The 72089-nt window shown below is 45.8% G+C and overlaps 1 protein-coding gene across 1 annotated transcript; it reads right to left on the minus strand.

The window, feature by feature from the left end:
• Nucleotides 1-22832: 22832 nt before the first annotated feature.
• On the minus strand, nucleotides 22833-45440 carry LOC136625234 (uncharacterized). The gene is made up of 7 exons (XM_066599281.1): nucleotides 45119-45440; nucleotides 44768-45031; nucleotides 43414-43493; nucleotides 31422-31503; nucleotides 24826-24908; nucleotides 24303-24405; nucleotides 22833-23839 (listed from the first exon to the last, which is right to left on the minus strand). The coding sequence occupies exons 1-7, from the start codon at nucleotides 45366-45368 to the stop codon at nucleotides 23760-23762; spliced, it is 942 nt and encodes a 313-aa protein (XP_066455378.1). The 5' UTR covers nucleotides 45369-45440; the 3' UTR covers nucleotides 22833-23759.
• Between the last annotated feature and the right edge of the window lie 26649 nt (nucleotides 45441-72089).

Consider the following 72089-nt stretch of genomic DNA (forward strand, 5'->3'; position numbering starts at 1 on the left):
GGCAGGAGCGCGCATCCGGGCGCAGGACTACAGCGGCAGCGAGAGGTGAGCTCAGGCAGAGCGGAGAGAGGCAGGGGAGCACGCGGTTAGGCCGCCCGTCCTCACAAGATGGCGGCACAGCACGTGGGGGGGGAAGGGCAGCGCTGGAGGTGCACAGCAGCTTAGCCACGTGCAGCAAGAGTAGAGAAGGTGGGGGCAGCGAGAGGGGGAAGAGAAAAGTTGCTAGCAGGGCCACATACAACCCCCCATCACATAGCCCAGAGAGCTACAGCAGTGGGTCTGGCAGCAGCAGGGGGGGGGGGAAGCAGTTTAGGGGAGCCCATAGGGGAACTAGCCAGTTCAGGAGAAGGAGGTCACATAGTCTTGGAAAGGGGGGCAAGGAGGCGACAGTACATTCCCGCCAGCAGGCCTATTAGTCGCACTCAGCAACAGCCCCCCCCGACATGTATTAATCCCTCCGCAGAGTATGGCCGTAGCGGGGCCGCAGCAGTTGGGCCAGTCAACATACAATGACCCATATGAGCGACCAGGTTCTTACCGGCGATGTTATATTAACCCCCGATACATTGCCCCACCAGCCGAATACTCAGACTACCCCCATTCACAAACCCAGGCCCCTCGCAGGAGTTCCAAGAGGCAGGGCCAGGGGGCTAGACAGAGGCAGAAGGCGCAAGCCAGGCAGGAGAGGCAGGAGCGGTTAGAGCGGGAGCAAGCGCAGCAGCCAGGATTTGCACGCGGCAGCAGTGGTAGGGCGCGCGAATCAAGTACCAGCAGCGGGCAAGAGGAACCGCAGCAATTTGTGGAACAGCCACGCCGGTCGGACCCGCAGTCATCCCTCTATCGTGAGGACCGGGAACGTCGAAGTTGGCAGGACCACGCGCAGAGTCGTTCAAGACGGGACCGGCCTGGCATGTCGCAGTCTGAAAGTAGAGGAGGGGCTCTGTATCCAACATGTCAGCAGCCCACGCGCGAGCCGGTCAGGAGCCGCGGGAGCGGTACAGCGGGGACATCACCCTTGGCAACGCCGGAGGTCGGTCCAGCTGGTGAGTCCGAAATATATGATGTTTTAAAATGTGTGATGGATCCCGCAAAGGTTGCGGAGAAAAGTGATGTGGTAACGTTGTTGCGGTCGCTGCTGAGCAGGATTGAACCTAAAGAAGGGCTTTTAGTGTCCTGTGTGGCTCCAGGGGGTTCAGGCCCGCCTGTGGAATATACCGGTGTTAGCTCAGCAGCCGGTGCAGATGTTGACCCGTCAGTTGGTTTGCAATATGGTGATTCGTTATATTGTGGTGTCGCCCCGCTGGGGGTTGGTTTGACGGATGACGTGGTGGAAAAAATTAAGAGTGGTGTTTATGTGGATATATGGTCCTTGCTTTCAGCGGACCATGTAATGGTTGATAAGGAACGGAATTCAGAGCGTGGAACTGACAAAAAACCTAAAATTGCAAAGACCTTTGGTAACTGGCTGCAGGCATACATGGTAATGGTACACGTTACGTGCCAGCATCAGCCTGCGAAAGGTCCTGAGATGATGGTGTACTTAAACACCATATATAGCGCTTATCGGCTACACGGGGGTGCGGCCTGGTGGCGCTACGACGAGGACTTCAGACGTCGTATTTCGGGTAAAAGTCACATCAGTTGGGCCTCTAAGGCCACTGATGTGTGGACTCAGTTGATTTTAGCGCAGCGGCCGGCTAAGGCGTCCTTTCCAGGGGCAGCCGCGGAGAGCACATCCCAGCAGCCCGCGGCCTCTCCTAGACCAAACGGCTCTTGTTGGTTATACAATGAGGGCCACTGCAGGTTTTACGCCACCTGCAAGTTCAGGCACGAGTGCTCTGTATGCGGGGGGCAACATGCGGCGGTTCGCTGTTTCCGCAAGCAAAGAGCAACGCCAGCGGTGGGTGGTGCCAGCGGCCCAGCGAACGCCAGTGGTTAGACAGGTACCACAGGAAACAGGAGGCAAAAATCCTTAGAGCTGGATTTTTGGAGGGCTTCAGAATACCGTTCCTTGACCAGCCAATTACGACGCTATGCCCTAACTTAAAGTCGGCAAGAGACGATATTGAGTTAGTAAAAGAGAAGGTTATGAAGGAGGTGGAGCTGGGCCGTATGGCCGGGCCATTTGATGTCCCTCCATTCGAAAACTTGCGGGTGTCCCCGTTGGGCCTTGTGCCCAAGAAGGAATCCGGAAAATTTCGACTCATCCATCATTTATCGTTCCCAAGCGGTGGATCGGTAAATGACGGCATTTCAAAGGCAGAGGCAGCCGTGGCTTACACTTCGTTCGACTGCGCGGTACGTTTAGTGAGGTCGGTGGGCAGGTTTGCCCAGTTAGCAAAAACTGACATAGAATCGGTGTTCCGGCTGCTGCCGGTCCACCCGGATTGCTTCCATTTGCTAGGGTGCAGAATCGAGGACAGGTTTTTCGTGGACATGTGTTTGCCGATGGGATGCTCCATTTCATGTTATTTTTTCGAGTTGTTTCGTTCATTCTTGGAGTGGATGTTACGTTATGAGACGGGCATCACATCGGTAATACATTACCTGGATGATTTTTTGTTCGTCGGTTCAGAAACATCAGGGGATTGCGGTTTTTTATTGACAAATTTCCAGAGACTCATGCGGTTAGCGGGAGTCCCGCTGTCGGCGGAAAAGACGACGGGCCCGGTCACGTGCTTAACTTTTTTAGGCATTGAAATTGATTCGGTAGACATGGTCTTCCGGCTACCAGAAGAAAAAGTGGCGAAGCTACGCCAAGTGGTGGGGGACGTGGCGCAATGCAAAAAAGCTACATTGCGGCAGATTCAGGTTCTGCTGGGTTTGTTGAATTTCGCTTGCAAGGTTATCCCAATGGGTCGAGCTTTTTCAAGGAGATTATCATTGGCGACGGTGGGAGTTCGCGAACCGCATCATTTCGTACGGGTGACAGCAGGAATTAAAGCAGACCTGCACATATGGAGGGTTTTCCTCCATTCATTCAACGGGCAAGTGGTATGCCCTAAGGAGGATGTGGAAGGCCCGGTGATCAGTTTGTTCGCCGATGCGGCGGGATCGGGCGGTTTTGGCGTAATTTATAATAACCATTGGTGCAGGGAACCCTGGCCTAGGTTATGGAAAGAAAGAAGGTGGACAAAAAATATTACTTTGCTGGAATTTTTTCCGGTGGTAGTGGCAATTGAATTATGGGAATCAGAGTTACGGGATCGTAAAATCTGTTTCTGGTCTGACAATGCAGCGGTCGTGCAAACCATAAATAAGCAATCTTCTGCGTACCCGCCGGTTTTGGCTTTGTTGAGACACGTGGTATTGCGATGTTTGCAAAGTAATATATATTTGCGTGCGAAACATGTCCCAGGTTGTGACAACGGAGCGGCTGACGCACTCTCTCGTTCGCAGATGGAGCGGTTCAGGGAGCGGCACCCACGGGCGGATGCCGAGGGGGTACGCTGCCCGCCTTCCTTGTGGAATCTGGCCGAGGAGAGCTGCTGAGGCTGGTGGAGTCATCGGTTGCAGTGGCAACGTGGAGAAGTTATAACTCAGTCTGGGCAACATGGTTAAGATTGGTGGGAGGAACGGTGGGAGGGGGTGTAAGAGCGAGGGCGGCGACGCTGGACATGTTGGCGGAATTGCGGGATAAGAGGTTGTCCGTCGGTGTGGCGAAAAAACACCTTGCTGGGGTTGCTTTCCTCTTAAAATTACACGGTGTGGCAGATGTAACGAAAGAGTTTGTGTTCCAACAGATTATTCGGGGTTGGAAAAAAGAGAAGGTACTAGCGGACACACGGCGACCCATTACGTTTAAATTGTTAATAATGTTATTGTCAGTTTTGGAAAGAGTATGCTCGGATGCATTCGAGGCGTTGTTGTTCAGATCAGCATTTTCACTCGTGTTTTTCGCGGCATTGCGCATCGGTGAGCTGGTGCCGGCAAGCAAAGCGAAACCCGGGGGTTTAGGACAAAATGATGTGATTGCCACGGAGTCATCTGTCAGAGTTTGCGTTAGGAAGTCAAAGACGGACTTGTATGGTAGAAGCGACTGGCTGACCATTAACAGTTCGGGCGACAGATGGTGCCCGGTGGGCATGTTGAGACAGTTTATCGCCAGGCGCCCTGCAGTCAGCACATTTTTGGCCCATGCGTCGGGGGCACCGCTCACCCGTTTTCAGTTTTCGGCGGTTTTGCGTTCAGCTTTGAAAGAATTGGGCCTGGATCCGGCGGAATTTGGAACCCACTCCTTTAGGTTGGGGCTGCGACGACTGCGGAAGCACACGGTATGACAGAGGACGGTTTGAAAAAGTTGGGAAGATGGAAATCCCAAGCGTATAAGTCGTACGTTAGGCCAGATCGGATTGTGGAAGGAGCCTTGGTCATGGATTGAGTTGCAATAATATAGTTTCGGTTTTCGGGCAATTGGAACCCGGGAAAATTTTTGGGTATACCAGGGTTTTGTTTTCCTATGTTGATTCTTTATTTCAGCGCACGAACCATGGTATGTTTGGATTCTGGGACACTCGTTCATCTATTGGGCCGAGAGGAGAGCGGCAATGCGACCCATGGGAAGGAATCTGGGTCTGAGCGGAGCACTGGTTAATTGGATTGGAGTGCGGGGGCTTCAATGGCCCCGGTTGTTACATTTGGTACTAAGGATAAGCAAGTGGACCCCCCGGAAAGTTATACTGGTCGTTCATGCCGGGGGGAACGACTTAGGCAACACAAAGATGAACGATTTGTTGGTGCTCATGAAGCAGGACTTGCTTCGGTTCCGGGACTGTTTTAATGACTGCATCTTGGTCTGGTCAGATATAGTGGCTCGGAGATACTGGAGAGGTGCCAGGGATATGGACGCCATTGAGCGAGTAAGGAAATTAATAAACTTACGAATGTCCAGGTTCGTGCAATCACTGGGCGGAGTGGCAGTCCGCCACTGGGAGCTGGAGGATAAAGAAAAAGGAGCTTTGAGAATGGATGGTGTACACCTCAATGAGGTGGGATTGGACACTTTTTTGTCCGGACTGCAGGACGGGGTGGAGATGGCTTTGGAGAGGGTTGGCGGGGTGGGGCGATATGCGCCATAGGCGTATGGCGCATGCCGTGTGGCCGGGAGCTTCCCATGCGGGCTACGGCGCAAAGGAAGGTTTTCAGGCCCATGGATACAGGGGGCTTACGAACGTCCTATGGGCCGTTACGGTATTAAAATAGTTCAATTAGGCATGGGAGGTTTATAGTCAGAGAAAGTTAATAAAGTTAAATTAAATAAATAAAGTTAAAAGTATATGTTTTGAAAATATTTAATAAAGCTGTGGCCAACCCACGTTTTCACCAAGAAGTTGTTGGTATGTTTTTGGTTATAGGTAAGTGAGCTAGAACTAAGGTAAGGTGCTCCCAGTCCCTTGCATAGCTCAGGCTATGCAGAGATACAAAGGTTAAATTGTACAGATGAGATGTGATTTTGGTTATCAAGCAGACCCTCAGCAGATGCTGCAGAGCTCTACATCCCCCAAGAAGGTGGGAGGGACCCGACAGCAAAGGGAGTCAGTTGTCTCTTGGAGAGGAAAGGGAGTAGAGTAACATGTGAGCCAAGAACAAAGGGCAGACAGAGAGATAGCTCCTGGGATCTTAACCCACTCTGCCATTTTTGTGCCAGTCCACGCTGTGAAGGGGATTATTGTGTGATGAGCTCTGAGGAAACGAGACAGAGCTGGAGCTAAAGACAGAGAGGATAAGTTGTACAGGGACCTCCCTGCGTATGCTGTTTCTAACTTTTGGTGGGGAGCAGTATTGGTCAGCTAGCACGCTGATGAATTGTCCCGGCATGCGTCCTTCCAGGTACTGCGTGACGGAACGGAATTGTGAGTACCAAGTGAATATTGTAATGCAGTGTGAATGGAGCCCCACAGCAGAGGTTAATCTAAACTGGACTGTGTATGTCAAGAATTGAATCTGCTAGCAAAGATATTCCTGCTACCAGGCAAGTAAGAGACATTTCCAAGAGCATCATAGGCTGTATCGTCAATAACGCTGCTGAAGCAGCCACCTCTAAAGTCACGATAACCAAATGATCATCCATCTACTGCTTATTTGTAATACCTCTGTTACGATCGTGTGGGCAGGCAAAGCACGGGACCCACACGATCGTGACCAAAGGGGACGCACACGGGTATCACCAGGGTCACACGGGACTCACACCGGTTTCAGGCAACTGACCCTGTGCTACAAGGAGGAATGAGAGTGGCCCTACCTGAGCGGGGACATTGCCCCAATAAGGGCAGCCCAGCAGTTTTCGGATCTGGGCCCTAGCTGATCCTAGGAGCCACGCACAAGAACAGGATGCATTCACATGCCACATGACAGACCCAGAATACACCGCATACAACATGCAACCACTAGTACCAGATTGAAAGCTGAATATAAATACCAGGTATTAGTTGACATGTTGTACAAGATGTTGAAAGCTAGCAGGCCACTTCACGGCTCCTGGTTATACTGCTAGTCCCTACACTAACCAGGAGTCCAGCAGAACCGGACACAGTTCACACAGCACGCTGCAACAGGACACAGATAGCAGGTCACACAGCAAGCTAACCCAAAACTGACAGAATTTAAACGTACAAACGGACATGAACCAAGTCACACTGCAAACTCCACCAGACAAGCATTCATGACTACTTACCTGAGGGGCCATGCAGACTGACCAGGAGCTGGGAATATATGTGAGCACAGATCCAGGAGATTGGCTAGCGGACAGTACCACACCCAGCCAGCTCAATCATTAACCCTGAGAGTGCTGTGCTGCTGGAATCACAATAGTACAACATGTCTCAGCAGCACACGTAACAACCTCATGTTATACTTTGATTGACTCTGGAATGTACATAAGCAATTGCAGTAAAGTTAAAGCTGTTTCACGAAATCTCAGTGTCAGAAGTCTATCCTGCACTCCGTATAACTGAAGCAGCTCCCATGACAAAAGGGTATGGTGTGGAACCCGGGACCATCAGGTTAGTGAAGGCACCCTGCCACGTGACATGAGAACTACAGGCCCTGCTAGCCTGTTGCATTAACTCCCGGTGCACCACATAACGGCACCTGATTGATCGGCTCTTGGAGGACGTCCGTCTCTTCTGAGTGACCATCCTTCTGCTCCATCTCTCCATCCTTGGACGCTGCCATGTTCTTCCTCTTACAACACTGATAACAGAACAGATTACAGATCTTGTAGATTATGTCTGCCTTGGAGTTTTCTGTCATATAATAATCTTATATTTATACATAAGAGATAAAATCCCCCAAAACGGACTTACAAGAAAGATCCCAGCGGAGAGAAGTATCACTACAGCCAGAGCAGCGGCAACAAGGGAAAGACGTAATGTGAGAGTCCGAGGACCTGCAGGAACATAAATGACACAAATCAGGGTGCGACCTGGAGAAATATACCGGTATACCCACAGGCATATACATATATGCTATGTGCTGATGCAATGTATATGCCTGTGGGTGATATATTATCCAGTGTGCAAGTCTATATACCATATATACTTAAGTATAAGCCAAGTATTTCAGTACATTTTTTTTATGCTGAAAAAGCCCCCCTCAGCTTATACTCGAGTGAGGTAAAAAGACAAACAAAATTTTAAAAACTCAATACTCACCTCCCAGCCGGCGTCTGTGTCCCCGACACGATGGTCTCCCTGGCGGTGCGGCAAGCAGCTTGAGAATTCTTCCCACTGTCATCTCCCTGCTCGGCTTTGAATTCCCCCACCGTCAACGCTGTGTAAGTAAGAGATGTGATTGGATTGAGCGCCAGCCAATCACAGACGGCGTTCGATCATTCACAGCCATTCAGTGAATGACATCACTTAATGGCTGTGATTGGTTTTTTGAGCGCTGCCGGGAACAGAGACACCTGCTGAGAGGTGAGTATTGCAGGTTTTTATTTTACCTAGTATATACTCGCATATAGCTAGGCTTATACTTGAGTCAATAAGTTTTACCAGTTTATTTGCAGTAAAACCTATTGACTCGGCTTATACTCGGGTCGGCTAATACTCAAGTATATACGGTACTTAAATGTTTGTGTGCTAAACAGTGTATATCATATCAATTTAATAATATAAGAGGTATCCGTTTATATTCTGGGTGATTATATAATGCATATAGCAGGTCTTTGTATGCTACAATATCCATATAATAATGTATGATGTACCAGTCTATGCCCTGCGATACTACATTATATATAGCAGGTCTGTGTGATATAATATCCATATAATAATGTACGATGTACCAGTCTATGCCCCGGGATACTACATTATATAACAGGTCCTTGTAAGATCTTCTCTGCTCTCCTCTAATCTGTTCATCACACAATTGTCTCCAGGGTTTCTCCCGTGCTTCCCCCATACTCTGGGATTCGCTACCTCAACATATCAGACTCTCCACCACTTTGGAAAGCTTCAAGAAGAATCTGAAAACCTTCCTCTTCAGAACAGTCTACAAGCCTCAGTAACCCTGAGGCCACCACAACATGAGCAGTTTCTACCCTCTCCGGCCGTCTCCTTCCCCCTGTCTTGTAGACTGTAAGCCCCCGGGCAGCATCCTCTCCTGCTGTATCATTTAGTTCATGTACGCTGTTCCTGTTTATCATATGTAAGGTATTAACCCCTTGTTCTCATATGTACAGCACCGGGAATTAATGACACTTTATAATATATAAATAGTAATGGTGGATTACTGTGCTTGCCGTCTTGGGCCTGGAACGAGGAGCGAGCAGGACTAGTGTCACTAAACTGAAAACTGCAAAGCAAGGGGCAGCAAAACGAGGCTCTAGTGCTGCGACATATGTAGTAGAGTCTAAGGCTGGGTTCACACAGGGCAGATTTGCCGCGGATTGCCGTTGCATATCCGCACTGCGGCAAAACCGTTGCGTTTGCAGTGCAATGCAGCACAAATGAAATTTGCCAAAAAGCTGTTCTCACAGGATGAATTTTTTCCGCACAGCCGCAGTGCGGAAATGCAACTGCGTCGCGGTTTTAAAAGATGCACCATGCTCATTCTTTGGTCTTGCACCATGTTCATTCTTTGGTCTTTTCCGCAGCGCTTTTTTGTCCATAGACCTCTATGGACGTAGCCAAAACCGCACCAAATACGTGACAAAAAGTTGAAAAGCGCTGCGGAAAAAAACGCTTGCGGATTTTTCAGCACGAAAATTCGCAGCAAAATCCGCAAGCCCAAATTAACCTTTCAAGCAGTTTTGCTGCAGAAGCGGTTCTTCTGTGGCAAAACCGCAACGGAAAAACCGCGGCAAATCTGCCCTGTGTGAACCCAGCCTAAGAGGACTTGGGGCCCTTTTACTATTATCATTCATTGTTCAGTTGTGAATGCATTTAGGCTGAACTATAAACTCATTCATCATTCAGCTTCTGCATGTATAAAAACTGGACAGATTGACCGTGTAAACAGCAAGTTGTTAATTTATGAACAACACCCGTTTACTATGAATGAAGGCGGGCGGGAACGATCCCAGACCCATTCTGCCTCCATTTATTAGGAATAATCATTCTTGTATAAAAGCATGGGAACAATAATCACTGACGACCTGTTTAGCATCTGCACCCCTCTGTAGAATCACCCTAAAGGCCCATTAACACAGGGCGATTGATCTTTCAAAACCCTGTACCGTGTAAAAGCATACAGAAACTGAACGACAATTGTCCAGTCATTTAGTTTAAGCATGCTTAAAAACTGAGTGATGCATCATTCAGTGTAAATAACAACTGTTCAGTACTGAACAGCCGCTATGTTAAGTGACTGGAGAGAGGCGGGGGAAGAGGGAAGAGAGAACTGTCCTACTGCCGCCCTGTCCTCCTGCCGGCCGCGCTGTGAGCGATCCAGCGTTAGTCGTTCCTGTGTAACAACACGGGAGCGGGTATACACAGGGACGAGAGTCGGGCCAACACTTCCCATGTAAATGGACCTTTAATGTGTCAGGATAATTTTGTGTGCAATGGTTTATTTACCCTTTAATTACATCACAAAGGCTTTTGTGTGATAAGAGAACAATAGCTTTTTAATGGCTTCAGATAACTTTCCACAACAAGTTATCACAGACAGGTAACATCTGCTGCATCTGGACTTCTGTAGTCTTTGGTTTCACTACAGCAGCAATGACCGGCCATATTTGTAATGTGACCGCTGGAGCCAATGATTGTCTGCAGTGATGACCGTTATGTACAGAATGGCTAGCTGAGCTACTTTATATCTGTCCCTCAGCTATATGTCCAACTTGATGGGAACAAAGCCAAAACTACAGCGCTGCTACAGATGGGGGCGAGAAAAGAGGCAGCTTTATGGTTTATTACTGGGTAAAATACTGTAACTACTAAAGATAAGCCGAGTGAAATAAACAAGTTATCTTGTTTCAAGAAAAGAGTCCCAAGAAAAAGACGACGTTGTACGAATTTACTTTAATTTCTTTGTTTTCTTTATTGTTAATATTGAAAAAGTTTATTATGGTAAATATCGAAATCTCTAGACCACATAAATAATTCTAGAAATTAATAAAGGAGATTACAAGAGAAAAGATATATCTAGACTATTTGTACAAATATTGTATTGTCATATAGAATGTAACCTTAGCAGTTAAACCCCCTGCGAGGGGATCTACGCTGTAAAATGATATACTTTTCACTATGTGCTTCCCGAATAAAAGTTATTTGAAACTAAAATACTGTAACTACACTGCTGTGGCCGGCATATAGAAAGTGTGACGTCTCTATAATACCCCAGTAATGCCCTCTTACCTTACTCTGTAGTATACGGGGGATGGAAGGAGTGAGGTCTCTGTAATACCCCAGTAATACCCTCTTACCTTACTCTGTAGTATATGGTGGATGGAAGGTGTGAGGTCTCTGTAATACCCCAGTAATACCTCTCTTGCCTTACTCTGCAGTATATGGGGGATGGGAGGTGTGAGGTCTCTGTACTACCCCAGTAATACCCCTCTTACCTTAGTCTGTAGTATATGGGGGATGGAAGGTGTGAGGTCTCTGTAATACCCCAGTAATACCCTCTTACCTTACTGTGTAGTATATGGGGGATGGAAGATGTGAGGTCTGTGTAATACCCCAGTAATACCCTCTTACCTTACTCTGTAGTATATGGGGGATGGAAGATGTGAGGTCTCTGTAATACCCCAGTAATACCCCTCTTACCTTACTCTGCAGTATATCGGGGGTGGAAGGTGTTAGGTCTCTATAATACCCCAGTAATACCCTCTTACCTTACTCTGTAGTATATGGGGGATGGAAGGTGTGAGGTCTCTGTAATACCCCAGTAATACTCTCTTACCTTACTCTGTAGTATACGGGGGATGGAAGGTGTGAGGTCTCTATAACACCCAGTAATACCCCTCTTACCTTACTCTGTAGTATATGGGGTATAGAAGGTGTGAGGTCTCTGTAATACCCCAGTAATACCCCTCTTACCTTACCCTGCAGTATACGGAGGATGGAAGGTGTGAGGTCTCTGTAATACCCCAGTAATACCGCTCTTACCTTACTCTGTAGTATACGGGGGATAAAAGGTGTGAGGTCTCTATAATACCCCAGTAATATCCTCTTACCTTACCCTGCAGTATACGGAGGATGGAAGGTGTGAGGTCTCTGTAATACCCCAGTAATACCGCTCTTACCTTACTCTGTAGTATACGGGGGATAAAAGGTGTGAGGTCTCTATAATACCCCAGTAATACCGCTCTTACCTTACTCTGCAGTATATGGGGGATGGAAGGTGTGAGGTCTCTGTAATACCCCAGTAATACCCTCTTACCTTACTCTGTAGTATACGGGGGATAAAAGGTGTGAGGTCTCTATAATACCCCAGTAATACCCTCTTACCTTACTCTGCAGTATATGGGGGATGGAAGGTGCGAGGTCTCTATAATACCCCAGTAATACCCCTCTTACCTTACTCTGCTGTATACGGGGGATGGAAGGTGTGAGGTCTCTGTAATACCCCAGTAATATCCTCTTACCTTACTCTGCAGTATATGGGGGATGGAAGGTGCGAGGTCTCTATAATACCCCAGTAATACCCCTCTTACCTTACTCTGCTGTATACGGGGGATGGAAGGTGTGAGCTCTCTGTAATACCCCAGTAATACCCTCTTACCTTACTCTGTAGTATATGGGGGATGGAAGGTGTGAGGTCTCTATAATACCCCAGTAATACCCTCTTACCTTACTCTGTAGTAGATGGGGGATGGAAGGTGTGAGGTCTCTATAATACCCCAGTAATACCCTCTTACTTTACTCTGTAGTATATGGGGGAGGGAAGGTGTGAGGTCTCTGTAATACCCCAGTAATACCCCTCTTACTTTACTCTGCAGTATATGGGGGATGGAAGGTGTGAGGTCTCTGTAATACCCCAGTAATACCCCCTCTTACCTTACTCTACAATATATGGGGGATGGAAGGTGTGAGGTCTCTGTAATACCCCAGTAATACCTCTCTTGCCTTACTCTGCAGTATATGGGGGATGGAAGGTGTGAGGTCTCTGTAATACCCCAGTAATACCCCTCTTACCTTACCCTGCAGTATACGGAGGATGGAAGGTGTGAGGTCTCTGTAATACCCCAGTAATACCCTCTTACTTTACTCTGTAGTATATGGGGGATGGAAGGTGCGAGGTCTCTATAATACCCCAGTAATACCCCTCTTACCTTACTCTGCTGTATACGGGGGATGGAAGGTGTGAGCTCTCTGTAATACCCTCTTACCTTACTCTGTAGTAGATGGGGGATGGAAGGTGTGAGGTCTCTATAATACCCCTGTAATACCCTCTTACTTTACTCTGTAGTATATGGGGGAGGGAAGGTGTGAGGTCTCTGTAATACCCCAGTAATACCCCTCTTACTTTACTCTGCAGTATATGGGGGATGGAAGGTGTGAGGTCTCTGTAATACCCCAGTAATACCCCTCTTACCTTAATCTACAATATATGGGGGATGGAAGGTGTGAGGTCTCTGTAATACCCCAGTAATACCTCTCTTGCCTTACTCTGCAGTATATGGGGGATGGAAGGTGTGAGGTCTCTGTAATACCCCAGGAATACCCTCTTACCTTACTGCACCAGATCCGGTACACAACATCAGATGTGGAACATGTGAATGTCCCGGGGATCTTATAGTCCTGCTGGGTGTTGGGGATTTGTATCCTGTCCGCAGTCAGTACATGTGAGCAGGTCTTACAGCTCCTTACATTACAGGGATAAGTTCCTTTTTGTGTGTCAGAGGGTAATGCACTCCTGATTATAAAGTTTCTCAAATTTGGAGGTTGCCTGTAACAAAGAAGCAGAGGGTCCAGGAATATGGTGGTCAGACGGTCATCCTTGTGTAAGGTATGATGAGTTTCTTTGCGGTTTTCCTTAGTACCTTTAGCTGTGAATTGTAGGTCACTACTAGTGGTATATGGCTGTTTTCTTCCTTCTCTGTGTATTGGAGCAGCTGATTCCTGTTGGCTCTGCTGATCTGATCATCAGTTGAGGTGGGATGGTCGTCCGGATTTAAAAATGTCCTTTTAAGATGGTATAAATGTTCCTCTCTGTCTGTTGGGTTGGAGCAGATCCGGTTATATCTGATAGCCTGGCTGTAGACGATGGACTGTCTGATGTGCTTGGGGTGAGAACTGACCCATCTGAGGTATGTGGGCCAGTCAATCGATTGTCGGTATAGGGATGTCTGTATTGAATTGTTTGAAATTTTTATGGTGGTGTCCAAAAGGTTGATTTCTGTGTACGAGTAGCTTAATGTCAGGTTGGGATGGCGGACATCCTTCAATGATTAAATTACATTTGCGGGGACCTCAAAAAGGTCACAAAATGTCCCACAGATGACAAATGTGGCTTGCTGAAACTTCCCTGTGAAGCCCACGGTCAGTAAGCCACGCTGACATGTTTTGATCAATCTGGATAATCAATACTCGAGAATTAATCAGAGCCATCGCTTCCTGGAGGTGGGATTTATGAATCCCCTAACCAGGAAGTGATCTTCTGCGGCTGGCTGAGGACTGCAGGACGCACAGCGGAGCTCAGGAGAGCAGCGAGAAGACCCAGACCGCGCCTGTTAGGTAATATTTCCCTTTTTTATGTAATGCAGCTAGGGTTTATTTTCGGAGAAACATGGTATTTGCTGATAAACAGCTCTTTCAGCGCATTTGACTTGGCATTATTAGTCCATTATTTTACATAAATTGTGATGCCGCTGTACTCTGAGAGCCTTGTGCTTCTTGTTCCTGTAGTTCTCACCACTATTCCCCATTATTGGGGCTGCTGGGGCTCCCAGTCGTCAGTCCCCACCAATCACATTGTAGCAGAATATCAGACAGATCTCCCCACAATCAGCTCTTATTGTAGAGGAAAACCTCCACTGAGACTTCATCTTCATGCAGCGATGTATCTATCACCAGGTTCATGCTGCCCAAACTACGAGCGGCCTGACCTGGGACAGGTATATATACTGCGCCCGTGTACTTCTTATTCTAAGACGCTACCACATTTCAGAATAAACATACTTTGAAATTTGACAGAGAAAGGCGCTCCGAGTCACAGGATGGGACCGTGGCGCCCTCTCCCCACCAGCAGCATCTAGAATTACAGATTTCATCTCCGACCTCTGTGTATTTGGAGTGGAAGTCTCCATGCCGACCTCCCATGTAGTAGCTGGTGCTTGTAAGCAAAACTCCCATTGATTTCAATGAGAGCCGTGCCTGCAGTTACAAGCGCTGGCCACTGCATGGAGGTCGGCGCGGAGGCTTCCGTGCCAATCTCTGTGTATTTGTGCCACTGACAGCATGCGCCTGCACAGCTGATAGGTCAGGGTCCCGAGCGGCAGATCCCGACCGATCAGCTATTGATGACCTATCCTGATGATTGGCCATCAGTATTATTTAACTGGAAAACCCCTTTAATTTAACATATTATTTATACTGCATGGTGAACTCTGTTAATAATACAAAAAACACCAGAATTGCAGATTTTGTTATTCTCGTCTCTACAAAAACAATAAAAAGCAATCAAAATGTTATACATTCCCAAAAATTAGATAAATGAAGACTAGACTTCATCCCGCAAAAAACAAAATGGCGTGGGAAAGCAAAATGTAAATTTTGAACACCTCCCAAGTAGGTTTTTTTTTTAAGTTTTCCAATGTACTTCCAGAATAAAGCAAACAGATGGAAATATATATCTCCTCAAAAATGTGTACAGTATATTTACACATATTTGACATATTGCAGTTGAAAGCTAAAAAAAACCATTTTTTCTAAATTTTCCCAATTTTGGTGCTTTTAATAAATCTGCAAAAATTCTATTGGTCTATTTTTACCAGCTAAATTAAATACAACGTGGCGAAAAAGTAAAGTCAGAATCTTTTGGATGTGGAAAACCCCTATGTTAAATGGGGCTGCATTTTCAAACGTTGTCAGCAGATGTCGCTCTTGCACTTAGATACTTTAATCCCTTAGTGAGGAAGCCTGTTTGCGCCTTAGTGAGGAAGCCAAATTTTGGAAATCTGACATGCGTTGTTCAACATAGCATAACTCCGTAAAGCAGTGTTTCTCAACTCCAGTCCTCAGGGACCCCCAACAGGTCATGTTTTCAGGATCTCCTATAGTAAGAACACCTGTGGCAATGTCTGAGGCACCGACAATAATTACATCACCTGTGCAACACTGAGGAAATCCTGAAAACATGACCTGTTGGGGGGTCCTGAGGACTGGAGTTGAGAAACACTGCGGCGTAAAGGTTTTGCATATCCAAGTGATTCTGGCATTTTTTTTTCGCCACATGTTGTACTTCATTTTGGTTGTAAAAAGAGACTGATATAATTTGTGTATATTTATTAAAAGTACCAATATTGGGAAAATTTTGAAAAAATTGTCATTTTTTCACATTTTCAACTGTAATGTCTCAAATATGTCCAAACATACTGTAGAAATCTTTGATAGGATATATATTTCAATCTGTTCGCTTTATTCTGGACGCACATTTGAAAAACTTGTGTTTTTTTTAACCATTTAGATGACGTACAAATTTAACATTACTTTTCAGCATTTTGAGAAACATTTTGCTTTCCTGCACCAAGCCAAGATTGCAAAGGCTCATGAGTGTCAGAAGAATAGATACCCCCCCAAATGGCCCCATTTTAAAAACTACACCCCTTAATGTATCCACTGAGGGGTGTCATGAGTATTTTGACACCACAGTTTTTTTCAGGAATTAATTCAATCTAGGAGGAGAAAAAATAAAATTTCATATTTTTGCAAATCTGTCATTTTAAAGACATATTTTTTTTTCTATAGTGCCTATGAAAATGAGGATTGACACCCCAAAATGGATACCCCCGTTTTTCCCGTGCTCAGAGACATTGTGGCCCTAATCTTAGGTCTGGATGCAGAACGGGGCCCAAAATGAAAGGAGTAATCGGTGGCTTTCAGAACATAAATTTTGCTTGAAGGCGTTTTAGGCCCCATAGCACACATGTAGAGTTCTTGAGCGGCCAAAACCAAAGAGAACCCCCACAAATGACCCCATTTCGAAAACTAGACCCCTTAACGAATTCATCTAGGGGTGTACTGCGTATTTTGACCCCACAGTTTTTGAATGAATCTAAGCAAAGCAGAAGGAAAAAAATTATGATTTTCATTTATTTGTCAATTTTGTCAACAGTGTACATAGGAATGAAGACGATCAATGAATCGATCCATGAGGGGAGGTGAAACAGACCCTTTTTAAAACTTTTTCGCGATCCACTGGATAGCGGCGATCGCGGGCCCGGGGACATCTCCTGGTGCCCGGCTACTTTCAGGAGCCAGGAGATTTTGAATTTGCCGGGGGCTCCCGGGCTTCTGCGCATGTGCGTGACGTCATCCATCTGGCGCGTATGTGCAGAAGAGCGGCGGCAGGTCCGGGAGGACTCCTTCACCGCAGAAGAACCTGGAGAAGGCGGGTGAGGAATTTCAGCTGCCCTGATGGATCCGATCCATGAGGGCAGCTGAATCTGTACATTTTTTTCACAGTTTTATTTACTTTATTGCGATCGGCGCTGTCCAATGGGGCACCGACAGCATGGAGCTGTCATGTTCTCTTAGGATTAATGCCCACTTGGCTGAGGACGCATGTTTCTACGTCCTCTAGGATTAAAGCCCACTTAGTGAGGACGTAGAATCCCGATAGGGCCGTCACTAAGGGGTTAAGGGCCCCTGCACACTTCCGTTTTTTTTAACGCTGCGATATCGCTGAATTTTTTTAACACGATTGTCAATTGGAATTTCTAATGTTAAAAATGCATCACACAAAAATTGCAATGTGTTTTTAACATTAGAAAGTACCATTGACAATCGTGTTAAAAAAACGCAGCAATCTCGCAGCATTAAAAAAACGGTAGAGAGTAGACTATAGTTAAAAAAAGAAGAAACATGAACGATTTTTATTCAGATCTTTATTGAAAAGACACAAAATGCAAGTAAATATTCGGGACGGAACAAAATCGGAACCTCATAAACTTCTTACATAAAATGACTCCACAGATAATGCAGTTAGTGGGCCGGACGGGCCGGACGCTCTGATGGCGAATGTTCAGTATCTGCTTCACATTAGTAAGGTTTAGTCTCAGATCTCCACAGCCAGGGATCCGCAATCACATTTTTTGTTTCATAAGAAGACTTGTGATCGCGCCAAAACCACGCGGTATGGAGATGGAAAAGCTATGAAAAACGTTCTAGCGACAGTCCATAGCGCAGGATAAGCCGCAGGTAAGTGTGATGCGCTGCTGCCGATATAAAACTTGTAATAACTTGTACATGAGCACAGCGCACCACAAAGCAGACGGGTATAGTTCACGCAAAACTTCTTGGGCTCTGGAGGATCACGTGACAACGATGTGCAGTAGAAACTTTATCGGTAAGGCCCCCTGCACACAGGCGGAAATTTTGCGGCGGGATTTCCTGCAGAATTTCCGCCCGTGGCCGCTGCCATAGGATTGCACAGCGCAGAGAGGAGACAGCGGGAGTGGGTAAGCCGCAGGGCTGTGCAGGGGCACGGGTCCGCATTCCGCTGCGAGAATTCTCTCAGCAGGATCCGACCCGGCCGTCTGCAAGCGGCCTAAATCAGATACTGCTCAGGTCCGTTTTGTCTGTCGCCAGAGGCCAAGAAGTTTACATAAACTAATTTATGAAATATCAAAGAAGACATTTCTGTGTCTATTATACGGATCCCTGTTCCCCTGAAAATAAGCCCTAGAAGGATTTTTCAGGATTTGAGGATGCTTGAAATAAAAGCCCTACTCCAAAATTGAGCCCTAATTACAGTTAATAAATAATATAAACCGTGTCCAGGCCGCGATACATGTAAGAAAGTAAAATCTTTTTTTACAGCAAAAAATTAATATAAGACCCCGTCTTATTTTCGGGAAATCCAGGTATGTAGATACAATCTGTGTGAGGTGTATTATGTCATCTACAGAACGCCTAAATATTAATGGTGACCTGCCTAGATGGAGTCCGCTCACGTGGACCCCCATTAAATCTCGTGCACCCGCAAATCTTTTTCTTTTTGACATGGACCCCCAGAAAGTCAAACTCTGGAGGTCCATATAGACCACTTTGGGAACCTCTGCTTTAACCCCTTAAGGACATGGCCTATTTTGGGCTTAAGGACGCAATGCATTTTGGTAGCTTTTCATCTTCATTTTTCAAAAGTCATAACTTTTTTATTTTTCCGTCGACGCAGCCGTATAAGGGCTTGTTTTTTTGCGTGGCGAACTGTAGTTTTTATCGGTGCCATTTTTGGGTGCATAGACTATGTTGTAAAACTTTTTTTTTTTTTTATGATCGCAGGGCAACCCGCCAAATTATCATGGCGTCATTAATAGGTTGCTGGTCTGCATGGTGAACCACATATATCAGAATGGTCTGGCACCTTGTATCCACTATGTGTGGGAGTGTACACCAAGCATCCACCCCCCTCATTATCAGGAGGCAGTGTGAGTGGGTGTTATTATCGGTGTCCTACACAGGTGTTATTAGCTCCTCCATTTGGTAGTCAGCTATCCCCTTTTTTGGGAATTTTTATTTTTTTTTTAATCGCTGAATTCAAAGTGCTATAACTTTTTTATTTTTCCATGGACGGAGCTGTATGAGGGCTTATTTTTTGCAAGATGAGCTGTAGTTTTTATTGGTACCATTTTGGGGTACATACATTTTTTTCATCACTTTTATTGCGTTTTTTGGGAGGCAAAATGCTAAAAATTAGCATTTTGCCTCAGTTTTTTTGTGTTATTTTTAAAAACGCTTTTTGCCATGCAGAATAAAAAATGTATTCAACTTATTGTATGTGTCGTTACGGACACGATGATACCAAATATGTGGGATTTTTCTATTTTTTTATGCCAATATGAGAAAAAGCCCCCCCAAAAAGGACTTCTCTTATGCAATGCCTTATCACTTATTACAGCGATGTAGGCAATGGCAATACAGGACATGGGTATCTGTCATCCTGTTACCATAGCAACCAGCCTGGCTCTCTGCAACTATATCGCGAGAGCCTAATAACATCACAGAGGGAGTATGCTCTCTCTGTGAACCCTTCCCATGCCGCGATCTTCATAGAAGGGGTGAACAGGGGGGGGGGGGGGCGCATCTCCAATGCTGTTGCAGCGGGAAGCTGGCTATCAGTGACAGCCGACTCCCGCGGCTGGATAGTGCGAGATTGCTTATGATCTCGGTTTATCCACATGATGTCCGGTTGCGGGAAGTACCTCGCTGCCATACGTCATCTGGAGGGAAGGGGTTAAAGGGGGCCTTCACACTTGCGTTAAAATCCCACGCTGCAAGAGTGAGTGAGGCCTCAGTCAGACGGGCGATTTTTCGCGCGATATGCGCATGCGTCCGGCGATTTTAAAACCATAGCTTTGCAATGGTATCAGACACATGAGCGCTTTTTATGCGCTCGTCCGATAAATTATAGAACAGAAATCGCAGATCGCGCCTATCTGCGATCTCTGTTCTCTTCTCATTATGCGCTCAATGGGGCCAGCGGCAGCAGCGCCGACCCCATTGAGAACATATAGAAGACAAATCATTCTTCTCTGCCACAGCTGTAACAGCTGTGACAGAGAAGAACGATGTTTGCCCATTGAATTCAATGGAGCCGGCAATACAGCCGGCTCCATTGAAAGCAATGGGCTGCCGGACAGCGCTGGATGAATTGTCGGGAAGGGCTTTAATATATAAGCCCTTCCCTGCAATTCATCCAGAAATGTGTTAAAATAAAAAAAAAATATATACTCACCTTGTCCCGGCAGCCGGAGTACAGCGCGGCCGTCCTGCAGTGGGTGTGACTCAAAGCTGCCCCTGATTGGCTCAGGCTGAGCCAATCAGAGGCAGGTCTCACTCACACCCATTCATGAATTCATGAATGGGTGTGAGTGAGACCTGCCTCTGATTGGCTCAGCGCTGAGCCAATCAGGGGCAGCTTTGAGTCACACCTCCTTCACACCCACTGCAGGACGGCCGCGCTGTACTCCGGCTGCCGGGACAAGGTGAGTATATATATTTTTTTTATTTTAACACATTTCTGGATGAATTGCAGGGAAGGGCTTATATATTTAAGCCCTTCCCGACAATTCATCCCTCGCTCGCCCGCAGCATATTGCTTTCAATGGGGCCAGCTGTATTGCCGGCTCCATTGAATGCAATGCGCTGGACAGCTCCGGCCCGTTTCTAATGAAACGCGGCTAGGAGCAGATTTTGGGGTGATTTTTGGGCATCGGTCACGCGATTTGCGGATGCGCATCCGTCATGCGATCCGCAAATCGCGCGAAAAAACGCCCGTGTGACTAAGGCGTGAAAACGCAGAACTATGAAACCAATGATTTTCAGTGACTTCATTCCCATCTGCGAGGTTTCCCTATAGAGTCTCCTTTTTTATCACATTCTATTGTCTATTGCAAGAAAAACACGCGAGAAAATCTCAAACAGCTCTGATGTTTTCGAAAAAGAAAAAGCATCGCCGGCGCTCAGACGTCTCAAATTGGGAATTTGCTGTGATTTCCTCACAGTGATATCACGATCGCCGGTGTGAAGGAGCCCTAACAGAGATAATTGTTTCGGAAATGTTTTCTATTAACCCCTGAGTTACCATTTACCGATTTTCCGTCATTCGTAATTTCAGAATTTAGTAGTTTCTGATGGATTTCGCTGTAAAAGGATTTTCTTTCTTTAATTGTCAGTTTGTAGTTTATTAGTGACGGTTTATAGATTATTAGTGATTGTTTATAGCGCTGGGGGTCAGAGGTCATTACTGATAGTATCTGGTGGGAAGTAGAGGGATTTGTCACTAATCTCTACATGCTGATGTTTCCAAGGCCGGATGAGATTATCCAATTATTTACATCAGATGTTTTTTAATTCTAAATTCTTGTGTTTTTCATATTTTGTGTAAAATTAAGTAAAATAACAAAAAAACTTAAATGGAAATAAATTATTTGAGTGAAACATCTGAGAGGTAGGCCGCCTGCACACGAGCGGAAATCCCGCCGCGGGATTTCCCGAGGGATTTCCGCCGCTGAAAGTTTGCATAGGAGTGCATTAAAACACGCACTCCTATGCAGACGGCCGCGGTTTGGCCGCGCGAAATCTGGCAAACAAACTGCGGCTTGTCCTAATTTTCTGCGGGGCACGCACTCACCCGGCCGCCGGCTCCGGTCTGCGCATGCGCCGGCTGCTCGGCAGCCGGCACATGAAAGAGCCGGGGCCGCCAGGCGCAGGTGAGTACGCGCTCATCCCTGCAGGCGCTCGGGTCGGATCGCGCAGCGAGAATTCTCGCTGCCGGATCCGACCCGCTCGTCTGCAGGCGGCCGTAATAAGGATTAAACAAAGAAGCTATAATCCCATCTCCTACAATTGGGGTATGGAGCGGTCAGTACTTCTGGGCCGGAGTGCGATCATCTCCTCTCTGACATATTCTGCAGTCCCCGGGGGTCTGATCATCCGGAGCCGCACCTCACAGGGAGTTATTACCCCATGTAATACGGGGGATGTGGTTGTAATAGCGGGACGGTTCTCCCTATTGTAAGAGATGCTCAGCAGGGTCACCCCATATCATTACCGTAAACTAATGATACTTCATACAAATAGTTACAGGATGAATTAAATGAAAGCTAAAAAAGTAAAAATCCCAGATCAGAGCAGAACAATGTGAGGGAGCGATCACAGGGGGAGAGCGAGTCACAGCTGCATGTCTGTTCTGCGAGAGTCACATGTAGATGGAGCGATGCTGTGAGACACAAAGATGGCTGCATGATCTGAGAAACTAAATCACTGATGTACATGCATCCATTAGAAATAATTGGTTATATAAAAAAATTAAAATCTTTTCCGATTTTCTTATTAAAAATATTAAACAATCAAAAAAACTATTTATTACCCACAGTGAGGCCATAAAAAAGCGCCAGAATAGGGGTTTGTTTTTCTTTATCTTGTCTCCCAAAAATAAGTTATATAAAAAGGTGATCAGAAAGATGTACCCCATAATGGTAATCGACAAAAAAATTTTAACCGTTATGGGTCTCAGAATATGGCAACGTAATTTTTTTTTTTTAGTTTTTTAAAAATGTATTTACATTTTAAAAACTGAAAACCATTAAAAACCTACATTAATTTGTTTTCACCGTAATCGCGCTGCCCCATTGAACGGAGATCATGTGTCATTTTTACTGGACTGTGAAAGCTGTAAAAAGTAAACCCACCAAAAATGGCGCAGTTGCATTTTTTTCCCCATTTCTCCCCACCTAAAATTTTTTGTTAAAGTTTTTCTGTACATTATAATAATAATCTTTATTTATATGGCACCTTCATATTCTGCAGCACTTATAATACAGAGGAAATAAAATAAAACAAGACCGCGGTTACATGTAGGTTATCAGTTGATGGAAACAATAGGGGTGAGGGTCCTGCTCCAAGGACATACTACAAATAATGGGGGGATACAGAAGGTAAAGGGGCTGGAGATGTGCACGGTATGGCGAGGTGGAGAGTGAGTGATGCTATACACATAGACAATGGTCAGGCAGTGTGGTGGCTGACTCGGTATGACTGCAGGGGGTGGTTGATGGCAGCTAGCAGAGATTGCAGTCAGTAGGTCAGGGAGCATGTTATCAGGAGGAGTACAGAGTGGTTTGGTTTAGGTGATATGGTATGCCTCCCTAAAGAGGTACGTTTTTAGAGCACGCCTGAAGTTTAGTTTGTCAATGATTACCCGGTAGTTTCGGTAGCACGTTCCAGAGGACTGGTGCTGTACTTTACATTAAATGGTATTAAAGCCAAATTAGAGGCCAGAGCGGTCAGATGCCGATCTCCTGGTATATCTCATCACGGGCCGAGAGATCAGCATCTGACTGCTGGCACTTACTGTATGAGGCCTGCAGGGAGGGGGTACTGTGTGTGGCACCATGGAGGGCATTATTACTAGCTGGAGTATTATGGATGGGGAGATTATGTAGAGATTTGGGAAATAAAGCCAAGAGGCTGAAAAACTGAGGTCAAATTGTGTAGAGACAAGTTGTAACCAGATCTGTGCGGGCAGAAAATGTCACCACAAGACCCAAACTCCTCACAGTTACCCATCCAGCAGCTAATAAATACACTATATACATATATACATCTCAGATGAACAGGATGAACGATGTATCCAGAAGATGGAGCCATTCATACTACAGAGATCACCGATCCATTCATCTCATGGGAATTCTGGGGGTCCAGAAGTTCTCTGGTAACATCAGGAGGATCTAGAAGGAAGCCGTTATATCATCAGTATGAGGGTCATACAGTATATTCTGGGGTCAGTAGCTGCAGGCAGAGGGGTCACTTACTAATCACAGCAGCAGATTAGGAGCATGCCGGCTGTACAGAACAATGGAGATCATTCCTGTTATAGTGACATTTCCACTAGATTAACCCCCACAGCTCCATTATTCCATCCACATTCCTTTGGGTTATGAAGGGTACAGTTTCTCCTTAGGCAGAGCACCTAGTGAGGAGACTTATAAGGCCACCCATGCTCCTCAGGGAAATTTATGCAAATAGAAAGATGGAACAATGCCTCTGCAGTGCCACCTACTGGAAGAAAGCATTCTTGCAAGTCAGTGTTAACTATTTTAATCCTGCATGTACATTTCCTGTAGTGGTCTTACAGATGTACTTCACCTGCTGCTCAACACTTGTAAAGTACAACACTGAATATAACGGCACCTGATTGATCGCCTCTTGGAGGATGTCCATTCCCTTCTGAGTGACCATCCATCTTCTTCATCTCTCCATCCTTGGACGCTGCCATGTTCTTCCGCTTATAACACTAATAACAGAGCAGATTACAGATCTTGTAGATTATGTCTCCCATAGGCCCCCTGTCTACGGCAGTTTATTCACTGGCAGTAAACTGCCGGCGAATCACGACGGCCGACGCTTCCTATAGCATTGCTATTGAAAGCGCCGGCACCTGTTCACGATTGGAGAATCATTGCGATTCTCCACTCGCGGCGGGCAATTTGCAGAATTCTGTGAATTGCCGCACTTCTCCGCGGTCAGCCTATCTATCAGATAGGGCTGAGCGGCAGAGATTCGCCGGCGGCTCCTGCTCCCGGGCGGCGGCTCCCGAGGCAGAGCTTCGCCGCAGGATACCGCATCGCCTGTGGACAGCCGGCCTTAGAGTTTTCTGTCATATAATAATCTTATATTTATATGTAGAAGATAAAATCCCCCAAAACGGACTTACAAGAAAGATCCCAGCGGAGAGAAGTATCACTACAGCCGGAGCAGCGGCTACAAGGGAGAGTCGTAATGTGAGAGACAGAGGACCTGCAGGAACATGAATGACACAAATCAGAGAGGGTGCGACCTGCAGAAATACACCGGTATACCCACAGCCATATACATATATGATATATGATGATACAGTGTATATGCCTGTGGGTGATATAATATCCAGTGTGCCAGTCTATAGTCTGAGATAATACAATATACTTAACAGTGTTTATGTGCTAAACAGTATATACAATATCCATTTAATAATATAAAATGTATCAGTGTATAATCTGGGTGATTATACAGGCATATACTGCATACTCATATACCACATATACAGTCAAACCTCTAGTTTAATTGTCTTCTAGTTTAGCCAGTTTCTAGTTTCACAGATTTTTTTGAGCCACAATTTCGCCTCTAGTTTCACTGGCTGCTTCTAGTTTCATTGACGGCCGCCGGCCCTTGTGGCCTCGCTACTGATGCGGCCCATATGATCTCCAGCTCAACGTTTCCTCCTCCTGATGCTGAAACGCTGCCCACCCTACTCCTGCATCGCTGTGGGCACTAGTAAAACAGTACTGTAGTGTAATGTAAGTGGCCATGTTTACCCAGATAAGACCGTGATCTCGCCTACAGTCCTATGTAACACTACAGATAGCACACAGTGATAACACTGAGGATAGATAATAATGCCACAAGCAGTCCTATGTCACAACACAGAGAACACAGTGATAACGCTAAGGACATATGTAGTAGATATGACCTGCAGTCCTATGTAACAGCACAGAGAACACAGTGATAACGCTGACGACAGATAATGATGTCACCTGCAGTCCCATGTAACACCACAGATAACACTGAGCACAGATAATGATGTCACCTGCAGTCCTATGTAACACCAGAGATAAACACACAGTGATAACGCTGAGGACAAATAATGATGTCACCTGCAGTCCTATGTAACAGCACAGAGAACACAGTGATAATGCTGAGGATAGATAATAATGTCATCTGCAGTCCTATGTGACACCACAGATAACACAGTGATAATGTGGAGAACAGATAATGATGTCACCTGCAGTCCTACGCAATGACACAGAGAACACAGTGATAATGCTGAGGACAGATGATGTAGTAGATGTGACCTGCAGTCCTATGTAACAGCACAGATAAAACACATGTTCAATAACATGTTAAATGTTCATTTATTCTTTATAGAAGTTTTTTATATTCATTTGTTATTGTTTTGGTATTAAAACCCATATTTATTCTCTACTAAATGTGGTTTGGGGTGTTTTTTGGAATAACTTAATTGGATTTACATTGATTCCTATGAAAATAATTTCCTTGAGTTTCATTGGTTTAGCCGATTTGCTTTCGGACAGATTACCAACGAAACTAGAGGTTTGACTGTATCAGATCTTTGTGTGCTATAATATCTATATACTAATGTATGATGTACCAGTCTGTGCTCCGGGATACTACATTATATATAACAGGTCCTTGTAAGATCTCCTTCTCTGCTCTCCTCTAATCTGTTCATCACACAATTGTCTCCAGGATTTCTCCCGTGCTTCCCCCATACTCTGGGATTCGCTACCTCAACACATCAGACTCTCCACTACCTTGGAAAGCTGCAAGAAGAATCTGAAAACCTTCCTCTTCAGAACAGTCTACGAGCTCCGGTAACCCTGAGGCCACCACAACATGAGCAGCTTCTACCCTCCCCGGCCGTCTCCTTCCCCCCGTCTTGTAGGCTGTAAGCCCCCCGGGCAGCATCCTCTCCTGCTGTATCGTTTAGTTCATGTTCCCGTTTATCATATGTAATGTATTAACCCCCTGTTCTCATACATACAGCACCGGGAATTAATGGCACTTTATAATATATAATAATAATGGTGGATTACTGTGCTTGCCGTCTTGGGCCCGGAGCGAGGAGTGAGCGGGACCAGACTGTCACTAAACTGCGAACCGAAATTATATTCACGTCAACAAACTCAACGAGCGCCAGTGCTGTGACAGATGTAGCAGAGTCTAAGATGACTGGAGGCCCTTTTACTATTATTGTTCAGCCTTGATGCATTCACAACTGAATGATGAACTATAAACACATCCATCATTCACCTTCTGTATAAAAACTGGGCAGACTGACCCGTAGAAACAGCAAGTTATTAATTTATGAATGACGCCCGTTTACTATGAATGAAGGCGGGCTGTAACAATCCACACCCCATTCTGCCTCCATTTACTAGGAATGATCATTCCTGTATAAAAGCAGAGGAACAATAATCACTGACGACCTGTTAAGCATCTGCACCCCTCTGTAAGATCACCCTAAAGGGCCTTTTACACGGGATGATTATCATACTGATCGCTCAAAACCCTGCGCTCCCACGGGGTTTAGAACGATAATCGTCCCATGTAAAAGCATGCAGAAACTGAACGACGAACGCGAGGAGTGGGAGAGAGCCTTCTTACTGGGCCACAAGCTGTCCACGGCCTGCAGAGCACAAGAAAGGAATTATAACATAATAACGAGGTGCTACAGATGTCTAGCTATGATGCACCACTTTTTCCCCACGGTCTCTCCAGATTGCTGCAGGTGTGGTAGAGAGCTTGGAACCATGCTGCATATTTGGTGGAATTGTCCCAGCATTGTGCCCTTTTGGGGTATGGTGTTCTCCACTTACAAGGAAATTACCAAAAGTTCAATTACTCCTACCCCGCAGATAGCTCTCCTGTCTATGCTACCTGGTTCAATATCGGCTGTCAAGAAAGACCTACTGCGTTTCTTTTTAACAGCCGCACACTCAGTTATTCCTAGATATTGGAAAACTGAAAGGGTCCCGAAAACGGTGGAGTGGATACAGGAGGTTAATAAGTTGATGACTATGGAGGAGTTGGTGGCAGAGGAGAGAGATAATAGGGAGAAGTTTATATGTATTGGGAGTTCCTGGATGCACTTCCAGAAATCTCCGGAATGTAGGAGACTGATTGGAAGCTTGTAGAATGCAGGTTAGGACCGATCTTTATTCTTTTTATATGTCACACGAGCGATAATAACTTCACCTGGGTATAGACACATTTTTTTCTTCCATATATCATTATACTACATATTTTTCCTTTCCCACTGATGTCTGTATGGTGTGTGGATGAAAGTTTTCCCCCCACTTTTTTTCACTTCGCCTTCCTCTTTTAGAACAATCTAATTCTGGTAGTTGTACTAAGAGCTATGATTCACGGGAAAGCTTAAAAAATAGGGCTTAGATAAACTCAACTGTTGGGTCATTTGATAGACAGCAATGCTAATTAAGGGCTATTAGTATAATTAAGAATTATTACTTGTTGTTTAACTACCTGATTGTGTTCAGATATAATAGGTGGTTAATGAAAGATACATGTAATGATGATGATTGAAAATGTTTATTTACAGTTATGTAAAAGCTAAAATGCTTCAATAAAAACTGATTAAGCAGAAACTGAACGACAATCGTTCAGTTTAAGCATCCCTAAAAACTGAACCATACATCATTCATTGTAAACAGCAGCTATTCAGTACTGAACTGCCGCTGCTTACAGTGAATAGAGAGGGGCAGGGGAGAGCGAGGAGTGAAATCTCCTCCAGACCCCCTGCCTCCCTACTGGCCGCGCTGTGAGCGATCCAGTGTTACGCGCTGCTGGGTAACAGCATGGGAGCGAGTATACACAGGAACGAGTGTCAGGCACAGTTTGTCCAACACTCTTTCCATGTAAACGGGCCTTTAAGTTCCATTTACATGGGACGATTGTCAGGCAAACGATGCCCGACACTCGTCCCTGTGTGTCCGCGCTCCAGTGCTGTCACACGGGAGCTAGCAGAGGTGTCTCGCTCTCAGAGCGGCCAGCAGGGGGGCGGGGCTGTGCAGGAGATTTCTCTCCTCTTGCTCCCCTGCCTGTCTCCATTGATATAACCCAGCGGCCGTTCACTACTGAATGGCCGCTATTTACACTGAACGATGAGCTCATCGCTGCGTATTCTTTCATGCAACCGAAAATCAAACATATGTGAATAAATCCATGAAAATCAATGAGTTTTATTCACTGCATATTACGGTGCGTATTTACGCCCCTGTGAATGAGCCCTACGGGTACGTGTGCGCAAGCCGGCTATAGGCGAAAGAAAAAGAAAATTTGCTGACATACATTCCCATGTAAGAGCGGGACCCAATAGGGTACAAAGTGAGCAATCAGTCATTAGTCACTAGTAAATTCATTTCAGCTCACTGAAACAAAGCGACTAATGTGCAACTTTTTGCTCAGTGTGAACAGGCAGCCATCTTTGCGGGACTACAGGTTCACAGCAGATGGATATGTGAAAACACAGGAGCGATACTTGTTGGCATGGCTGTCAGACACTAAAACCCCCAACAGTCTTCTTGTGTACAAGTACCCCAACTCTATCATTACCTGAGTCTTACCCTCATCTATCCTTGTGCTGACCCTAACACCAGACATCCTAATGGAAACTCTACATGATACACTGACCCTAACAATCAATGAGAGGAAACTACAACCCAGAGGCAAGAAAACTAGAACCACAAAACAATACTTTTACCAACAGGGAATAGCAAACAGCAAACTAACAGGCTAAAGCTTCTTTCACATCTGTGTTGGAGGTTCTCTTTGGAATCCTCATTGCAGATTTCTGACAAAATGCAGAATGAAATAGCATAACTTGTGAAATGCAGGAGGGCAAAACGGAAGCCAAAAGTACACCAATAGAGCCAATGAGGTCCATTTAATTCTGTCATAGAACAAATCCATTTGTCCAAGGAATCAGTTTTCTCTAGTTCTTACACCCATACATGATAATCCTAATCACAGCACTCCATATTAATACTCTCCAGGCAACATGCAGATTGGCCTATTGAATCCCCTGGTGCATTAGCAAAACTTACTGCGTGGACCCTCAAACTAATAAATTTAAAATATAACTTTTATTCGCAATACTTAAAATAAAGAACACACATACATATATCATATAAGATGAGGACGTATCAGAAAAAAAAAAAAAAAAATTCTGATCGATGCCACTTGTAAGGAAAATGAAAAAAACGGCGGCATGTCAGTCCTGGTGGTGGCTGCCGTTTTTTTCATTTTCCTTATTTATTTTGTTTTTGTCTCCTTACTGATGATATTAGCATCGAATGGGGATACTCTATTCTGCCTAGAGCTTTAGTATTGTCTGGTTGTGATATCTATATCTAATTTAACCCTAGCTGGTATCCCTTTTTTTGCAACAAAAACGGCATTATATTGACTAGGAACCATATTTATGGTCTCAAATTACCTAGAAGAGTAGATTTTTATTTTAATTCTCTTTATTATTGCTGAGGGATAACAGATACGTTATCTTCTGAAGATTTTGTCTTTTTTGAAGCCACTACCCAGCTATATTGTGTTTTGCTGGTATTTATTTATTACAGCCATTATCCGGTTTTACGATTTTTTTGCTGGAATTGTTCTATTTGAACCCCTGAGGAACCCACTTTTTGTGGGGGAAACGCGTAGGGTTTTTACCATCGCTCAGGTTTTCCGTGATGTCGTCCCTAACTATTAGGGTGCGTTCACACGAGCGTAGGCGTATTTACGTGCGTACGAGCGCAGCGTATAATCGCCGGAAAGAACGTTTTTCGCCGATCACGACCAGAGCTAGAAAGCGTATTTTCGTTTGTTCCTACTTTTCAAACGGTCTTTTCGGCCATTGAATATGCGTTGGCGCGTATTTCGGTCGCATATGTTCCGTTTTTTTTCGGGTTGCCGTTTTTACGCGCCGTAAAATCGCCCGTGCGAACGTATACTTTGGAAACCAATGCCTCAGATGGTCACGTTTATACGATTGGGCGCAAAAACGCGCCGTTTATGCGCTTGTGTGAACGCACCCTCAGGATGACACCTGAGCAACAACATTAATTACCTGTCTGTAAATCCCAGGACAAAGATTACATAATAGTTGAGTGCAAATTTTTGTCATTCGACCTGGCTGGTCTTTATTTCCTTGAAAAAAGTGGCATCAGGTCATACTATTGCTCAGGCATTGGCAAGGTCACCCCTTATTATTAGGATGACACCTGTGCAATAATTTGTCTCCATCTTATTGACTCAGGACCATCATTACAGAACAGTTGAGTGCAAAGAAAAACTTTTTCGCTACCACACTTGATTGGTCCACACCCACTTATAAGTGGCATTGATCAGAATTTATATATTTTTTTTCCTGATACGTCTTCATCTTATATGATATATGTATGTGTGTTTGTTCTTCTTTATTTTAAGTATTGCGAATAAAAGTTATATTTTAAATTTATTAGTTTGATTGTCCCCGCAGTAAGTTTTGCTAAATCTTTTCTCTGGACTGATACTGCCTCTGAGAAATCCCTGGTGCATTAGAGTGGATGGACGCCCGGAAGTTCACCTTCTCCCTTATATAACTAGTTATGACCGCCAGACAAGACTCTGGGACATCATCATATCGTGTCCCCCATTAATAAGACAATTGCTTCCATTACACACAGATATTACGAGTACCGTTCTCTGATGAGCTGCTGCTCTGTCCTCCATGTTCCTCCGAGTGGCTATTTCTCTCCACATGTCTGGTGGTCTTCCAACACTGGTAATATAAGACGTATTACAGGTCATGTGACTGCATAGTATGCGGAAGTCACAGGTCATGATGACTCTACACTGTAGTCCTGCCATTAGTGACCCCTCTGCCCCTGTATAGTTCCTTATAAGGGTCTGTGAGGACATACAGAGATCACAAGTGTCAATCTAGTTCTCATAGAAACAAGGATAAGTCATCAATAAACCTAACCAAGAAAACCTCTCTAACGCCACAAGCAGTAAGCTTACATCCTGACTGAGGGGTATTTAACACAACAGGATATAAACTTACGCCATGTGGATGATGCAGGATCAGAAGCCGAGGCCGCACCATTTTACAGCAGGATCTGGATGTAACGGATAGCCGGCCTCCTTTTGTAACAGTGGGGTTGCGTAAGGACAGCGAACCCTGCTGTTAACCATCTATATGCCACAAAAAAGGTTCACAGAGGAAGGGCGCTTCCTCTGTGACATCATCGGACCCCCATGATGTAATCATGGAGGGCCAATGGGTTGATCATATTCACGGCTCCCTATAGATTCTACACCTTCTCTAGCACCTCGTTTAATCCATTCGGTACTAGGGTGTTTAATTTGAAGATCCAGCACATTTCTTTAGCACGTAGGCCATGGATTGATTTAGTATGTATATATTTCAACAGAGTAAACCTTAAAACAGAAAAATCACAATTATGATGCGTGCTAAAATGACGAGAGCCACTATGTTGAGGAAAACCTTTTTTGATGTTACTTCTATGTTTAGATATTCTTGTTCTTCCCACATATCGCTTATTACAGCGTGCAGCATGGTGTCTCTTGTCACTTTAGCACGCATCATAATTGTGACTTTTCACAATTATGAAATGTTTTATATACATTTTTGGATTGGATTGGAATCAGAATAAAAGTATCTCTTTGTATGTTATGGAGGATATCCGATGGTCTTTCTCTGTGGAGTGCGGAGTCTTTTTTATTACACCGGTTTATAGGAAGTAATGGCAGTTGTGGAAACCACATGGCACAAGCCATCGGACTATTTCTGTAATTCTGGCCACTGATGGTTACGGCATACAGATGAATATTTCCATCTTGACCATCATGGGTTTAGGAGGCAATACTACTTTTTTTTTTTTCAAAGGAATTTTATTTAGCCAGAAATTAACAAGCATATAAACACGTAAACACGGATAGCTGTCACCGCAGGTGTCAGATTCAGCAGATAGTACATATCATGAGAAACAGGGTAGAGATAACCTTTGCCTGCGTACATATACATATTTCTTCTTGGCATGCTATACCTGGCTAGTACTTTTATTTCTTTCGCCCCCCCCCCCTTTAAACTCTTAACTTTATCAGTTATTGCTAAACAGTAGTTTAACCTTGAATAAATCAGCTGTGATCAATCAGGAAGAAGAGAAAAAAAATAAAATTAAAAAAAAAAAAAAAACCCAAAAAACCCCCCCAAAACCTTAAACTTAGCCCCCCCCAACCCCTTGGCGCGACTCTCTTAAGAGCAACTGTGGGAATAGAGGAGAAAAAAAATTAGTTTTCTGAGCATAGGGTTTTTATCGTAGAAAGCAGATTTAGCAGATGTCTCTCTTTTTTTATCCTCCTTCTCTCTCCCTCACTCCCCCCCTACCGCCTGGCCTGGCTCTCCCGACGCGGTCACGGGGCAACTCACCCAGCTATCCCAAATCTTGTCGAATTTTTCAGGGCACCCCCTGGCCATGTATGTCAATTTGTACATTGGGATTTCAGCATTAACGACCCGGATCCATGCGCTCCTAGTCGGCCTCCCAGGGTGTTTCCAATTAAGTAGGATCACTTTTTTGCATAGAAGAGTAACAACTTGTATAATGTACGTGTTGCTGCCGCCACCGGCAGGTCTCCCACAAGCCCAAAGAGGCACGTTCCAGGATGCATGATCCTCGGTGCCCCTAGATGTGTTTCCATGAAGACAAGCACGTCTCTCCAGTATTCCTGTAGGACCGCGCACTCCCAGAACACATGCATGACCGTCCCATCCGCCACCAAACATCGTGGGCACGTTGCAGTAGGGAGCAGGCCCATGGTGCACAACCTGGAGGGGGTATAATATATGCGGTGCAGAAATTTAACTTGGATGAGCTTGTCTCTAGCGCTAACCAGGGGGGGACCAGAGCCACCCAGTATATCCTCGTCCTCCCCTGAGGTCAGGTCAGGAATATCTCCCTCCCATCTCTGTACGGCCCTTTCGCCTAGCGGGGCCAAGCACCGCACCGTGTGGGCATAAAAACTCGACAGCGGTTTGACAAGATTGCACGTCTGCGCCAGGCTCTCCAGCCGTGTCATGGATAGTGGGACAGACAAACCTCCAAACTGAGCCCCGGCTACATCTCGCAATTGATAGTACCTAAAGTAGGAGTTTTCAGGCAGGCCGTGGGCAACCCGTAGCTGCATAAAGGTGCAAAACTTGCCCTCGCTGACTATGTCAGAGAGGACATTGACGCCCCGGCGTCTCCAAAAGGCGGACTCCGGGAAGCGCTGGAAGTGTGGCAGTTTGGGGTTATTCCAGAGGGGAGTGTGTGGGGATCGCGCAGTCTCCTCTGTAGTGGACAGTCTCGTGACCCGTTGCCAGGTCTCCAGTGTCACCAGCATGGGAGTAGGCAGAGGGGCGATTGAGGATGAGGGGCCGCTCAATAGCAGTCCCCGTAGGTTCTGAGCAGGGTCCACCATTCTACGTTCCAGGCCCACCGCCGGGTTGCAATTTGACGAGCATATCCACCATCCCGCGTATACCAATTGGCTGGCCAGGTAGTAGTAATAGAAGTGCGGTAGGGCCAGTCCCCCTCCACTCGATGGGAGGCACAGAGTCTCCAATTTAATCCTGGGTGCAGTGCCCCTCCACAGTATGCGCAGTACGATCCCACGGAGCTTAGTGAAGAATTTTTTAGGGACTAACATAGGAGAATTATGCAGTATATACAGGAATTTTGGTAGCAATTTCATTTTTAGCAGGTTTATTCTGCCCACCAGCGTGAGTGGGAGAGAGGCCCAGCGTGTCGCTGCCTCCCCGGCCCATGCCAAGAGGGGGACCAGGTTGGAGTTGTAAAAGGCGGACAGTTCTGCTGAGACCTTTACTCCCAGGTAGGTGGTCTGGGTTGTCCAGCTCAGCGGGGCGGGCAGAGGGAGCTCGGCGGCCGCAGGGTCCACCGCCAGTAAGTGAGTCTTGTCCCAGTTGACCTTAACGCCAGAGTGTGCGCCGAATGCGTCGAATATAATCAGGGCTGCGTCTAGAGACGCCTCCGGGTCTTGGAGGAAGAGTAGGGTGTCATCTGCATAGAGCGCTATGCGCTCTTCGTAGTTGTTCAGTTTAAATCCCTTCACTGTTGGTGACGTTCGGATTTGGATCGCAAGAGGCTCTATGGCGAGGGCAAACAAGGCGGGGGACAGAGGGCAGCCCTGTCTTGTGCCTCTGCTCAGGGAGAATTGGGCAGAGACATGTGTATTAGTTTTAATGTTGGCCACCGGGGAGTCGTACAAGATCTCGATCCATTTAATAAAAGTTGGCCCGAATCCGAACCGCCGCATCACCGCCCATAGGTACTTCCACTCTACTGAGTCGAAGGCCTTTGCCTGATCTATGAATACCAGGGTGCGCCTCCCGCAGTTAGTGTGCTTGTACGACAAGTGGTTAAAGAGCCTCCTCAGGTTCATGTCCGTACTTTTGCCAGGCATGAAGCCGGACTGGTCCGCGTGTATGATCTCTTTTAGTACAGAGTTTATACGCGTCGCCAGTATTTTTGCGAGTATTTTTACATCGTTGTTAAGAAGGGAGATGGGACGGTAAGAGCCGCAGTCCGTGGGATCCTTTCCGGTTTTAGGGATCATTATTATAAGAGCTTTACGCATTGTGTCCGGTAGCGCCCCTTCCCGCAAAATAGAATTATATAGTGTGAGGAGTCGCGGGGCCAGGATTTCCACATTTTTTTTATACCACTCCCCGGGGAGCCCATCCACGCCCGGTGATTTCCTATTGGGGAGTGCCTTAATAGCCTCAGTTATTTCTTCTATACTTAGATCCCCATCCAGGTGGGCCGCGCTGTCTCCACTCAGTGTGGGGAAGGGAATGCCATCCAGGTACGCCAGGAGCTGCGCTTCAGTATAGCTCAGTCTGGAGGTGTACAAATCTCCATAGAATTGGGCAAACGTTTGATTAATTAGTTTGGGATCATTTAATAGAATACCCGTGCCGTTCCGCACCGCCGTAATTGGTGGCAGTGTCTGATCCTCTCTAGCCAAGTAGGCCAGTAAGTGGCCGTTCTTGTCTCCCTGATCAAAAATCCGGTGGCGGGAATACAGGAGTTTCTTCTTGGTGTATTCGATAAGCAGTAGTTTGTATTCCCGTCGCAGGGCACCCAGAATTGTAGTAGTTTCCGAGGAGGGGTCTGCTATGTGCCTTGCCTCTGCTAAATCAAGGCGCCTTTCCAGGTCCAAGCGGCGGGCTCCCAGGGATCTTCTATGCTCGGCAATAGCCAAGGTAAAGGATCCCCTGGTGAAGGCTTTAAATGCGTCCCATACCACCAGCTCCGAGGCCGTCCCCTCATTGACTTCCCAGTACATTTCAGCCTCTTGTTCTACATACTCATGCACTTCTCTCTGTTCCAGCCACAGCGGACTCAGTCTCCACACAGGGCGACTGCCCCCAACCCCAAGGTCAAGAACTAATTGGAGCGGAGAGTGATCTGAAATGCCTCTGGGTAGATAGGATATATCCCGAACCATAGGGAGGCAGTCCGGGGAGCCAAAACAGAGATCAATGCGCGAGAAGGCATTGTAGGTCGGAGTGTGGCATGAGTAGGCTCTGTCATGTGGATGTCGCGTGCGCCATATTTCCTGCATTGAGTAGGAGTCGGCCCACCCAGGCAGCCGAGCCTGTGTGGAGGCGGCTGGGGTGAGACGGTCCCGCACCGGGTCCAAAATCAGGTTGAAGTCTCCCATGATTACTATCAGGGCCGCCTCAAGGAGGACCACTCGTGCCATCACCTCGTGAAGTATTTCAATGTTAGCAGGTGGTGGCAGGTAAACATTTACTATCGTGAGGAGACGGCCATGGAAGGTTCCCTGTAGGATCAGGTAGCGCCCCCCAGGATCTATGTGTATTTGGCGGAAGGCAAACTGGGCTGATTTGGCCACCAGTATACTGACTCCTCGAGCGTAGTTGGAGTAAGTCGCGTGATACGCTGAGCCAATTGTTGCTCGTTTAAGCGCCAGTGTCTTTGAGCCCCTGAGGTGTGTTTCTTGAAGTAGTATCATGTGGGGGGAGTGGGTTTTAAGGAAGTCAAAAACCAATGCTCTTTTAACTTTAGAATTTAGTCCCCTGACATTCCAGGAGACCAGTTTTAAGTATGTGCTAGCCATTTTCAAGGGGGTAGCCATTGTTCCCATGAGTTCTTATAAAGCATCCGAAAGAGAGTCGCGCCAAAAACAACAACAAATAGAAAATTACAAAGCAATTCACATTTACCAGCCTCAAACCAATCCCTCCCCTCCCACCCTACCCATCCCCCCGAACTTCGGACAGGTTTCGATCCCATAACTCACAACTTTGTAGGGGGCGTGAGACCTAGCCCCAATCGAGAATCACCAACAGACTATAACAGAAAAATGTAGAACAGTAATAGCAGTTACGAGCATGAAAATAAAGTCCCCCTGTGAAGAAACAGAGACAGGGTTGTGTGATTGTGGGCCGCGTCAGTGTGGGCTATAGGTACTCGGCACGGGCCGCGGGCGCTGCGTAGGCCCTCAGTCCAGTCGGGCCCCCACAGTCCAAATAAAGAGAGAGAAAAAAAGGGGCAACTTTAACGCAGCCCACATCGTTTTGCATTTTCATCATCTTCAGCTGCCGGCCATCTTATCTAGAGTGGAGGGAGGGGGGGGGGGGGTGGGAACGGGAAATGAGAGGGGGGAAAGGGGGGGGGGAGAGAGGAAAAAAAAAAGGGCGGGGGGGGGGGGAGTGGGAGAAAGGTGGGTGCCACCCTCCACCATTATGCCGCAATAATTCTGAGAAAGCAATGAACGGCCAGCCGCATCAAATGCGCATTTGTGAAAGTCTCACGGTGTAGGTTAATTTTGTTCGAGCCAGTTTAGGACATCCTCTGGGTTTTCAAAGAAGTGGGAACGGTTATCCTTGATCACCTTTAGTCTGGCGGGGTATAACATGGCGTAGATAAGTTGTTTTGAGCGCAGCATTTTCTTTGCCTCTACAAATTTTTGGCGCTTTTGCTGCACCTCTAAAGGAGAAGTCCGGAAAGATACGGATTGTTTGTCCGTCAACCCTTATCGTGTCTCTCTCGCGGTTGAGCGCCAGGATTTTGTCTCTGTCCCTATAGTTAAGCAGTTTTGCAATGAAGGTGCGTGGAGGGCCTCCGGGCGGCGGGGCTCTTGATGGAATGCGATGTGCTCTCTCGACGCAGAATAGGGGTGACAGAGAGTTGGGGCCGTACTCCTGTTTGAGGAGCGATTCCAGGAAATCACAGGGATCTCTGCCCTCAGCGCCCTCCGGTAGTCCTATGAATCTCAGATTGCATCTGCGCAGGCGGTTCTCCATATCATCCATTTTTCTCCCCTGCGCCGTGATGTTAGAGTTGAGGGTGCGCACTTGATCTGAGAGTGGTGTAACAGAGTCCTCTAAGTTGGAGACTCGCATCTCAACTTCTGTTGTACGCTCTCTCAGCGTTTGGACGTCCGCTCGCAGCAGACCAAAGTCCGACTGTAGTGCGTCGATTTTTTCTGTGAGGGCAGAGCGCGACTCTGTAATCGCTTTCAGCACATCGGCGATAGTTGGGCCAGATGCGGGAGGTGAAGCTGGTGCTGTTGCCTCAGGGGGCGTACTTTGCGGGCTGGGTGGCGCGTTAGGTCGGGAGTCCGTTGAGGTGCTGGGCCGTGAATATTGCTGCAGCTTGCTAGTTATTTTGGCTTGCTTGGTGGGCGCCATCTTGTCAAAGGATAGTAGTAGGGGATGTCCACCGGTCTGAACTTATAAATGTCACAGGGGGGGATTCATGCGCAGTTTAAACTTTAATGCATAGCTGTTGGGGTGCAAACATAGTGTAGTAGCATTTATGCACCTTTAGCGCGACACTTGCAGGCGGCAGCTCCGGGCTTGGTTTCTGAGTGCGCATGAAGCAGTCGGCCGCAGTCTCTGGGTACCACGTGTGTTAAAAGGCGAGATACGCAGAAAGAGGGGGCCGCCAACCGCCTCCGCACCTCTCTGTTCAGGAGTAGAGTGCTCCCCTGAGGGAAAGTGGCTCCGTGCGCGGTGCTCCTCACTGTGTGCGTGGGTCTCCGCTGTGTTTCCCCTTCACTTCTTTCCCCCACGCCGCCCCCAATCTTTCTCCTCTTGCACCCCTTCTCTTCCCTCGTCTAGGTGGTGTCCGACTGGGGGGGAGGGGCAGAGGGGGCCCCTTAATATGTCTGCCTGTGCAAAGTGCTTACTGCACGGCAGGGAGCTCGCTCCAGGGGGTTTCAGTGCCCTCAGCGTGGTGCTACTGTCCAGTAGGGGTGGGGGAGCGCAGGGGGGGCCGCAGGGTCCGGTGGCCGCAGTCACGGCGTCACTCACCCAATCTGCTGTTTTGTGGGCCTGCCGTTCTCTTTCCTGCTCCTTCTGCCCGCTCCCCGGCTCTCCTCAGGTCCCAGCAGCTGCCCCCTCCCCTCTGCTGCTCCTCAGGGAGGGTTTGCCGTTGTCTTCCGCGGCCGGCCCTCACTTCCGGTCGGCCGCGTCTGTAAATTTAGGCCGGGGATGCGGCCGGAACTGCAGGCCTCAAAATCAAAAATTCAGCTAGAGACCCGCGGAGGGTCTCCTTCTGCAGGTCTCGGTCCGGAGGTGCCCAGGGTAATGATTTCGCCGCGGTGGAAGCCTCCAGGCGCGGCAAAAACTCTCCGGTATGTTCCTGCTGCCAGGAGCCCCGGTCTCTGCGTGCGCTCCCGTTGCCGGCTAGCCACGCCCCCCGGCAATACTACTTTAACCCCTTAAGGACACGGCCTATGTTGGCCATGAGGATGCAACAATTTTCATCTCCATTTTTCAAAAAACCATAACTTCTTTATTTTTCCGTCGACACGGCCGTATAAGGGGTTGTTTTTTGCGTGACAAACTGTAGTTTTAATTGATACCTGTTTTTTGTGTGCGTACATTTTATTGTATTTCTTTTATTTTTTTTTCTTCTTTTTCTTTGAGAGCAGTGGGAGAAAACATCAATTCTGCCATTTGTTTTTTAATTACTTTTTACAGCATTACTCATCTATATATAAAAACGAAAGTCCTCACTGACTGACTCACTCACTGACTGACTCGCCACTAATTCTCCAACTTCCCGATGTCGTAGAAACATGAAATTTGGCACAAGCATAGATTATCTCCAAAATAGGAAAAATAAAGTGGTCCCAACTCGATTATTCAATTCTAGCGCAAAAGAACTAGCGTCTAAATTTTACGTGCGTAATCTAATTCTCTCACTTCCCGATGCAACAAATAATTGCACAAATTTTTACTGCACAAATGTGAAATTTGCCATGACTGTTCTTTGCGTACTAAATATTGGAAATTTAAAGGGTTGCAACTTGATTATTCAATCCTATGCATAAAAGTAAGTGACCCCGTATGTAATGTAACTAATACCACTCATCTGTACTGCACAAACCTGAAATTTGGCATGACCATTCCTATGTTATGTAACTAATAACATATCTGTACCCTGCAATATATGAGACAGTTATCTTCTCAGCAAAACAAAATGCATTTAGAAATATGAGTATTTACTGACAGGAATAAAGCTGACTGTGGTATGTATTGGAAGGCTGTAAAGTACAAAAGGAAGTGGGCATGGACTGCTGGGATGGAGTATACCTTTAAGTATAACAAGGGGCTGCAACCTTCAGTCTGGGTAGGAAATTTAAATAAAAATGGGCGTTACCTTTCTGGGTAATAATGAGCAGTGTGTGCGTGAGGTGGCACATTCTGTGGGGTGACATTTTCACATACAGTCTGAAATAAATCTCCTATCTGCCTATACACTGAGGAAACGTCGCATGGTTACCTCTCAGTGGTGTTTCCTGGGTAACGCAAAGAACCATGCAAAATGGTGAACATATTTTTTTCCTCTAAAGTAACCACGACTTCATAAGATTTTCCGTGTGAACACCAGATAAACACCACTACCAAATTAACTCGGGTGAAGCCGGGTATATCAGCTAGTACAGCATAAATGACAAAACACATTTTTCTGCGAGTGCGATTATATTTTGTTTTATACTTGATAAAGACGCGGTTTGGGCGACGAAACGCGTAGCATTGGATTGGAATAAAAGTATCGCTTTGTGTGTTATGGAGGATATCCGATGATCATTCTCTGTGGAGCGCGGAGTCTTTTTTATTACACCAATATATTGCATCTTGGGTCTTCTAGCAATAGAAGGCAGGAATACTCGGCAGCTCTCCTCAATATCTTCAGGAAAAGGGGACGACAGGAGGATCCTACACATATATATTATATGCCTATCGGGATCTGGAGGTGCTAGTGGAGTTTCCTGGCCAGGAACCCCACTAGTCACCGGTAAGTCCCCTTTGTATTTTCTACTACATCCTCTTTACTATAAGGAGATGTGGAGCGCTGTCCTAGTTTTATGATATTAATTTCTAAAAGAGATACCCTTAATCCTGACCACCAATGGCCACGGCACACAGATGGATATTTCCATGTCAGCAATGGCTGACTGAGCAGGGAACATCCCTTTAACCTTTTCCCGCTCAATGACGTATAGGTACGTCATGAAGCGGCGGGGTATGTATGAAGAGAGGTTGCGGGGCAACCTCTCTTCATACAGTGCGGGTGTCAGCTGTGTATAACAGCTGACACCCGTGGGCAATAGCCGCTATTGGCCGCTCAGCCTATCGCGGCTATTAACCATTTAAATGCCTCTGTCAATTCTGACAGCGGAATTTAAATCCTCCGCACAGCCCCCCCGCGGTGAGATCGGGGGAGCCGTGCAGGTATCATGGCAGCCGGGGGCCTAATGAAAGGCCCCAGGGCTGACTTACCAGACTGCCTATCAAGCCATCCCCGTGGGGTGGCTTGATAGATTGCCTGTGAAAATTGCAGTATGACGTAATGCTATTGCATTACGTTATACTGCAGGAGCGATCAAAGCATCGCATGTTAAAGTCCCCCACAGGGACTTCAAAGTAAAGAGAAAAAAAAAATCAATAAAATTTTTTTAATTGTAAAAAAAAAGTTATAAAAGTTTATATCACCCCCCTCTTGCCATATCTATTATTAAAAAATCTAAATCATAAAATAAAAATATGTATTTGGTAGCGCCGCGTCCATAAAGGTCCGATCTATCAAAGTAGTGCATCATTTTTCCCACACGGTGAACGTCGTCCGAAAAAAAAAAAAAAGAACGCCAAAAATGCACTTTTTTAGTTACCCTCTCCCAGAAAAAACACAATAAAAAGCGATCAAAAAGTCGTATGTATTCCAAATTGGTACTATCGGAAATTACAGGACATCCCGCAAAAAATGAGCCCTTGCTCAACTACGTTGATGGAAAAATAAAAAAGTTATTGCGCGCACAAAATGACCGCAGAAAATAATAGAAAAAAAAAAAGAGTAGTATAGTAAAAAAAAAACTATACAAGTTTGGTATCGTAGTAATCGTACCGACCCATAGAATAAAGTTATCATGTCGCTTTTCTTGCAGTTTGTGCGCCGTAGAAACAAGACGCACTAAAAGATGGCGAAATGTCATTTTTTTTTCATTTTACTCTACTTAGAATTTTTTTTTAAGCTTTTCAGTACATTAAATAGCACCATTAAAAAATACAACTTGTCCCGCAAAAAAACAAGCCCTCGTACAGCGACGTCGATGGATAAATAAAGGAGTTACGATTTTTTTTGAAGGGGGGAGGAAAAAATGAAAATGGAAAAAGAAAAAGGGGCTGCATCATTAAGGGGTTAAAGGGAATCTGTCCTCAAGTATAAGCACCATAAACTAAGTTATAATCTACAGTTTAGGTGACGGGGGTTTAGGGCTCCTCTTCCTGCAGCGTCCCTTGCCAAAGTCAGCATGTGCACTCATTTGAGTAGGCTGTGCGCACGCACCTGTCAGAAATAAATGAGAATGTGCAGAATTAGGCTGAAGACAGTCAGACATTCTCTTCTCTGCGCTAAACGCAGTAAATAGAGCAGATAGTGCTCAAAAATCGCGTCATTAGAAAATGCCATGATCAATCGCATGTCTGCGAGGCCCCACTGAAATCAACGGCAGCCATATACTGCCATTACTGTAGTAAAAAGCACATGTGAGAGAGTGGCCTATAGCTTGCTGTGCCGACTTTGCCCGGAGACACAGCAGGAACAGACTCCGCGCCATACTTCAGAGTGTGTGTATTCTGTAATGCTGGAGCGTCCAAGCACCCTGAAACAGCTGTCTGTGCATGGTTTCTGGTTTGGTTTAATATTCCCAATCATTGAGGACTTGTTATAAGGTCACTTTGAATTAAAGGAACGCTGCCATCCAATAGATGGCGCTGTAGAGGTATTTTTCCCTCTTTCCTATTTGCATAAATTTCCCAGAGGAGCATTGTCTTACAAGTCTCCTTATGTAGCTTTTAGGTGTCCTCACACCCCTTCTGGGTGCTCTAATTGGGGACAGACTATAACTTCCCCCCGATCCACTCATCCCCTAGGTGTCCCCACACACTTTTTTGGGTGCGCTCCTTAAGGAGACACAACGCCGCTTCTGACCCTCAGAATAAAACATTCACACGGTTCTGAGCATCCCTGTAGGGTGATAGGTGATGTGTAGTGACCATCAAGGACAGCAGTGCTGATGATGGGGGGTCCCCTGAGTGACACAGAGACAAAGAGATTCTCACCTTTACTAACAGAACGATGGAAATCACCAAGGGTACAAATACCCCAGCAACAGCAGGTCGGAGCCGAGCGGACGGAGCATCTGAGGAGATAAGCACACAGGAGATCAGTTATAATCACCGTCTGTGTCCGGCCTACATATTTATAACAGGATGAGACAATTTAGGACATTTTGGGTGGAATTTATCAACAGTTTTAAGCAGCTTTCTGGAAATGGAAATTACAACCAATAATGGTGATATCAGTAACTACCGGAGACGGGGGTCCGGGATCTGAGGAAGTAACACACGGGGTCTCCGTTATAATCACAGCGTTATGGTGGGTTTTTTTTTTAACATAACTGGGGTGCAGCCCGATGTTAGTTTAGACTGCATGGACCCGCCGTACAGCTCTGAATGACAGGAGAGGCTCGCAGGGTGATAGAATCTGCAACAGATTGTCACTATATTTTCTATACAACAAAACAAAACTTTGGTGTGACCAGATCCAATATATAGAATCAGCAACCAATATCTCACATTATTGTGCCCTTCCTATGTATTGACTGCTGTCTGTGATGACAGAAAACTTTACAAAATGACACTTTTTGTAAATCTGCCCCATTATACAGCAGGTGAGCGTCACATAATATCCATGTCATATTATACAACATATCAGTCCAACCGTACTGTGATGATATAAAGAATCTAACAGGTCTGTGTGCGATATGTGAGGACTATAAAATCCCAGTAATAGCCTCTTACCTGTAATCTCCAGTACATGGGGTATAGAAGGTGTGAGGTCAGTATAATACCCAGTAATACCCTCTTACCTGTAATCTCCAGTACATGGGGTATAGAAGATGTGAGGTCAGTATAATACCCAGTAATACCCTCTTACCTGTAATCTCCACTACATGGGGTATAGAAGGTGTGAGGTCAGTATAATACCCAGTAATACCCTCTTACCTGTAATCTCTAGTACATGGCATATAGAAGATGTGAGGTCAGTATAATACCCCAGTAATACCCTCTTACCTGTAATCTCCAGTACATGGGGTATACGAGGTGTGGGGACAGTATAATACCCAGTAATACCCTCTTACCTGTAATCTCCAGTACATGGGGTATAAAAGGTGTGAGGTCAGTATAATACCCAGTAATACCCTCTTACCTGTAATCTCCACTACATGGGGTATAGAAGGTGAGAGGTCAGTATAATACCCAGTAATACCCTCTTACCTGTAATCTCCAGTACATGGGGTATAGAAGGTGTGAGGTCAGTATAATACCCAGTAATACCCTCTTACCTGTAATCTCCAGTACATGGGGTATCGAAGGTGTGAGGTCAGTATAATACCCAGTAATACCCTCTTACCTGTAATCTCCAGCAGGTGTTCCTGGGTCTCCTCACTGACTGGGTTGGTGATCCGGACACAGAGTCTCCTCCCGGCATCTTCTCTCTGGGCACTCGGGATAATCAGCGTCCCATTGTCATCTAACAGCCAGTATCTGTCAGGTAGACACCCCCCGTCCACCTCCCAGGTCACAGCTGTCTCCTCTCCAGAGAACTGGACGCTCACAGCAATGTCCTGACCGAGCCGGCTGGAGTTACTGGTTATGTTGGAGATGAGAACTGGATCTGGAAGTATCAGGAGAAGGTCGGTGACCATCAGATTTTCCATAGAGGACAATAGAGAAATGTCTCCTGTGAGCCACCAGCTCTTACCTAGTACAGTGATGTCTGTAGAGCGCCGGAAGCCTCCTGAACGGTTATGACGCCAGAGAACATACAGACAGGAGTCGTCTTTTCGGGCATCTGTCAGCCTCCAGCACCCGCTGCTTGTGTTTAGGTGGAGTCTAGGGTCCCAGTGATTATAAGACCACATATTATCACACCACAACTCCAGTAGTTTAGACTCTACAGCTCCACATTCTCTGTTTAGCTGCAGGACATCTCTTGTATGAGGACATCTCATGCTGCAGTCAGTTATGTCTGATCCTCTCCGCACATAGACTGAGGAGACGGATGACAGGATCTGGATGATGAGGACAACTGTGAAGACACAAATATGGAGACATCAGTCAATGGAGCAGAGTTCCTCCTCTCTGGAGACCTCCTTGTACATTTCCTCCAGGCTGCACTCAGTTTGCTCATTACTAAACCTTGGTTAAAGCAACATAACTGCCAAAAAGAATCCAAGGAGCAAAAGTAGTTCAACTTTATAAATCAGTGAAAGGATCCAAATATGTGAAAATTCTGACTGGTTCTGTCCGCACTCTGATCAAGAAGTGGAAGAATGATGGGGTCTGGTATTACCAGTTAGATAAAGCAAGAGAGATCTCACACCGCTGCCAGGAGAATGCAAAAAAAAACCCCAAAAGTAACTCCTCTAGAGATGCCAGTCTTTCTGAGACACCGTCCTAAGTACTGAAACAATGGGCTACATGGTAGACGAGACAGAAAACACTACTGCACCAACACCGCAGGACTGAGGCTTCCAAAACACCAAACATCATCGGGAGCCTCAAGACTTCTGTAATAATGTGGAAAGATGAGACCAAAACTGAATTTTATAATCACAACTATAAATACTATAGGGGAAATTTATCAAGGCTCCATTCACTAGTCTGAAGCATAATATATATAATTTTTTTTTTTTTTATAAGACGCACCCACCTGCACTCCAGCAGCCGCCCCCCATAATCAATAATGTGTCAAGAGGCTTGTCCTGGAGCACAAATAAGCCATTCACTCAAGGCGATGGAAAGACCTCAAGAAATAAGGGCCTCCCCGTCCCCCCTCAACACCAAGAAATCAGATGCAGGGGCAGAGGCTCAAGCCCCCAAACAGTAGATTAGAGTACAAAACCCTGAACAGTTAAGAACCAATAAGGCCCAGCAAGAGAACAAGGAGACATGTCGCCTGGACATTTTATGTAGGGGGCACCTACCAAAGCCAGCCATCAAATGTTAACAAGAGAATAATGGTGTTAGATGGGGTACCAAAGAGAAAAGAAGAAGCTGTGTGTGTGTGTGGGGGGGGGGTCTAATCAACACTGACCGCCGAGCTCCAGTGTGCACCCCCAGCAATCATAACCGGATCCAGGAGCACTATCCAGAGCATACTGATTAACTGATCTGGGGTAGGTTAGTGTCCCGGAGGATAAACCCTTTGCATCTAAGGCCCCAGAGGTGAAGCAGAGGAACAGGCCTTCAAGCGTCTGCACTCCCAGGGCCTAGTCAGGCGCTATGAGAGAGGGGACTGTGCTACTGATGCAGACAGATTTGCCACTTCAATATTGGCTGATCTTAACACCTCGCAGCCTTCAGATAGAGTATGGATGGAGTGGTGCCATCCAGCAATCTGAAAAGTTTTGGGAAGGACATGGATTGTGTGGAGTGTCCATAGTGATGTCATCTCGGTCAGAAGATGGAGATACAAGAACCTGATCCACCACAGCCAAAGTCAGATGAGAATGAAGTATTTGGGGAATTGTCAGGTGAAAAAAGTAGGGGGGAAAAGCCCTCTGAAACTTCCCGTATTTAGTCATAGTAGGTTTAGTATCCCTGAGATTCAGGGGGAAAAGAAAAAAAAGAGGAGACATATTCCTTAAATTATCACATGTTACCGATGGGCCGAGAGTTAATATAATGACGAATCACTCTCGTACATGCGTTTCTGTAGTGATGATGATGTCATTGAGTGGCATGCAAGCTCCATGAAAATCCCTCTCTTGGAGTTAATTATGCGGACTCACCCATGCAGCGACCAACACAGCAGGAGCAATTTGGAGCTGTCTCGCCCCGTCCCGAACCTACAGAAGCTCAATGAAGAGAGGAGAAGCCCCCAATAACACCCATAGCCAAGGCCTCAGGCTGGGGAAGACCTGCATCCACAGGTGTGCTGAGGAGAGTAGCAGGCTGATCAGGGACTCCCACCATAGGAATCTTCCTCCACTGGCTTGGTGAGTCCCTCCTGTATGGTGTGGCTGGCGGGTGTGTGTCGAGGGATAGCCGCACGGACCTCCTCTCTATTCCAAGTCACGGCCTTGAAGGCTTCGGGCTTCAGCAAAAGACCCATGGACTATTCTTTCCCCTTCTACTGGGTAGGGGGAGGCAGCGGGATCCAGAGCTGGCGGGTTTTTAAACCACCAGAGGCTTTCCTGCATGTCGCACTGAAGGCATCTGCCTGGGTGATCTCAGCAATAGAGAATGCAGCTTTGTACGCCTCTCTAGACTGCGAGCTCCCACAGCGGTGCAGCGAGTCAGGGGACCGTTCTATCTATTCTCCTGTGTAGGGCAAGGCAGCAGAGACTGAGCTGGTGGGTTTTCAGTCTCCGGAAAATAAATGTAGTGGATCCAACCTGCATCTTGGCTCTGCATTTTGCAATCCCGGCCTTTTTCTAGGCAGTGAACGCCATCCTGATATCGGATGTAAGGGTATCTGCTGCTAGTGACTGAATTATTAGTTACTGGGTTTTAGGCCTCATGTCCACGGGCAAAAGAAGAATTAAAATCCGCAGCGGATTTTAACTCTTCTCCCGCACGCGGATCCGCACCCCATAGGGATGCATTGACCACCCGCGGGTAGATAAATACCCGCGGATGGTCAATAAAAGGGAATTTTTAAAAAATGGAGCATGTAAAAAAACGCGACATGCTCCATTTTCGTGCGGGTCTCCCGCGGGGACGGCTCCCGCAGGCTTCTATTGAAGCCTATGGAAGCCGTCCAGATCCGCGGGAGACCTAAAATAAGAATTAACTCATCCGCAGCGGGCCGGGAGGGTCTTCTCTTCCTCACGGCCGGATCTTTCTTGCTTCGGCTCGGCGGATGTGGCCGTCACATGCGCGCGGCACGCCGGCGACGTGCCGCCGACGTGCCGAGTTCATACGCCGGCCGAAAAAGAAGATCCGGCCGTGAGGAAGAGAAGACCCTCCCGGCCCGCTGCGGGTGAGTTAATTCTTTTAAATTCCTATTTTCAGCGCTCATGTCCGCGGGGCAGGAGGGACCTGCTACGGATTCTACATGTAGAATCCGTAGCGGGCCTGATTTTCCCCGTGGACATGAGGCCTAATAGTCTCCCACAGGTCCGGATGGTGGAGGAATTTAGGGCTCAGTAGCGGAGCTCACAGGCCGCACATCTTCACTGATTTCTGGCTAAGACACGCCCCTCCCAATGTAAACTACAGTAAATTTGCTGGGCCGTTGGATGCCATACCCTGAAGCTAAGCCCCATCCACTCTTCAAAAAAGTGGAATGGTGGCATAAAGGAAAAAAAAGTTAAAATTTTTTGCATAAAAGACAGGCACATGCCTAAATTTGCAACCTTTTACCCTCCACGATTCTGGCACACGGGCAGCGAGAAATCCCCCCAATAAAGTGTGGAGAGACGTCAACAACACTGATGAAGAGAAAAGCCCACCATCTCTACCGTGATTCGTGGACGGGAAGGCTGTTGTTTACAGCGGTGCAGGAAGTTTATTAAGAATTGATGACCAGGAATCTGCTGCTGCGCTCCGTTTCTTACAGCAACAGGAGGAATCAACATTTCGTCTGCTGATGTGATCTTACTGGCGCATATAATGATGGCGGCTGCTGGTGGTCAGAAGTTATCAAAAAGCAACTGTTAGGGTGCCTACCCACTAGCGATATTTTTTCTTGCGCTGTGAGAGCGACTGCCTGGGACCGCGGGGATGAAGGAATTCTCTGTCACACTGGGGCAGAAGTTTGTGATGCTATCCAATTGCTTTCAATGGGGACGGCACTGCTGCAGCCCCACTGAAAGCAGTGGGTTGCAGGCAACTCCTGCAGCGATGATTTTCAGGGAAGGGCTTGAAATATAAGCCCTTCCCTGAAAATCAGCCTTAGCTGTAAAAAAGTAAGAAAAAAAAATTATACTCGCCTAGAAGAGCTGTCCGGCATTCTCTCTGGCATAGCAGTCAGGCCAGGGATTGAAAAATTCCCTACTCTAGAAAGTGCTGGTGTCATTGACTGAGCGCACAGCCAATCACAGGCAGCGCTCAGCCATTGAATGACAGCTGAGAGCTGCCTGTCATTGGCTGAGCATTGTGACCAATCACAGGCTGGGCTCAGCTGTTATTCAATGGCTGAGTGCTGCCTGTGATTGGCTGAGCACTCAGACAATGACACCAGTGCTTTCTGGGGGCGGCGATTTTTCAATCCCCGACCTCCAGAAGACAGAAGACGACTGCCATGCTGGAGAGAAAAGCCACATAGCTCTTCTGGGTGAGTATAATTTTTTTTCATACTTTTTTTTTTGGGTGGGGGGGCTTATATTTCAAGCCCTTCCCCGAGAAACATCGCTGCGCTGTTTGCCTGTAACCCACTGCTTTCAATGGGGCCGCAGCAGCGCCGCCCCCATTGAAAGCAATGGGATAGCATTACAAACTTCTGCCACAGCTGTGGCAGAGGATTCCTTCACCCCCGCGGTCCCTGCAGAGATGAAGGAATCCTCTGCCATAGCTGTCACAGATGTGGCAGAAGCCCGCAATGTATTCCCTATGCTTTCAATGGGGCTGGCGCTTAGGAGGGTTATCTCCTGCACTGCTGATCTAAAGTAGAAGTAAAGAGTGCATTCATAAAGGACGAGCAGAGCGACACCCGCGTCTACCCGGAATAGCAAGAGGGCGGCAGACACGGGTAGCTGACCTAACAGGAAAAAAGTCCTCAATTTCATCATGAATTAAAATGTGTGAAGCATACAAGGCATAATTTGGGATGCCTGTTAGAGACCAGGATGAATCATGAGCTTCACATTTCACATGTAAGAGTAAGAAAACTCTGGAAGAATGGTACAGAGGAGAAAAGAGGGCTATGAAGTTAGGTGTTCCACAAATTTGGTGAGAACCCATGGATCATTCCATGGACTGCTACATTTGCATGGGGGATCCTTCCAAAATGATGTGCTGCCAAGAATGTACCTGCGGCTTTGGGTTATTTTCTTTTTTATGTATATATTGTTCTATTCTGTTTTTTTTTTTTACTGATGTATGTAAATGTGTTTTTTCTATCTATGTCCCCCATGACGTCATATAAGACCTCTGGGGCACATTCACATGGTTTTTTTTTAATTATTACTTGATACTTTCCCACTGTAGCTGGGGCATCCATAGGAGCCCCAGTTACAGGGAGAAACATCCCATGTAGTGATAATAGTCACTGGCGAATCACTGAGGCAGGAGGATCAGTAAAGAAATAGAATATAATCACTGAAAAGTTCCCTTTAAAAATTAACTTTTATTTAGATTATTTAAAATATATAGTTCCCCATAGACGTATACAACGAGAAAGACATAACAACATATAGAAAATCGATGCTACTGGTTCTGTGCAGTTGTCGTATTATGGACACTTTAATCATACAGAGACCAGTAAAAATATGACCAGGAGGCACCAAGGGGACCAAAATGGTCCTAATTATTTATATATATTGGCAGGTCACTAAATTGGACCTGAAAACTCCATTACTGGGAAACTAGATATGTTGAGACCCAGTATACAAGAGTTTAATATCCAAAGAAGTATCTCCATGGTCCTCAATAAAGAAAATACTGGCTAACCAGATGTTCTAACTGCCAGCTTCCGGGCTTATTGGGGTTAGAGCATATCAATATAGAGCAGAAATCCCCAGATTGCTTGCCGGAATGTATTATACACAAGAGTGTTTTAATTGAGAGAGTATGATGATTCAGATTCAAAATGTGAATCAAAAGTCAGATTTGAAGATGGATTTACCTATTCTGACTCAATAACATGGCTGTAAGCGTATCGGCTGAAGTAACTTCTCTTGTAGTTATGAACCAGTAACAGAGAACCAGGAGGGACAAACTAAAGAAGGCAAGCACTTACAGATACAGTACAGGTTATACATGTCAATGAATAGAGTCAGGTAGATGAGACATGACACTCCCCGTCTGAAATCTTTAGATTTCACTGAATACTGTTTTGACATAGTGTCCTTCAAAGTCCAGAAATTCTTGTTCAACCTAAAAACGAATAAACAAATGCAACAGCAATAATAAATGAACAAATCAACTGTTGTGGCAAAGGTAATCCACGGGTGGACTTCTTCAGGTTCTCTCAGTTGCAGTCCGCGGTGATATGCTCCCCGCCATGAGCTGTGTAGGATAATCAAGCTTCCTTAGCTGACTTCCTGCCTTGGAAGAAAAGGCACTAGTTCAGATTCTGTGACTGTAGGGTGTGCTTTACACATATGCCAACCACTACACTTTGACAATGCGTTCTTTGCAAAACACTGAGCAATGTGAATTAGTCTGCCAATAGCTTGCACGAGAGATCTCCATGTCGAGAAACGTTCAAAGCGATGTGACTTCAGCTTCACCTTAGAAGTTACAGAAGTGTAAAGTGTAGAACTTAGGGCTCTGATTTCCTTGTCAGACGCAGGGTCCACCAGATCATAGATGGCATTGGTAGGTAACAAACAAGGATCTTCGTATAGAAAACTTGGAGGTGAAGACCATATGTGGTCTAGCAGATCTGATGTTGGTGCGGCTCTTGTTCCCCGGTCGGCTGGATTAAGTTCTGTAGGGATGTAATGCCACTGGTTAGGGGTGGGGAAACTTCTGATCCTTTCTACTCGGTGTCCTACATACACGTAGAATTGTTTTGTTTGGTTGTGTATATAACCGAGAACAACCTTACTGTCTGTGTAAAAGGTGAATGAATCAAATGCGACGTCCATTTCATCCCTTATCACTTTGGCGATCTCTACTGCTAGCACGGCTGCACAGAGTTCAAGTCTTGGTATGGAATGCGCAGGTTTTGGGGTTAGTTTGGCCTTACCTAGTACGAATCCACAGTGTAGCTCATTGTTGGCTCCTGAGATCTTCAGATAGGCCACTGCGGCTATGGCTTCCATTAATGCATCAGAGAAGATGTGTATTTCCCTTTTGACAGCAGCTGAAAGAGAACTGGGAGCATAACAACGCGGTACTTGGAGTTGTTCTAATACTTTCAAGGACCTTTTCCATTTTTCCCACCTTTGTTGTTTCTCAACAGGTAAGGGAGCATCCCAATCCATATTCTCAGTAGTAAGCTGTCTCAGAAGTATCTTGCCCTGAATAGTGATGGGGGCTATGAATCCGAAAGGATCATAAAAACTGTTCACGACCGATAAAACTCCACGCTTGGTGAAAGGTTTGTTGCAAGCTAATACTTGAAATATAAATGTATCTTGTTCGATATTCCAGAGCAATCCTAGGCTGCGTTGTATAGGAAGAACCTCAGAGCTGAGGTCCAGGTCCCGCAAGTTGATTGCATGATCGTCAGATGGAAAGGCCTTCATTACTTCCTTGCTGTTGGAGGTAATCTTGTGAAGCCTAAGGTTTGCGGCAGACAGCATTTCCTTGGTTCTGGTGAGGAGATCAATCACCTCTGCGCTTGTGGGTAAGGATTTAAGTCCGTTGTCTACGTAGAAGTTCTTCTCGACGAATTGCCGAGTATCCGATCCGTGCTCCTTCTCACCTTCTTGGGCTGTCCTCCTCAGTCCATAGATTGCTACAGCAGGTGATGGACTGTTGCCAAAGACATGTACCTTCATCCGGTAATCTATGACCTCTTTGCTGACATCATTGTCCTTGTGCCATAGGAACCTGAGATAGTTTCTGTCATCTTCCTTAACGATGAAGCAATGGAACATCTGCTGGATGTCAGCCATAACCACAACGGGTTCTTGTCTGAAGCGAATTAGAACGCCCATGAGGCTGTTGTTTAGGTTAGGGCCTGTGAGGAGAAGGTTGTTGAGAGAGACACCTTCATGCTGAGCACTGGAATCAAACACAACTCTGATTTGTTCAGGCTTGCGGGGGTGATACACGCCAAAGGACGGAAGGTACCAGCATTCTTCTCCTTCCCTTACCAGTGGCGCAGGTTCTGCATGGTCTCTATCGAATACCTTCTGCATGAAGTCTACAAAATGTTTTTTCATTACTGGTTTTCTCTCAAGAGTGCGTTTCAGAGAGGAGAATCTAGTGGTAGCTTGCTGCCTATTGTTAGGTAGCTTTACTCTTGGAGAACGGAAGGGTAAGGGAGCTACCCAGCTATTGGAGTCATCTTGAGTGAATTCCCTTTCCATGACCTTGAGAAATTCAGTGTCTTCTCTAGCAGGTGCCAACTTGTTATCGTCACTTGTTGTATTGAACACTGTTGATCCAAGACTGTCATCCCAGAGGAAAGCGTTTGTACTGTCTTGTTGGTCGTGGTGCCACTTACTGTTAGTCAGTTTCTCCTTCACCCGATAATGGTGTGGGCATGGATGAAAATAAGTACCGCGACCATTTGGCAAGATGTGTGTTTTAAATGAGGAAATCTTGGTTGGCTTTTTCATCTTGTCTATACAGACATTGCCTATGATGACCCATCCTAAGTCAAGGCGCTGGGCAAATGGTGCATCATGAGGTCCATTAATTTGCTGACGTATTTTGTGCACCCTAAGAATGTCTCTACCCAGCAGAAGCAGGATCTCTGCGCTCTTGTCAAGGGCTGGTATTTCGTTAGCTATAACCCTTAGGTGGGGATGATGGAAAGCGGCCTCTGGTGTAGGGATCTCTCCCCTATTGGATGGTATCTGATTACATTCAACAAGTGTGGGCAAGGGTATCTCAAGGTTGCCCTTAAGAGAGGCTACTACAAGTCCGCTGGCTCTTCTCCCCGAGACCTCTGTCACTCCACTACATGTACCCAAGGTGTATGGGTAAACATCTCCCTTTATGTTAAACAAATCAAAGAGTTCTGACCTTGCAAGTGATCGGTTGCTCTGGTCATCGAGGATGGTGTACACCTTCATAGTCCTTTCTGGTTGACCCTGGGGGTACACATCGACTAGGCATATCCTTGCACAGGACTGGTCACAAATGCCTTCTCCACAGACTTCTGTGCATGAAGAAGATACAGCGGTAGGACTTTCTGCTTGATCTGTGTTCTCCCCGCCGTACGTTGGTGGGGTAGGGAAACTTGTAGCTGGTGCGGTTCTAGGTTGAGATGGGTGAAGAGCTTGTACATGATCTTCACGACCACACTCAATGCATTTGATGGCATTTTTACAGTCTTTAGCGATGTGTTCAGTAGAAGCGCAACATCTGAAACATACCCCAAACTTCTTTAGAAGCTCCTTGCGTTCCTGGAGTGGTTTCTTCCTGAAGCCGATGCACTTCTTGAGGGGATGAGGCTTCTTATGTAAGGGACACAGGCGATTAGGGTTTTCAACCTTTTCATCTTGATTGCTCTTGTAACTGACTCCCTGTAAGGCTGACAAAGTAGAGGGAAAAATATCAGTCTTTTTTACTGACACTGGACCTCTGCGGCCTTTGTAGGCGATGCGTGGGTTGTCAGACTTGAATGGATGTGGACCGGGATTGGATTCCTCATAGGAGAAGCTTGGATCGTTCTTGGATTCTGCAATGTTTTTGATGAACTCACAGAAGAAGGAAAATGGAGGAAAGGAGACTTTATTTTCTCTCTTATATCTTGACCCCAGAGCGGTCCACTTCTCTTGAAGGTTGTATGGCAGCTTTGACACGATTGGGTTTACTCCACGAGCAGTGTCCAGGTAACTGAGGCCAGGTAGGTGAGTGTCTCCTTTGGCCAGCTGTAGCTCTAACAGTAAGTCACAGAGCTCTTGGAATTTCTGATTGTCGTTACCAGATATCCTTGGAAAGGCTTGCAGACGTTTGAACAGAGCGTTTTCTATTGCTTCAGGACTACCATAGGTTCTCTCCAGTCTCTCCCAAGCGGCTGCAAGGCCTGCTGCTGGATTTTCAATGTGGACAGATCTGAGTCTCTTTACTCGTTCTGTAGACTGTGGGCCAAGCCACCGGATCAGTAGATCTAGTTCTTCCGAAGCAGTAATGCCGAGATCGTGAGTTGCAGTTCTGAAGGCACATTTCCAGCCTCTGTAATTCTCAGGCTGGTCGTCGAACCTTATCAGTCCTGTCTTGGTGAGCTCACGACGTACCATGTATTTTGCAAACTCTGACATGTCGGTTTTCTCTGACTTCAGGTGTGAAATTGGTTGAGTGGTGCTAATCACATCGTTTGTGGTGTTTTGCATGAGAGACGTAGGTACATATGGGGCTGCCAGGGTATTCAGCCTGGGAGCTGGTTTGAAGTCCATAGGTTTGGTGACATGTGGATATGGAACCATGTAATTGCTAGAGGTTTGGAGAACCGCTGGTATTTTGAATTGTCCATGAATACCGGTATATTGAGCTTGCTGGGGTGCAGAGCCTTGGTGCTCCATATAGGATGGAAGGTTGGTGTGAGGAACGAGTGGAGTTCTGTGCTGACTTTGCATGCCTGGTGCTGTGGAAGGATGTGCGGCCTGCCGCTCTGGAGAGACGTCTGTTTTGTCTGGAATGTTTGCGGCAGGTGGGGAATTGAAGCATTGGCTTAGTACATAGTCTCTTGTACGCTTGAGAGGTTCCTCTGCATCCATTCCGCTGAAGTCAATGCTGTCTCTTTCTCTCTGACTCGTGGCTTGTTCTAAAACTCTTAACCTTGCTACGGCTGTAGCATGTTCGCATTGTTTCTCCAGAGCCTCTATTTCCGCCTTTCTATGTGCAGCTTCCACTTCTGCTTTTCTATGTGCAGCTTCCACTTCCGCTTCTGCTTCCTTATGCGCAGCTTCCACTTCCGCTTTTCTATGTGCAGCTTCCACTTCCGCTTTCTTATGTGCAGCTTCCACTTCTGCTTCCTTATGCGCAGCTTCCACTTCCGCTTTCTTCTGCGCAAAGACAGCCTGTATTTTAGTCGCTTCCGCTTCTATGCGTGCTTTTAGAAGCTGCTCACTGAGGGTGGAATGCTTTGAAGATCGTGACCTAGATGTACGCTTGGAGTGCCTGGTAGAGTCAGAAATGTGAAATGACACCTTCTGAAGTTGCGCAATTCTCACTTCTGTCTTAGACTTAATGTCGCGTACTAAGCTGTCTCTTCCTACACTGAGATGTTGGAAGCTTTGCAATTCCTCTATGGAATCCTCTGTGTTTAATTTTCTCAAAGCATTTTCGTACTCCTGGACCTTTATATTATAATGTTCATACGTTGCACGAAGCTGTTGCAGGGCTCCCTCTAGTGGTGACACATGGAGTGAAGACAGACTCTGCTGAATGTTGGAGACATGACTTAGTAATGTTTCCCACAGTTTTAAAATGTCAGAGGAAAGTTCCTGCTTGAGACTTTCAAGGTTCTCTCTAACTTTCCAGGTTGGCTTATTAGAGCGCCTGTCTCTCTCACTAGACTGCAGACTAGGGTCCATGCTAGCTTGTGCCTCAGAGTGTCCTTCAGCCATGATGCAGCACACCGGATGGAGGTAACACTGAGGAGAGTTATAGCTTGGTGGGAGATTATGAGCTGCAGCTGTGGTTGTATGTGGAGCTGCTGGAGGAGTCTTTACAGCAGTGTCTGGCTGGATTTATACATTCTTTTTACTATTCTGACTCAATAACATGGCTGTAAGCGTATCGGCTGAAGTAACTTCTCTTGTAGTTATGAACCAGTACTCACAGCAGGTATATGTTGTCAGACAGCATCCAACTCGACTGCAGAGGCATGTGAGAAGATTCCAGGGTTTATTCAGGTAGAAATCTTGTATAATGCACATTCAGCAGTAGGTAAAAAGAGTGATGGTTAGCCAGAGCACAGAGTAGAGACCTAAGACATAGGCTATAGACAGGAAACTCCCTAGCAGGAGGAAAGGGAGGGGTTATGCAACACAGGGGGGTACAGAGAGCCAGGAGGGACAAACTAAAGAAGGCAAGCACTTACAGATACAGTACAGGTTATACATGTCAATGAATAGAGTCAGGTAGATGAGACATGACATTACCGATTATGGTTAGATAGAGAGGTAAATTTATAAGTTCAGGTTCAACGCGTTTCTGTCATTCGTATGACTCATCAGGAACCTATTCTTTAAATATACAACAGATACTGAATCTACTAACTACCACTCTAGCCCAATGGGGCAAAAAAAATAAAAATAATGTGTGTTTAAGTGCTTAGACGATATGTTTTCTCTGAATACGATTGAGAATAATAGGTCGCACTAACCCCATACACATGGACCAGCAACCTAATAATACTGCTCCATAGAGAAACAATATACGCCACAATAGGAGTGAGGCATAGACAGGGACCACATTAAATCAAGCAAGCGGTCTCATCAGGTGATATAAAAACCTTTTAAAGAATTAACAGCCCCGGGTGTAAATAATCCAGACTTATGGATAAAAGTTCACAACACTCCTACATATCCCTGCCTAGAACCATGAGTTTAGTCCTAGATATAAGTAGCCTAGACTATCAGATAAATGTCCAAGGCAATGATGCAGAATAACGAGGTGTTCTCTATAAGTAGAAGTCTAATAGGGAATGATAATAACCCCAATAGATGTTGAGAGAAAAGCCCCTTAAAATGCAGAGATATAAAGTGTGGCAGCCTCTCCAGCCCTGATGGTGGACTAGAGAGGAATGAAGATAGTGGGTAGTGTGTCCATTAAATAGCATCAAATGAAAGACGCCCCCTTATGGGTGTGAGGTCTGACAACCAATGATACATAAGGGGGGGGGGGACATTCTGTATCACTCCAACAATGGGAGAGATCAATGGAAGATACCGACCTGGAGTTATGCAGCACACAGTCTTAATAGAATGGTATACCCATTCCTTACCTAATGCTACAAAACCTCATAGAGGCGAGCGCGGCGATTGTCTGTGTCAGGGCCTGGTGTATGCGCCGTGTACAATGTGCATACATACTTCTGAGCATGATGAGCAGAGTTGCAGACAGCACAACCTTAATCCAATAAGGGATGAACTGGTAACTTGCAATCGCCACAAGGAAATTGATCCAAATAATTTCCAAAGTAATCCAAGTATGTAGAGAAAAGTATGGCAGCAAACCAGGTGCAGATAAATGATGCAGAGCTTTATTCCTCCTCAAGTCACAGATACATAACGTTTCGACACAAAGTCTTTTTCAAATGCAATGAAAGCAATGGTACAACAGGGTATATATGCAGTCAAACAGCCAATCAGTTGTTAATTGCAAATTAGTACCTCATGTGGAGGGTTTAGAATCAATGCATGGATACTTGTGGGCACTTCCGGCATCAGGCGTCGTCATGGAGAAAGTCATGTGATAGAACGTCATGATGTCACGACGTACCACGCATAGGGGCCTCATACAGCGTGTCTACACTGTCACGTGAACACACGTCATCGAATGTGCCACATGTGCGCATCAGAATAAGCGCTTCCAAATAGGGCGCATAAATTAATCGCAAGCTTGCGAAAAAAGGCCTGCGTGTCAAAATGTGCGTTCCAAAGCGGGGCGCATAAATACTACGTATTCAATGCGAAAAAAGGTCAAAAAAAGCCGAAAGTGTCAACAAGAGTCCGTGCATTAATGAGTCAAATACAAGAAATAATTCATACAATACAGGAGGAACAAGGGCAAAACACACAGAGCAAACATCCAAATATAGCAAGATATAAGCGGTCTCTGCTGCGTTTTTGTAGCGATTTGTACATTATGCATCCTTTTCCTTGGTGCTACTAATCCCAGCTGTTATATTTGTTATGTTTCTATACATTGCTATATTTGGATGTTTGCTCTGTGTTTTGCCCTTGTTGTAATGATAAATATATTCAAATCCCCTAGAGCATGGGTGGGCAATTAATTTTCCCATGGGGCCACATGAGAAATTGGAATGGTTTTAGAGGGCCAGACCAACATACGAAGGCTCCATGCACATTGCTATGCACGCCTATCAAAAAACCCTCTATCAGGATCTCCGATCTCCTGCAGCCAACAATCAGGTTCTGTGAGATCTCTAGTAGAGGCATACGTGTGGTGTCATCTGTATATGTCAATCATCCACGCATCTATATTTGTTCAAATAGCTGATTGGTCGGGCTCCTGAACGACAGACCCTGGGGGATCAACTATTGATGACCTATCCTGATGATAGGTCATTAACCCCTTAATGACGCAGGCATTTTTCTTTTTCAATTTTCGTTTTTTCCTCCCCCCTTTAAAAAAATCATAACTCCTTTATTTATCCATCGATGTCGCTGTATGAGGGCTTGTTTTTTGCGGGACAAGTTGTAGTTTTCAATGGTGCTATTTAAAGTACCATATAATGTACTGAAAAACTTTTAAAAAATTCTAAGTGGAGTAAAATGAAAAAAAAACGAAATTTTGCCATCTTTTAGTGCGTCTTGCTTCTACGGCGCACAAATGGCAACAAAAACGACATGATAACTTTATTCTATGGGTCGGTCTGATTACTACGATGCCAAACTTGTATAGGTTTTTTTTTACTATACTCCTCTTTTTTTTTTTTAAAGACATAAAATGTTTTTTAATTATTTTCTGCGGTCATTTTGTGCGCGCAATAACTTTTTTATTTTTCCGTCGACGTAGTTGAGCAAGGTTTCATTTTTTGCGGGATGTCCTGTAGTTTCTGATAGTATCGTTTTGGAATACATACGACTTTTTGATCGCTTTTTATTGCGTTTTTTCTGGGAGACAGGGTAACTAAAAAAATGCATTTCTGGCGTTCTTCATTTCTTTTTTCGAACGACGTTCACCGTGCGGGAAAAATTATGTGGTACTTTGATAGTTCGGACTTTTACGGACGCGGTGATACCAAATACATATTTTTAATTTATTATTTAGATTTTTTAATAATAGATATGGCAAAAGGGGGGTGATTTAAACTTTTACAACTTTTTTTTTTTTTCAATTAAAAAAAAACTTTATTGATTTTTTTTTTTACTTTACTTTGAAGTCCCCCTGGGGGACTTTAAGATGCGATGCTTTGATCGCTCCTGCAGTATGACGTAATGCTATAGCATTACGTCATATTGCTTTTTGACAGGCAGCCTATGAAGCCACCCCACGGGGACGGCTTGATAGGCAGTCTGCTAAGGCAGCCCTGGGGCCTTTCATTAGGCCCCCGGCTGCCATGACACATGCACGGCTCTCCCGATCTCACCGCGGGGGGGCCGTGCGGGACCCCCGAACATCGTTTGGGGGATTTAAATGCCGCTGTCAGAATTGACAGCGGCATTTAAATGGTTAATAGCCGCGATCGGCCGCGCGGCCGCTCGCGGCTATTGCCCGCGGATGTCAGCTGTTATAAACAGCTGATGCCCGCACTGTATGAAGAGAGGTTGCATCGCAACCTCTCTTCATACATACCCCGACGCTCCATGACGTACCAGGTACGTCATTGGTCGTTAAGTATTTCCCTGAAAGACCCCTTTGAGGCTGCATTCAGACGAACGTATATCGGCTCGGTTTGCACGCCGAGCCGATATACGTTGTCCTCATGTGCAGGGGGGGGAGACTGGAAGAGCCAGGAGCAGGAACTGAGCTCCCGCCCCTTCTCTGCCTCCTCTCCGCCCCCCTGCACTATTTGCAATGGGGAGAGGTGGGCCGGGGGCGGGGCTACATACCGAGAATTAGCTGCTTCCCGTTGCTGACACCGGATTCTTTGCGGGCCGGTCCCAGCTATTCAGCGGGCCGGATGTGGCCCGCGGGCCGTGCTTTGCCCAGGTCTGCCCTAGAGGGTGGGAAAATTAATTAGGAATTATGAATGAGAAATGAATAAACAAATGAAAGAAAATACTTAGGAAATAGCGTGTTTTGGCGGAAACGGATACTCAGAGAAAGCAATTGAATGACAGTACCTCGTTGAGGCCCTTAGGATCAACTGAGTCGATTCTGAAGATCCACTGTGTCTCCTTTTGCAGGACCTTTTTATTAACATTGCCTCTTCTATCATATGTGCGTATGAGTTCTATACCCTGAAATTTAATGTTCAGTTCATCCCCTGTGTGTTTGAGCCGCATGTGGTTGGCCAATGGTGTTTTTTCACCTCTACTAATGTTGCCTATGTGTCCTAAAATACGTCTCCTGAACTGTTGCGTTGTCTTACCGTCATAGTTTAAAGGACAATTACATGTGGCAATGTATACCAACTTCGTAGACCTACAATTAATGAAGTCACGAATTTTGTAGGAGGTGCCGGTGGACGCACTCCGGAAAGAGTCCCCCCTCCCAATGAAGGTGCAGGCCTGACAGTCGTTGCACGGGAAAGTCCCATTAGGATGTTTAGAATGAAGCCATGTATGCTGGTCAGGGGGGGGGGGGGGAGGTAACTTTTTACAATTCTGTCCTTTAAGTTTCTGCCTCTTCTAAAGGTAATAAGGGCAGTTTCCAGCAGGTGTTCCTTCAGGTTAGGGTCATCCTTTAGGATGTGCCAATATTTCTGTAGAAGATTCTTGATGAATGGTACGCCATCATCGAAGGTGCCTATTACTCTGAGAGTGTGGTCCAGTGGTTTTACCCGTTTATTCAATAATTCACCTCTATTCTGTTTGGCATGATTGAGAGCTTGCTCCAATACATCGATTGGATATCCTCGTTGTGTGAACATTGTGTGTACAAGATTCTCTCCTTCTTGTAAGAACTCAACATCCGAGGAACAATTTCTTCTCAATCTAAGAAATTGTCCCTTAGGTATTCCTCTTCTAAGGGGTAACGGATGAGAGCTCTGCCATGAAAGTAGGCTATTTGTGGCTGTCTCCTTCCTATGAAGGGAAGAAGACAGTTGGCCTTGTGGGGTCTTGGTGATCCGAATATCCAGGAAAGCGATTGATTTGTCCTGTAACTCTGACGTTACTTTGAGGTTGATCTCATTTGTATTAAGCCGTTGGACAAAGCCCTGGAAATCAATTCTAGACCCCGACCACAACAAGAGGACATCGTCGATGTACCGATACCAGACCAAAATATGTTTGGTCCAAGCAATATTGCTTTCTGAGAAGACAATTTGTTCCTCCCACCAGCCCAAGAACAAATTTGCGTAAGATGGGGCAGCTGGACTCCCCATCGCGGTGCCCCTGAGCTGGTGGAAGATCTTGCCGTTAAACAGAAAATAATTGTGGGTAAGTGAAAAAGCCAGAAGATCTAGAATAAATTGATTATGTTTAACAAAATCACACCCTCTCTGTTTCAAAAAATGGGATACGGCCTTGAGGCCCACATCGTGCAAGATGGAACTATACAGTGACTCAATGTCAAGTGAGGCCAAAAATACATCCTCACCTACATGTAGGTCCTCGATGTGTCTTAGTATGCCTGGTGTGTCCTGTATGAAGGAGGGAAGAGATTGTACGAACGGACGTAGTACCTTATCCAAATAGACTCCACAGTTCTGCAATAAATTATCCACCCCTGAAACAAAAGGTCTACCCTTAAGGGGGTGGAACCCTTTATGTACTTTGGGTAGAGAGTAAAAAGTTGCGATCTGTGGGGAATGAGGTAACAAATATTCATATTCTGTTTGGTTGATACATTTCGCTTCCTTAGCCTGGTCCAACAGAACCTCCAAGGATTGCTTGAATGTATCCGTGGGATGCCATGTCAAATTGTTATATGTGGATTTATCATCCAATATTCTGGTACACATACGAATGTAATCCTTACGGGAAAGGACAACTATGTTACCTCCTTTGTCGGACGCCTTGATGATCAATTCAGGATTCTTTTCAAGATCCCTAAGAGCCTTCAGCTCCATAGGGAATAGATTGTTATGTTTGCGTGTGGGAAGCGGGGAGTTCTTGATCTCGCTGAAAATAATCTTTTCGAATATATCGATGTAAGGTGATTGGCCTGATGGTGGTGATCTTTTGCTCTTAAGTGTAAGGTCCGTAAAAGGGCCCTCACCCTTTCCCCGCATATCCTCCCTTTCCAGGGCCTCCAAATCCCTAATGAAGGGCATATCACTAGGAGTAAGTCCTAGGTCGGAGGCCTGTTTGCGATCAGAGATTGCAAAACGCTTTTTCCACCTGAGTTTCCTTAGGAAGAGGGACATGTCCTTCGTTCAGACGAACCTGTCGAATTGGCACATCGGGACGAAGGACAGGCCCCTCTCCAGTAGGTTCAGCTCTACATTAGACAGATGATATAAGGACAGATTAATGATCTGTAATTTATTCGGGTCCACTCCGGAGATGGAAACATTGTCAATACGGGGGGAGGGATGGCAAGCCTCGGTTGGGAAACACATCGGTAAATCCATCTTCAAATCTGACTTTTGATTCATATTTTGAATATGAATCATCATACTCTCTCAATTAAAACACTCTTGTGTATAATACATTCCGGCAAGCAATCTGGGGATTTCTACTCTATATTGATATGCTCTAACCCCAATAAGCCCGGAAGCTGGCAGTTAGAACATCTGGTTAGCCAGTATTTTCTTTATTGAGGACCATGGAGATACTTCTTTGGATATTAAACTCTTGTATACTGGGTCTCAACATATCTAGTTTCCCAGTAATGGAGTATTCAGGTCCAATTTAGTGACCTGCCAATATATATAATTAGGACCATTTTGGTCCCCTTGGTGCCTCCTGGTCATATTTTTACTGGTCTCTGTATGATTAAAGTGGCCATAATACGACAACTACACAGGACCAGTAGCATCGATTTTCTATATGTTGTTATGTCTTTCTCGTTGTATACGTCTATGGGGCACTATATATTTTAAATAATCTAAATAAAAGTTAATTTTTAAAGGGATCATTTCAATGATTATATAATAGTCACTGGCAGAGCTTATCAGGCTCTATAATGACCCTGCAGCTCTGCTGTAGCAGGGAATCCTGGAGGTCACGTGACCCCCGGGGCTCCCTTAGTGGGAAAAACACTTCCACCTTTTGTGCATAGCGCTCATTGAGCAATGTTTTTTGAAGAAAGGAGGTTAAAACCCCTTTCTCCTTCGGGTTATCAGCTGTAACTAACAGCTGACAACTGGTCCTGCTTCTGATCGATTTCAGAAGCAGGAGGCTTTAATCTCCGCTGTAATTTTACATAAGGATGGGCTTAAAGCCCGGGACCATAATTACAGTGCCTGTCACTTAATGGGTTAAAGCAGTATTACTCCATTATGGTAACAAGTATCCTTCTCTTCCTCTTGCCCATTCAGCTCAAATTAGAGAAGACTACAAAAATGTGAAGAGATTGCTCAATGCATTGAAATATGAGGAATATGGGTGGGAAGTTATTGGAGACTTCAAAATGGTTGCATTCTTGAAGGGTCTTCAAGGAGGGTTTACTAAGTTTCCATGCCATCTTCGTCTTTGGGATAGCAGAGACACGAGAGCGCACGACCACAGACGATATTGGCCTGAACATAAGGAGTTTTCTGTGGGAAAGAATAACATTAAATGGGAGCCACTTGTAGACCCTCGAAAGGTACGGATGCCACCTTTGCACATCATCGTAGGCCTCATGAGGCAATCTGTCACGGCTTTGGACAAGGAATCAGCAGCATTCAAGTATTTACACGATCTTTTCCCAAAGCTTTCAGAAGCAAAAGTTAAAGCCAGCGTTTTTGTTGGACCTCAAATCAAGAAAATTATTGAGTGTCAAGAGTTTCCACAACCTTCTAGAAGAACAGGAAAAACAAGTGTCTGATCAGTTGTGTTCAAGTAGTTAAAAGCTTCCTAGGAAATCAGAAAGCTGAAAACTATGCTGAATTTGTTGAGACTCTGGTGCAAAACTACAGCAAAATGGGCTTCAGGATGTCCTTAAGAGTACATATCCTTGATGCTCATCTAGGGAGATTTAAAGAGAACCTTGGTGCCTATTCCGAGGGGCGAGGAGAGGGTTTCATCAAGACATCCTATAATTTGAACATCGCTACCAGGGAAACTACAATGAAACCATGATGGGGACTAATCCGTGAAAGCGATCTGGCATATCCTCACAAATCTCGCAAAACTACATGTTTCTACACATTCCTTTTCATTCATTTGCAGCATTTTGGTTCAAATATATGGTTGGTTTAATATATAATGTTTTTTATCCTTCTATTACCTCGAACCCCAAAATTTGCAATTTTCCTTAATGAAAATATGCACTTTTTAACGTTTCAGTGCGCACACTGCAAAAACAAAATTTTTGCAGTTTAATAAACTTTTTCCATGGTTTTATCATCGAACCAATTAGGAAATGACATTTATAACACAGGAACAAAAATCATGCTACATAGTGTAATCGTCCCGTGTAAACACATGCAGCGACCGAACGACATGTCATTCAGTGTAAACAGCAGTCCTTCACTTTTGAATGACTGCCTGCTTACTGTGAATGGAGGTAGGCGAGGGAAGTGGGGGTGAAGGAATGCTCCCGGCCCGCATCGCCTGCATTCCGGCAGTGCCCCTGTAGTGACAGTAGTCACTGGCACAGCTGATCTGAGTCTACTAGGACCCTGTAGCTCTGCTGTGCCAGGGGCACCTGGCAGTCACGTGATCGCCGGGTCTAATAGTGGAAGTAATACTTCCACTTTCTCTTTTTACCTCATAGCGCTCATTGAGCACCATGTAGCCTGGAAAGTAGAAGACAGAAGTGGTTGAAAACTGTTTCTACCTTCCCCTTTGGGTCCTCAGCTATGTCTGACAGCAGATTGCAGGAGCTTCAATTCTGTGCTGTACTTCTGCGATTGGCCAGGATTAAAGCCTAGTACCAAGCACCATAAATTTACCAAGATTGGTCCTTAAGGGGTTACAAAGACAGCAAAAGCATGTAATTAGCAGTTATAGAATCGGATCCACACCCCTATAAAGTGCAGTCAGGAATACTTTTTGAAGTGGCAGGACCAGCGCAACAAGAAGAAAAGTTGTGCATTTTTGCACAAATACTTGCAGTTTTTTACACCAGAAATTGGTGAATCTTAATGCTTCTGTTAATAAGCCAATCAGCCAACGAATGCACATTTGTTTATATGTCTGCTGATCGTTGATCCCTTTACTCGACCTGATTCCAAACACTCGGCCCTGGTAATTGGCCCCATGTATAAGGATGAATAGTATACCAAACAGCAGCTACAATGAAGCACCAGCTGTCAAGAAGTGCAGATTCAGTGATGATTCAACATGGGGGAAATTTACTAAATTCAGCATCAGAGACGCCGGGGTTAGTATGATTTCAACGGCGCACAGAATACATGAAGAGGCGCAGGACTCTCCATATATACAGTGTATCCCAGTGGGGGATGCACTGGTGTAAATTGTACACAAGTCTGTCACTGTCACCGTGGCAGTAAAGTCCTTAGACTAATAGAAAAGGGCATCACCGAAAGGACCAAAAATGATAAAATATAACTTTTATTAGTTCAAATTAAAAAAGGCGTATCCACGTAAAATAAAAAATCCAGTTGAGGTAATGCATCCGGTAATCATGGATCACGTGTCTTCATGTTACACTCAACTATGTTACAGATAATTGATATATTTTGATCTTTTAATATTATAGCACTATTATATCTCTGGGCCTAGGCCAGAGGGCAAGGAGACAATCAATCTCCGAATTTATGCTCCGTTACCAACTGACATGTAGCACCCACTATGAAGAAATCTTTATCCCTTAAAGGGGTTGTCCCGCGCCAAAACGGTTTTTTTTTTCTTTCAATAGGCCCCGCGTTCGGCGCGAGACAAACACAAGGGATGGGTTAAAAAAAAAAAAAAGTTTAGTACTTACCCGAATCCCCGCTCTGCGGCGACTTCTTACTTACCTTACCAAGATGGCCGCCGGGATCTTCACCCACAATGCACCGCGGGTCTTCTCCCATGGTGCACTGTGGGCTCTGTGTGGTCCATTGCCGATTCCAGCCTCCTGATTGGCTGGAATTGGCACACGTGACGGGGCGGAGCTACGCGATGATGCGTAGAAGGGGCGGAGCCAGAACGCCGCTCGTGCCGAGACCCAAGAGAAGGGAGAAGACCCTTCTGCGCAAGCGCGTCTAATCGTGAGATTAGACGCTGAAATTAGACGGCACCATGGAGACGAGGACGCCAGCAACGGAGCAGGTAAGTGAATAACTTCTGTATGGCTCATATTTAATGCACGATGTACATTACAAAGTGCATTAATATGGCCATACAGAAGTGTATAACCCCACTTGCTATCGCGGGACAACCCCTTTAATTCTTGTTGGCCCTTAAAAAAAACCTTCAATAAGGGACAGAAAGGGAAATTACTAAAGTAGATTTTTCACAATAAACGGTCACATGATAGATGTGATCGCGATAAATCTACTTTAATCAGCAGTTGTTGCTTCTCCTTTATTGGGGTTTTGGTGTATGTATCAATACATCACTAATGATAATTCATTATTTACCTAAAGGTAAGTATCTTCAATGTATTTATGGTGTCAGAGCATGTTTTTTACCTAGATGTGAATGAAGCCGATAATAAATTGGCTCGAGTGCATATAATATTAGTAAGATCTGCAGCCCAATGATAGTTATCTCTGATAGACCTCTATCCTGGATGGCTGTTGCTGAATGATAGTGTATTTCCCCAACATGCCACTAATGAGGGGTTAAACTAAATTTATTTAACCCCCCTTCTTTTTACCATCTATGCGTTTCAGCAACCTAAGTTTTTATGGTTGCATCATCAGGATGGTTTGTATAGAGGCTAGTAACAGGCAGCCAGTTTGACTTGCTAGATGTGAATGGACAAAGATGGTAGGATCACTGAGAGTACGGGCTTATAAATTCGCTTCCCCGCCTACCTGTGTGGGGCTCATCATGATTGCTCCAATGAGCATGTTGGGATGGTCCATCGCTTGCTGCCGTAATCACGCGATATGTCGATGTTCTTGCGCGTGCGCACAGGGATACATGACTAGCGCTCTTCACCATAGCTTAAAGCAGCCAGTAATGTGTGACGTCACGTAGCCATGGTGACCTGATACAACATGTTAGTTCACCACATCTCCCCGAATTCTCGCGATGATTGACAGCTTCGCGCATGCGCACTAGACATCTGTGGCCGAGGCACTGTTCACTACAATTCAAAAGGGTCTGTGATGTGTATCACGTAGCCATGGCAACTCTGCTTGACAAATAAAGATGATCAGGGCCGAATACTGTGAGAGGCAGCGGTGTAGAGTGGACCAACCCCTAGGCGGATATAGTCCCATCAGGTGATGAAAGCTATTGCCAATCAATACATATCTTTTATTACTGATGTAATGACATTAGCCAATATCCTCCATATCATGTATCTGAATTGACAGTACAGTCTTATTTGGTAACTATCCCGGATTCATCTTGGTCTAATATAGAGGTAGGGTAAATAATATTTAAAGGGACCGACAATTATTCTTAGGTAGGAGGTTTGATGCGTCTTATCTTGCTAACTGGTCTTCTCAAGGTGCATGACAGAAACTTTTTCATTTAATAATGATATATTCCTTGTTTATGCCAGGTGGTTATATCCTTTTGACTATGTCTCAATAATTTGATATTAAGCCACTTACGTAGAGATTATTCAAAAAGTTTTTCTATCGATGGATATAGGCTATTCCGACCCAAGGGACACTATAGGTGTTCCACGATACATGATAGAAAATATAATCAATTGATTTTTAATCACCACTAATGGGCCTGCATTGGCCCTTACAAGGATTGTACGATATCCATCATACATATGCGTTCTCTTGTCACCAAGATCTCTACGCCGGTAAATGGCCATCGTCCCACTTTGTGGGGTGCTCGGTCATCACATACCTGCGCACGCTGGTGGCGGTGAGGCTGGCAGTGGTGGCTCCCCGGCTGACACTGGCGCAACACAGGTTGTACACCACTGTTCGTCGGTCCTCCACGCTCGCACTCAGTATGACACAATGTGTATCAGATTACGTATTTTCTTTATTTACGTAAATGTATCAAATGAAAGATGTAAAAGATAAGCACTCATTAAGGCCCTTGGGTGAGCATGAGTCGAACCTAAAAATCCAGGCACATTCTTTCTGGAGTAACTTGCGGTCTAAGTTACCTCTCCTACCATTGTTTCTGATAACCTCTATTCCTTGAAAGCGAAGTGCTTCGGGGTTATTATCATGTTTGTCTCTAATGTGTTTGGCTATGCTGGTCTGTTCGCCCTGATTTATATTCCCGATATGGGGGGGCGTGGCCAGCTAATGGAGGAGTAGGACGCATCTCAGCTCGGCTCCCGCACCCAGCCCTAGTTATACTGCATGTGGATGACCCAGACCCGGCTACTTAAGATTATGGCGAAGGGTAAGGAGAGGAGCACCGCGGACCTCCCCGGACGACTCCAGGAGGAATATCATTGCATTTCTGAGAAGAACAGCGGGAGCGGAGTACCACGCGGCCGCACCCAAGATGGCGCCTGCAGCACTTCCGGCGCGGCAAACAAGCTCTGATTTGGACTACGACCAGCCACCCGGAATGAGAGCCCAGAGCAGAACCAGAGGCTGCAGCAGTCCGACAGCAGACCCTGGATCCACCAGCCACCACTACAGCGGGGACAGCGGGGAGTCATCTGCGGGGAGTGAAGCTCTAGAACTCGCCAGCGGCTGCGCGGAGGGAAGGAGAGGAGGAGATGCAAGCCGGGAAAGAGACACAGCACCCGAGGTTACGGGAGCGGTGAGTGTAGCTGGCGGGCTGGATCCAGGGGAGCAGGGAGACACAAACACTCCAGAGTCTGGGTCCCCCAGAGCACAGGCAGCCCCCCCTCATACTGCCTCACAGAAACCCTCAGAAGAAGAGGTACACGGGCGCGCAGCCCATAAGGAAGGAGGCCCATATCAGCCCCTCTTGCTAAAAGGGACCCCAATGTCCCAGTGGGCGACAGTAACAACCCCCACTAGCAGCAAGCTCCGCGTGGGAGAGCAAATAAACCCAGGACACTCGCAGCACCCAGAGAAACGGGGAGAACCCCCACAACAGGAACCACCCCAGACCAGCGCTCACTCCCCAACACCGTACAGCTCCTCACCACCGCTCAGCCCCCCATCTCTGCTCAACTCGCCAGAATTGTACCCAGGACAGGGAGGCCCCCCCAAGGGTCCCTCAAACAGCCCTCATCTCAATAAGCCAGTTACCGCAATACCCCAGCCGCAGCTAAGCTTTCCGCTGCAGCAACTGGACACCACACATTGGCCTGTGATCGATCGCTAATGATAGCAATAAAGCATTGCAATATAGAAGAATTGTAATGAATTTTACAGTGAAGTAAAAAAGAATAAGTCAATTAAAAAAAATAAAAAAATCACTAATAGGCCCTCTCCTCTGCACACGGAAGGTCTGGATCCCGACAATAGACCCTGGCCCTGACCGTAGCCGGTGACCCCGTGTACCCTTAGTTTTCTTCTGTGCTGCATATGGTCTGGCCGTCGCACATGCGCAGTGCAGATTTCCCCGCACTGTCGCTAGGCGGAATAGCTGTGGGTCAGACGGAGCCGGCATGAAAATGGAGCATGCTGCGATTGTTCCTCCGTGAGCAGAAATTACAATTGATTTCCGCTTGTGTGCAGGAAGCAGCGGATAGGCAGTAATGGGCGGTATTTGCTGCGGATTCGCGGTGCAGACGCCGATCACAAATTCCGCAGCAAATATTCACCATAAACAAACCTTTTTTTTTAACGCACTTTTCCCCTCTCTGCTAATAAAAATATTAATTAAAAAAAACAAACACATTTGGTATGATTGCATCCGTAACGACCTGTACAATGACTCACTATGTATCCTGCAAGGAAAACAAAAAACAGCCAAAATACTTTCATTTTGCCTTATTTTGTTCAAATTGCTATAAAAGTGATAAAAAAATGTTTGTAACCAAAAAAGTTACTAAAAGAAACTACCGTATTTTTCGCTTTATAAGACGCACTTTTCTTCTCCCCAAAGTGGGGGAGAAAAGTCAGTGCGTCTTATAGAGTGAATGTGCCGCTTGTTCGCGTGATCGCGAAAAGACGCGCAATCACGCGAACATTCGGCCAAAGAAACTCAGAATCAGTTCTCTCTCCTTTGCATTGCTGCCCGCTGATTGGTGGTGAGCGCCGGCGGGAACAACTGTTGCTCCTCTTCCTCCACCAATCAGCTTGACCCCTTCCTCCTATGAGGAAGTGCTGACAGTTCTGTCATTATTGCATGACAAAGCTACCTTAGTCTCCTGCTGCGTCCATCCAATTTTAGAAAGATGTCAAAGCAGAAACGACTAGCATATAAAATCCCTTTTAAAACTGGAGGTAGTGAAATACGCCAAAGAACATGGGAACAGAGCAGCTGAGAGACATTTTGGGCCGCCTCCAACAGAAAAAATGATATGTGAATGGAGGAAACAGAAGGAGGAGCTGCAAAAAGCAGATAAAAGTAAGCACACTTTTCATGGGCGTACTGCAAAATGGCCACAGATTGACGTGGAAATGAAAGAGTGGATAATACGTCACAGGAACAACGGATTTTCAGTCTCTACAAAAATGATCATCTTTGAAGCCAAGCGTCTTGCTGCAGAGAAAGGCATTGAGGACTTCACTGGATCCGCATCGTGGTGCTACAGGTTCATGGGGAGATGTGGCCTCGCTATGCGCACCAAAACTAGGATTGCGCAAAAAATGCTTAAAGAATATGAAGCCAAGATTGTGTCGTTTCATAAATTTGTAATTGATGAAGAAAAATGGCTTTTTTTTTTTTATTATCAATAAGTTTTTATTGTTCTTATGCATTGGAGAAAGTTACAGATTTAGGCCTCCTTCCCACGAACGGATTTCCGCCGCGTAATTCGCGGCGAAAATCCGCTGCGTTGCACGCAGCTATTAGGTTCTATTG

Source organism: Eleutherodactylus coqui, chromosome 4 (genome assembly GCF_035609145.1).
Source record: "Eleutherodactylus coqui strain aEleCoq1 chromosome 4, aEleCoq1.hap1, whole genome shotgun sequence".
In the NCBI taxonomy this organism is placed as follows: domain Eukaryota; kingdom Metazoa; phylum Chordata; class Amphibia; order Anura; family Eleutherodactylidae; genus Eleutherodactylus; species Eleutherodactylus coqui.

Excerpts from the sequence above, each read along its gene's own strand:
- LOC136625234 (XM_066599281.1), bottom strand. The coding sequence starts at position 45,368 with ATGAGATGTCCTCATACAAGAGATGTCCTGCAGCTAAACAGAGAATGT. Across the intron at positions 43,494-44,767 it reads ACACCTGCTGGAGATTACAG|ATGCTCCGTCCGCTCGGCTC; the intron begins GTAAGAGGGTAT and ends TTATCTCCTCAG. Across the intron at positions 24,909-31,421 it reads CAGCAGCTCATCAGAGAACG|GTCCTCTGTCTCTCACATTA; the intron begins GTACTCGTAATA and ends ATGTTCCTGCAG.